Raw genomic sequence first — 72089 nt, forward strand, 5'->3', positions numbered from 1 at the left:
CAAAAAAATGCACGCACACACTGTCCAGTAAACATGCACAGCACCAAGATGCAGATGAGAGATTCACTCATGTAAGCCACTTCTTTAACACCCGAACACTATGCTCAGGGAAGGAAAGATTGCTGACTGACTTCTTTTTAAAAAAAAAAGCACTCGTATCACTGCTGCAGGACGGGTACATGCAGTCCACACATCTGTAGGGAGCATAAAGGGAGAACACACAAATTGGCACATGGACACGCACTTCAAGTCTGTATTTACAGGGATGGAGGGAGAGAGAATATACGATGAGAAAGAGCCTCAAGAAAAAGCACTGATCTAAACATAGCTGAGCATGTAATGCCTTTTGTCCAAAAGCAGAGAGGCAATTTCACCACTGAACAGTCCTGTGATGAGAACCGATGAAGTGTTATCCCTAAGAGTGTAATTTCATCACACACACACACACACACACACAGACACACACACACACACACACACACACACACACACACACACACACACACACACAAACACACACACACACACACACACACACAGTGACCGCAGTCAGTAAACTGGCTTGAACTCACCTTCTGTGTTGAAAGTAAGTGCATGTCAAATGTGTCCCAGCGAAGCTAGAATAAACAGTAGTGGGCCGTAGACGGCTCCCGTTTCAAATTCAATCTGCTATAAATGCCAGCGCTGCGCCGCCAGGATCGTACATCTAAAGCACTGATTTTTATCGCACCACCCAAAAATACTGAACTCTCAGGTCCGGATCAACACACAGTTTTTTTTCCTTTGAATCAAATGCTACTTCTGTATTTTTCTTTCCTGCGGCTGGCTGAGTTCATCTCTGGACTAGTAGTGCCGTAGTAACTAATAGTTTGAGCCGATATCTTTGTGCACTGTAGGTCAGCACTACACTGTTTTCAGCCACTTTTAAAGTTGCTTTAACTTGAACTGATATAAGATTTAGGCATCAATTATTGCGATCAAAAATAGTGTCAATGCGTTGTTTTTTAAATATCAGCCTGCTGGAGGTGTCTGTGTGTTACACAGCAGCTGGCAGACTGAGATCCGGCAGGGGACCGACACCCAAAGTACACAAAGTTTCTCCATAGCCTTCACGTCATGGGCAGGCAGCGGTGTTGTTAGTGGTGTTGAAGAGAACAGACCACAGCAGCATCTAACCAGACCCAAGTGGCTTTTTACAGGCGTGTTTACATGCTGTGGAGCCGCAGCCCAGGAGCTAATTAGCCATCTAAGCCTGCAAACCGACAGCAGTGCATTTTACCCCTGGTGAATATTTGTTAGGTGGCTCATTAAATAAGCGAAGGTGCAGGACGAGACTTGTGTTCGTGTTTGTGAATCAGAACAGAAGAAGACCTAATGTGGTGGTAGTGAAAGGCTCAACTATTCTACACTACTATCCAACTATTGGATGGATTGTAGTGAAACTTGTAGTGTTGCGCCCAGATGATAATTCATGTAACTTTTATACTCAAGAGGCCATATCAGGTAATACGTCCAATACTTCCCATCAGTCTCAACCACACTTTATACTTTGTGCCAATTAGCAAAAGTTGCTAATATGCTAAAATAAGCAAACATTACACCCACTGAACATGAGGTTGGGCAGCATTGTTAGCATGCAGATGTTAGCATGTAGCTGAAGCGCCTTAGTGCAGCATTGCAGAGCTGCAGAGAGCACAGATACGAGTTAAAAGATGAGCAGAGTTCAAAGGCAGCTCTTAATCATATATTGATCAATTTATTCATTCTGTCAGGACATGTTTCCCCGTTGTCCCAAAGTCTTACACAAAGAAGTCATTGTGAGTTGTCCAACGTGTTTTGACCAGAAAAACAGGAAAAGAAAGAAAAACCAGTATGTGATCATGAAAACAGACACACATTCGAAGACTGCTCGCCACGACGGCGGCGACACGTTGGCTAATGATTGGGTTTGTTTGCCGAAGATTTACCCAAAGATTTCCCAGATTGCGTCACGTGATTTTTTTCTTAGATTTAATTGTACCTGGAGAATAGGGGGGAGGGGGGTTTGGGTACACTTACAATGTAAAAATAAAAAAGCAAACAGTATTTTCAAGAGAAGAAATTCCTCCTCCAAAGCCACGTTGAGCAGAACCAGTTGGATGTACAGTAAATGCTTGCATGCACGTTGACACAGGCACTGATCTTGACTCGGTGTCTCACTTTGTGGGTCCTCAGTCATGAGACAAGAGCATTCTGGGAACTGAGCTCTCTCAAACAAGGCAGTCAACAGGATTTCCTTTTTTTTTTAAAAAATGGTCTGTTCATTCACAAACAACCATACAGAATGACCATTTTGGATGCACAGTTCTTTAAACTGGGGAGGAATATGGGCCAAGGACAAGAAAGAATGTCAGCAAATCCAATAACAAGCTCTCAAGCTCAAAATCAGCCTGATTTATGTCGTATGGAAATGATAAAAAGTAACAGTAACAAATAGCTTAACACACAAAAAATAGTGGCTTTACTCCAGAACCTTCCAACATCGTCTTACGATACAATACATTACTCTGAATACAGGCTGACCCTACTGTATATTCTGTCCAGAATGGCTCAGCAAGCCAGTGCTGAGAATTCTGGGTAACATAATAAAAACCATGAAATACCAATCACAAGAAGCTGTCAATTAGCTTCTTTTACAAACAAACAAATAAAAACAAAAGTGTTATACAAATTAAAAAAGAAAACAACTCCAAGAACAGCAAAACCAAGCACAAGTAGTATGATCTATAATTAAGGCGAGTTAAAATATTGCAGAATAATTTGGCCCCTGTGTCTCAAACAGACTGCCACAACAGTCGAAAGCTCCCCGACTCTTAATCGCTGCCGGATCCAGAGAAGGGAAGGAAAGATGAACTGGGATGGAGAAAAAAAAAAGTAATCCTCTTTGGAGAGAAATAGATTTTATTTGGTTTCGTTTGGCCTCTTCCTCAGGAGCGTGTTAAAGGGAACGGTGAGGACCTCCTTTCTCAAAAGACAAAACATTGAAAAAGTGAAATAAAAAAAAAAGTTTCAACTACAGGAAAGGAACTGAAGAGTGGTAATGCGATTAACTCGTGTTTATCTGAGACGGTTTATCTTTTGAGCGCAGTATGAAGCGAGGTGGGGTGGGGGGGGCACCGAGATCAGAAAATATAAAAGTGTTGTTTCAGCAACAACCTGATATGACGGATGACGATGCAGTGCCCTGTGGGAAGAGTGCGTGTCCCTGTGAAAGTCCTCCTTCTGATTAAGAGCCGTCGGGCAAAGAAATAAAAGGAATGGGATAGGAAGTCAAGTTTCTGAGTTACAAAGTGATACTGATCCTCCTGTATTTTACTGGGACTGAATGTCATTTGGGGAAAACATCCCCACAAACTGTCCCTCTGCATCCCTGTTTGTTAAAAAGGCTGAGGGTTAGCGGAGTCAACTTGAAGTCTGGATGTTTCTGCGGATTCATATCTCCCAAAAGGAGGAGACGTGGCTGTGTGTTTTCACTAAAGAGGTCCAAAGTCCACCGTCTTCCTCTTCTCATCTCGTCCCGGTGCTTCAGACCCATTCCTGCATGGAGCGTTTGCAGTACAGTATGTGGCGTGGCGTGCCCTTCCTCTTGAACTGCACCACGGTGTAGACCAGCACCAGCAGGCACAGCGCCAGCACGCAGGGGATGACGATGGCGATGGCCTTCACCGTGTTCGCCTCGTTGTCCAGCTCGATCACCACGTCCGTGTTGCCGTCGTCGGCCGGCGGCCGCGCCGGGTCGATGGGCGTCAGATCGCAGCCCATGAAGTCTTTGAGGATGGAGCGCGGGTAGCCCGGCTCCACTCGGAGGAACTGGTTGTTGAACTTCCAGTACTCCTTCCCCTTGTAGAAGTAGGTGAAACCTGAGAGAAGGAAACACAAAACATTGTTTCTGGAACTTCATCTACAACCAGGCGGAGGCAGCAAGTTCCACCTATTCATCAAAAGTAATAATATCACAGGTCAATAGTAATCCATTACAAGTTAATGCCCTGCTTTCACTACAAAGCCACTGAAGTAAACGCACACAAGACTTAAATGCAAAAATATGCTTAATGCATTGAATAAAAGTCCAGATTCAGCTTTTTAATACATATATTTTGTGTCGATTGAATTGACTTAATGATGTATATAAAGTTGGGTAGTTAAATCCTATTTTATAAGACGATCATGTGTTTTGTCTATAAAATGTGTAAAGAGCTGTCAAATAAATGAAGTCACAGTATTTCTCTGTGAAATAGTGGGCTTGTAGAAAGTATTAGTACATTTACTCCAGTATGCTTCTTCAGTACAGTTTTAAGATACTATCGGCTACTATATTAATAATTAATTAATATTAAATTCCATGTTTGGTTGCCAAAACATAATTTGGTGTATAAATAACGGAGTCAAACCACTTGCACTGGCGAGCAGTGTGTCTGTTTCTTCCTGTCGTCAGGAAAACAAAACAACAGAAGAAGTGATTGAACTGATGTCAAAGTGATAACCTGCCAGCGTGGCAAGCCGAATGCACCTCAAACAATTCAGTCTAGCGCTCTGCTGTTCAGCCACTGTTTTCGTTTTTCAGCTCCATTGTTCTGCTGAGATGTCTCCGACTCGTCCCTCAGGACTAATTATATCTGCTCATGTAAGTGGAAATACACCCGACCAGGAGCCAAGACCCACAGCTAATATCACACAATAAATGTCATCTGTTGAGGTGCTTTTGTGTGACAAGTTTAAAACTATATATATATATATATATATATATATATATATATATATATATATATATATATATATGACACTTCCCTTTTTGACTAAAATTGCTTCTATTTCAGCAAACATTTTGACAACGAATAAATTGTAATACAACGATAAAGAGTTTGAAAGAGGGCATAAAAAGTAGTGCAATGACATTTGAGAATGGTAACATGACAACACTTCCTGTCCCTTATTGTGAAAATGTTGCCTACTCGGGTTGACTCCACACGTTGCTGCCTCTTGTGAGCCGCTGTCCCCGACATGCTTGTTGGGAAAATATATTCTGTGTAAAACTGAGCACGACAGCAGGCTGGATTCTCAAGCTTGCCTCTTCCTCGCTGGCACACTTTGTGTCTCGCGATTTATTATTCATGCTCACTCTTTTAGGGGAAAATAGTGGAGGAAGTGTTCTACTTTTCAGATGGGGAGATTTCTATTGGGTCATTCTGGGTCAAATCAGATCAGGTTTTTGTTTATGTTTTGGATTTTGTTCAAAGTTCATGTAAAATCGATTTAAAAAAATAAGTTATGCAAAATACTTTTCCTTGGATTTTGAGACCTACATAGTATTTTTTTGCCGCTGGGAATATTCTCATTTTTGCCCCCTAATAAAAACCACTAAGGTGGGAAGCCATTTATGGAGTTCAATATCTTCAGAAATAAAACTCCTGGAGCCATGAAAGACGGTAGGGGCGCAGACAAAACGGTGTACGACAGATCCACATGATTGAAAGGCACAAGCAGGTGTCGTATATATTTCATTACTGGCCATTGAAAAAGAGACTTGAAGCAGGAGGGAATCTTTTACAGGGAGTCACATGCTACTATTTCACTGCAACCCCCTTAAACAAGGAACACTTCATCTAAATTCCCCCTAAACGGCAGTTTACTGTTTTTGTGTTCTTGTACAGATTAATCAAATGTGATACGACTTGTTAATTAATAAGCTTTAGATTTGCTGGTCGGCACTTTTTTGCCTACTTGCCAACTGCCCACATATCTATAAGATATATAAGAAGACACAAACCAATCTAAACACCATTCAAACTCCCATTGAGAGGTCAGCTGAGTATGTAAGGAACCCGCTCTTAAGAATTGTTTTTTTCTTTCCAACCTGGCAGCACCTTGTGCCACACTTTTCTCTAACATTTACCAGAAGTGAGGTGAAAAATAATGTATTAAGAGAAGGAGAGTTCCAGATGAAGATAAATAGATGGGCTTCCTCCTGTGTACAAAAACGCAGTCCTGAGAGAGAGAGGGAGGTTGAGAGGTGAGGCAGCCTGAGCTATTGTGGGTGGGAGCCAGGTCAACGTTGCCCTAGGGCCCCTACCCTGAAACGTGTTGCCTCACACACACACACATCACCGGCAGCAGCAGACTCAATTACGCCTGGTTATGTGGGTCAATGTTATGAGTGTGCCACTTGACACACTGTCTGCAAACAGCCAGCGCCGCCAAATCAACGCAGGCCGACACATATACCAGCGGGAATACACGCGATGCACACAAACACCCATCGTCCCCTTGGATCCCAATCCACCCTTCATGCTCCGACTGATGCCCGCTCCACCTGGCCTCACCGGCAGACACGCCCGGCTACATATCTGGCAGCTGATCCACGGCACAGATGGCCCGAGCGCTCGGCGCCACCTGCCCAGCTTTTTCCAACCCAGGCGGTGCCAGCACCCGGCCCAAACCCACCTGGCGTTAAACCACCAATGGGACAAGCTGCTTCCCATCTTCATACCATCTGACTGGCCTATGGGTGAGCTCTTTGAGAGATAGAAATCCCGCCTCCCCACCCGTGGCGAGGGCCAACTGGCTTAAACCGGAACGAGTGCCCAGCGGTGGTCTTGTCCGTTCTGCTTTCCACAATCCTGCTCCAACTGGGTCTCGATGCACACGGAGCAGGATGCTCTGAACATTCTGCTTGTGAAACAATTCAAAGCTGACCTCTTTTCATCTTTCATTTGCTAGACACAGCCATCTATCAGTCCGTTCTCCCCTGATACTGCATGTCTGGAAGCGTGCCATGCATCAAAGACTCAGTATAATAACTGGGGCAAATTTCAATCAATGCAGCCCCGGTTTACCTCCCGCACACTGTGTGCCAGTGACCAGCTGAAATCAATGCTGCCTGGCACACGGACAACGCTGTTATTGCCAAATCAGAGTATCGGGCAGGACAATTCGTACCATTTGCTTTGTCGACGAAGGCCCCCTGTGGCGAGTCAGGCACACCCCTCCACACTGTGACGGGCTTGGGATAGCCGGGGTCCATGGTCCTCATCTCTTCATTGTAACGCCAGTACCTAAACAGGAACAAAGGATGAGCCACAGGAAGACAGATACTCTAGTTTGAATATGAGGGATGCTATACACATTTGTCAAAACCTACACAATAATTAAAATTCCAGTATATAATGTATATACATATAGAATTTAATTGAATAGCTGGCCCCATTGTCACCGATATCCGATCCAGCTATTAGTCAGTATCGGCCCAAGATCAGATAACAGTATCTACTTAAAGAGGACCTATTATGATTCCCCCCTTCCTTTAGTAAGTTTATAGTGTTTTGGGTCTCCAGAGTGTCACAGTCTAAAGTCCATGCCCAAAGGGAGTTACTCTCCCCCACACAAACTCTGCTCCTGAACGGCTTGAAACGCCTCAATTTAAATCTCGTCTTTTCTTCCTGAAAGTGGTGATGTCACCAAGTAACACCTTTGTGTAGTATCTGCCCAGACTAGTCAAACAAAGTGAGTGAAAGCAAGCTGAGCATGCAGTCACCATGTTGACAAGATGCTTTTTTACTAATGTGCTTCTAAAGGAAGAGGAGTTGAATAACAAGTGGCTAAAATTCATTTTATCACTACTCCTCAGCAGTACAACCAAAGTTGGCCAGCCGACCAATCAGAGCAGACTCGTCTTTTTGGGAGGGAGGGGCAGGAGCTCAAACAGCGTTTCAGAGAGAGGAGCTGCTGTGGGTAATGTGAAATACAGGTATACACCACAAAAGGAGCATGATACGTCCATTACGTTTTATTGAAGCAATGTTAGAGCTCCACTCCCATCACACTGTCTTGTACCATCCACTAGAGTTACACTGCAGGGACTTGCAGCTGAAAGATCTGAATTCTTCTAGATCTTTCTCCGTTTGCACCCACCTGTCCCCTTTAAAGAAGTAGGTCTTGGCCACATCCTCCCACCACACGGCGGTCTCGATGCTCTGGGCCGGCATGCCGTGGCCGAACTGGGCGATGTCCTTGGGGTATCCAGACTGCAACACCGTGTCCTTAAACACCCAGAACTGTTTCCCTGCACAACAAGAAAGAGAGGGAAAAATAAATGAGAAGGAGGAGGACAAGGAACAGCCGGGATTACCCTCCAGGAGCAAAACACGAGAAGGGCAGGTTTACAAGGACAGACACCAGCCTTGTAACAAACGGCAGGCAATAACCTGTTGTCTTGTATTACTATATTTGATGTTGATGATTCCCTAATTTAAAATAGGACACAGACATGGTGGCATGTGTCCTTGCTTAGAGGTAGTCTGGAAACGTTCCGGTGCTGGCAAACTGAGTCGGTAACTGCTTGGTTGAGATAAAAAAGAAACAACCCTTGTGGGAAAATTGGCGACCAAAGAGTCACATTAAAACCTCTTTAAAAAAGTTTTCAAGCCCCAAGGAGCCAAACAAATACCTGAACTTTAGGATATTTTTTGGGAGGGCTGTAATAATGTTGACATTTAAAAAAACAAACACACATAATGTGTTTTAATCACATTACATTTGTCCCTCTTCTCCCTTCTCTTTGAACTGGATTCCTGTGGAGTAATTAGGTTCAACAGCACGTTTGTGACACAGTCTGACCCCAGGAAGTGCTTTTCTTCGTCACCGGTGGCGGTTCAGGGTGTACCAGGAGGAAGTGGGTGGGGGGCGAGTGTATGTCGCAAGACATACAAACGAAGGATATCGAATGTTTTGGCCTATCATTCTTTTTGCCAAATCATGTCACACGAACAGTTTTTTAATTTTATCATCACCTCTCATCACTGGAACGAAACCAACATCAATGTTCCGACAGGGAGATCACAAAGACAATGAAAAATCTAGATCATCTAAACTACTTTTACAAGGTCAGCTTTAAGATGACCTGCAGATTTTTTATTACTTAAAAAAATAATCAAACACAGGAAATGGGTGTGAAATAAAGCAGATATGAGCGCGGCACTTATTCTCCTGCTTCATAAAAGGCTCCACATCTGACATTTAGCCTTCAAGAAGTGTTTCTCACACTACACGGCCCGGCTGGAGATTTATAGATGGAAAGGTAGGACACAGCGTCAGGCTGAATGCTAAGTGGGAAGCAGAGACCTGTAGTGGCCTCTTTCTGGAAAGGAAATTCCTGTCATGTCACCTCTTTCTCTTACAGTGCTCCACTCACTCTGGGTCACACTTCCTCTGGCCCCGACACACACACACACACACACACACACACACACACACACACACACACACACACACACACACACACACACACACACACACACACACACACAGAGATTAATCGACCCATCCCCAAAAAGACTTGATTCACAAAAAAACAACAACCCCCCCAAAAAAAAATCTCTTCTCTGTCGATGCTGCATTTAATAGGAGTCTCCTTTCTTTTCTTTTTTTAAATTGGTGTCGACTTGCGCGGCCCTCCAACATAAACGTCTGGCTTCATCTTCAGAGCTGCGAGGCCTGCTTTGATGTAGTGGCAGCTCAGGCATCTGCTTCAGTGTAGCCACTAATCCCCCTGCTTGCCCTCAACACTGTATGACGAGCGTTATATAGGATGAAGATTTGTTTCAAAAAGAGAGCCCTCCTCCCCTCGCAGGCCACACACGAACACTGTACAGCCAAACCAATCACACGTGTTGAATTGTGCTGGAATTGTTGTGAAACAATCATAAACACACCAGAATCCCCAACATGGAGGGAAATGCTTGACTTTTCCAAGTTTTTGTGTATAGACCACAATCTTGGTTCTAGATGTGTGACTGTTTTTTTTAAATACATCAAACGCCAGGCATATTGTAAAAATGTGTAATGTACATTGTGGTTTATTGCTGTCAAGTCACAGAATCAGAAGGTTCCTCAACAAACTCTGAACTTCACCACACAGTTTATCAAAGTCGCAGGCCTGTCAGACTTTAACCTCCTCCACACGCTGCGGGGCTGGAAACTTAACAAAGTCACACTCAGCGGTAGCATTAGCTCACACTTGCTAGCTACAACTGGAGAACAAAATCTGTGTCATTTCAGCTGATAGAAACATGCCAACCTGCCAACATTCATAATGCAATCTCTTGTTTCGTTATTTAGGCTAATTGTTCCATTTTTAAATATACCGCCTTTCAGTGCAATTCTTCTAAATCTGCCTGCATGACAACATGAAGACGTTAGACTTGATTGGTAAAGCAGACGTTCTTGATTTGAGGATCCCGTGTCTGGAAACAGGCAAACGTGGACTCACTGTAAGAACGAAGAACACATGCTGCCTCTCTTTCTAATGTATACCAGCGCTGTCTGCTCTCTGACCTGCTCCATGATGCCTTAACAGCACAAAGCTCATCAGTGTGTCAGCCATGACTCCGGTGCAAACTCGACTCCAAACCCCCATCTGGCCTTTATTTGAACTCATCAGACAAGCGGCGTGGATATCAGGAACGGCTGGTTAGACGAGGACCTGGAGCGCTGCGCTTTGTTTTCTGACCGACTTTCTTCCTAATGCTTTAGTCCAAATGGGGACAGACAGAATAAGGCCTCTTGGGAAATCAGCTGTGTGTGTTCAAATGAGAACGAGCATTCTGTTAGTATACATTTTCTTAATCTGTGTGCAAACCTGTTGCTACTCAGCCTGCAAAAAAGTGCAGGGTGGAGGAGAAAGCACCCAAATCAGGCTTGCAGAGCTTATGTGCACACGGGACCGGCAGCCTGCATTTCCAGGAATTGTTTGGTGATAAAAATAGAATCGGATTGAAGTGAAGATTTGTAGTTTTGTTGTTTAGTTTTTTTTTTTATCTCAGACTTTCATTGCTTACCTACATCTCCTTTCATCAGCCCCCCTGTGCGTCTCGCTCCCTGAAGTTTATGCAAATAGGTGTTAAAGACGGCTTTGCTTGTTTGCGGTTTCTTTTTCGTGGCTTTTCAGCTGCAGATATAATTAGCTTTGAATCTGTGCTCTGGGGCTGGCGTTATCTAGATTCCATTATGTGGACAAATCGCCCCAGAGTGGTAAAAAAACAACAACACATTTTTTTTAACTAAGTGTTGAAGTTCTTTGGCACGAGCTGTGACAGTGATTTTCATGAGTGATGCATACTAATCATATTTAGCTACAGACTTATACTAAAACATATTACTCCCAGTGCCAGTCTTATTAAAAGTCAGAGCTGGTGGATTATGGGGGATTTTCCAACCCAAGTGAGCAAAACATTTCTTTAATCTTGCACAGATTTACATTGAACACCAACACACAGATGTGATGAAGGCAGTTCTTTGAGTGAGCGTGATAACATACAGCCGTCATTAAAGGATAAAAACCCTCCGTGTGTTCCTTAATACTGACACGCATAGAAAACACATGCTGGAGACTAAAAATATGTGCGCATAGACTTCATACAGAAAGTGAAGGTGACAGCCATGAACATAGAAATCTTCTATACACACAATAGTTGAGCTGGGCTTCAAATCTGCTGGATGAAGATGAATCAGAGGTTTGCGTTCACACTGCGGCGCAGCGACAATGATGACGCTGATGAAGCGCGGTAGCTTACCTTTGAAGAAGACGAACTTGCCCTCGCTGTTCTCGTAGACGGCGTCTATCTTGGGCGGCAGGCCCCTCCAGAAAACGCTGATGAGCATGGGGTATCCTGGCATTACTGAGTTATCCCTCACCCGCCAAAACCAGTGATCCTGAAAGCATAGAAAGAACGCCGTTAGGAGACAGGAAACGAGCGTGAGGTCATTTAAATGTTTATTGACACCAAACAACAAGCTGCCATGAACCAGGGTTAAATATATAATGAGCTCTGCATATTCTAACACAGTTGGCGGTAAATTAGAACATCTGAGCGCGGCGAAGCGAGGCCAGCTCCTGGCTTTTCCCGCTCTTACAACAAAGCCTGCTGGCGATGATCAAACCAAGCTGCGGCGGCGATGGCTTTAAGATCCACATATACTTTCTCAGGTTGCCTGGAAAGCCCATGAGACCGCCGCTACGCACGCAGAACTTGAAGAACATACTGGGAAAACCATCAAGTAACGGGGGCAAAGTGATAGCCAGGGGCTTTACGACAAGCCAAGAGTCTCTGATTTCCTTCGGGGTGGGGTTAGCGTGGGCTCGGCCAAGTGGAAGGTGTGTCTTTTTGATGTTGGATGAAACTTGATGACAGAGGGAGCCGGGGAGAGACCCAGCTGTGAAAGCTATTAGGACACGGCGAGATGTCCCGCCCTTTGGCAACGAGCGGTCAATTGTGTCTCCCGAACGGTCTGAACGCTCAGGCCAAAAGCCTGACTTCATAGCGAGGGACACGGAGACATCGAGAGGGGAGACAACACATCATCACACACCGCCTCATTCACAGTGAAAGCTAAATAAACAGGCCATTTATCAGACACTCTCCTCTGCTCTCCTCCTCTCTCTCTCTGTCTAATCCAATTGTTTCCCCGGGACTCTCTTTTCACTCCCCGGACTCTTCCTCCTCTTCATTTCATTTCCTCTTGTCCCTCCTTCCAATCCCTCCTCTCTTCCTCTTCCTCCCTCGCTCTACACCTACTGTCTCCATAGATTTCAATTGTTCAGCATTTTCTTCTGAACGCGGCCCGGCCCAGTAATTGAAAACAGATCAAACTGTGAAATCCGACCCATTTGAATCCTTTCGACTTCATAAAAGAGAAGATGTTCTTTCTCCCGCTCTACCTTCCCACTCTGAAAATAAAGCACTTTGCAATGACAGGAACATCGAGAGTAATCACAAGAAGTTGAGTCAAGTTGGAAATGTTGCATCTCGGATGGTTGCTTTGAGGAAAAAAAAAGGTCAGTGCTGGGCTAGTCAAGCACACTGCCTCGGGATATGCAGAGCAATGAGGTTGAATCAACATACGCTCTATAGGAATAGAAGTCCTGGCCCGGTATCTTCTGATGAGAAACAACCCAAACACATCACTTTGCTGCTGAGTTGACTTTTAGCTGTTTTAATATTTCAGTGTTTTGTTTTTTTTTACATTTCAATATTAACATATTATTTTTTTAACATATAAGTGGCCTTTGTGGTTCTCTTCCTCACCATTGATTGATTAAAGTCAAATGACCAACACACAACGCCTGGAATCCTATTTGTCAGCTTACTAAGAATTACACTTTAAAATGGCAACTGAGGAATAAAAAGATCACATTATTTATCACATGGAGGTTCAGAGAAGAACAGCCACATTTTTCTGCAAAATGATATATGATTTTATGTTTAAATATTAACATGTATATGAGTGTATATGCATATTTATGGAAAGTGGAAAAAAGAGCAGGGAGGAAGTGTGCAACTGGCAAACGTGAAAAATATAAGACGGAAATAACAGCAGCAGCGCGATGAATTATTCCTAGTGCGTCCTTGATAAACAGACTAGCAATGAGGTGAAACCTGAATCCTTGTCATGGCGTCCAGGTCACCTGAGGGTGAGCGTCTTCTATGTGTTTGTGTGAGTGACGAGGTGAGAATATGACAGACGCTGGTGTTAGGATGACAGTGTTGCTGATCTCTCACTCGCTGGTTGTGACGCGCTACCTCACAGCCCGTCAGAGAGAAGAATGCAGGTGTAGAGAATTCAGAGAGGTTGAGGGATTAGGGTGGAAGCCTGACAACGCAGCATCTATCAGGAAGTCTTTCCAAAATCCCCTTTCACGGAGAAAAAGAAAAATGAGGAGGGCTGTTGTTGTTGTGTATCTGTGTGTGAAAATCGGCAACTGTAACCAAGTAAGTAAATAAATAATGAAGTACAACCTTGAAATGCAGTCGCTACAGCAAGAAGCACTGGCTCAACTTTTCATAACGGTTCATTTTTATATGGCAGCTTTATAGTTTAGCAGTTAAATCTTTATGCTAAGCTAGGTTCACTGTCTCCTGGTCCCAGCTTTAAATTTTGCATATTTGGCATCAATCTTGCTGGATTTCTGTGTCGTGTTTATGGACCTTACGACATCGGAAAAAGACTCATCGATAAACTTGATACCGCAATTCGCCATTTTGTGGCTCTAGTCGACCTCAAAGGGGGTCAACATGTAAATGATGTAATTGTTGGCGTTGCAAAGTATTCCACATCTCCTTCCATGAGCACTCAGTCACCCTGCTGCTGCAGCACGCTCCATCTCTTCCTCCCGGTGACAGAAAGGACAAAGATACTGAGAAGAGAGGACGGCTCACTGCCCACTGCCTTCTCATTAATGGACGTCGGAATCAAAGCTTGTCTCCAGCATCAGGGGCCAAGTGGCCAAGCCTGAACCGCACGGGGCCCTCCGGCATCCCAGAATCCCCTGCTCTAAATCTGAGGAAGAGGGTGGCAGTTCCCTTCATTGTGGAGGAAGGAAGTGTGTTTTCTTCCCTGTTAGACCCGACTGGTATGACTGCATCTATGTGATGGTGTGCAGCTACAAACATCCTAATTATTTAATGAGGTAAAAACACCATATACGGTGATCCCCAGCCTCCAATGGGATGCCATATGGTTTGAGGGTTCACAGCAACTTGAACCCGGAGGGCCTGCAGCCATAAAAGTGGTAGCTGTGTAATTTCACTGAGGCATTTACTGGTGACACTGGATCTACGCGGCCACACAGATGACTGTGTGAACCCTAAACGACCCTCCGTCACTCCGGCGGAGAGAAAAATGATCGACCGTAAAACTACCATCTTAACAAGCACCACTCTTAACCTGCCTTTGTAGATTAATGGGCCTGGAATAAATCAGGCACCTCTCAGCTTTGTTGGGAGCCGTACTTCTTACTCCTGCTGTTTATCTGCAATCGTTAGTTCCGTTCAGGACGTCGGATGTTCTTGTTATTCTTTTAAACTAGCTTGGAGGTGATGAAAGAAGTGGGCATTTAGAAGACAGGCGAGGTTTAATTGGGTTGCATTAAAGATCCACTTTTTGAAGCTTGACCCATTAAGGACTAACAATTGTGATATCTCTGTTTTGATTCTTCTTCTTTAAAAAAATAAAAAAATAAAAATAAAATCTGTCTCTTATGCCAACTTTATAGACTCGACTAAATGTGTCATTTGCTCCACTGTTCTATTACCAGACAGTGGTATTAAACGTCTACGTCCTGCTGTAGTATGGAATACATTTGCCTTCATGACTGCATACATTTGCATATGGAAACGTTTTTCTCAGCAGTTCTGGATGAGCTGCAGTACTTTGCGATTTGGAAAGTGGAACATTTCAATTTTCTTTTTTTTAAAGAATAACCTCTGTGTCTGCGGGGCAAAGTGAGACGCCTGCGTTCATTTTCAGTTGTCAAAAAACATTTTAAAAAGGCCCGTGGATGCAGAGGCCTCTCCTAGTGCACATAATGAGATCTTCAGAGATGAGGCGTTCAACTATGAACTGTCAAATTGTCATTTTTAAGTGAATCATTTGAAGCGAGAGCAAACAAAAGGATTTGATTAACCACTTTGAGTCACATGAATACCCGTCAACAGTATAAATGCAGTGTTTTCTTCGGAGGTAACTCAGTTTATTTCACCCAAACTCCCCTACTTTACATTGCTGGACCACCTGTGGTCCTCGGGGGCTGTGAAAACTGCTGAGATCTCCGCTATAATGACTTGGCATCCACTTGACTCTGTTCTTCCAGAACATTCAAGAGGGGATGGTAAGCAAAGCCAAGATGTTCGGGCCAAATGGGCCGACAGCATGAAGAAACCAAATCAATCAATCGTATAAATAATAAAAAAGGAGAAATCAAGGGACATAAAGTCAAATAAAGCTGAAATCAAAAGTGAGCACAAGCTGTACATCATTCATATTCTGTCAGCTATGCTTTTAACTAGTCTTTAGTCGAATACATACACTGTGGCGTGCGCTAAAGAGAATATATGAAGCTAGGGAGCAACACAAACGTCTCCATTTGAGTTCCAGATGAAGCGTTTTATAGCCGGGCAGCTTCCTCTACCAGGAGGAAGGAAGGCATTAATATGATACCTCAGTCTTCTTAGGAGAAAATTGGCGTTCAGTGAGAATCAAGAAATATTAGGACCACCTGCTCCTCCCGTGAAACAACACTTGGAACGCAGAGTGGATGCGAGTCAAACCTGCGATCCCGTATGGATTTCACATTTGATTCACTGACTGGAACCTGGACTGTGCAAAGTGCAAATCATTTATGAGTCGTAAGACCACCGGTGGTCCTAATGATGTGGACATAGTGGATTTACAGCTGCAATTACATGTGTTCTGTAACAAATTATCCCTCTCTGTCAAACTTAGAAACTCAGAAAAACGAGAGCTGGTAGAAAGTGTTCATATGCTTTGCATGTTGGGTGAATCCAACACTCGGCACTCCTGGAAACTAATGCAGCCACACCTCATTGCCCCCTTTGCTTATGAGTTAATTATGTACATTTAATTTACAGTATTAATTGGAAAGCTGGCTGTAATAAGTGGAGAGTTTAAACAAAGAGAGGGAGCCATGCTGTTTATGCTGAACAGCAATTTACATGGGCGGCCCCTGTGGATCGGCCTCCAAAGAGACTCATTTGGCACACAAGCCTACTGGGGGAGTTTCTACTATGAACTAAAGTACAGTCAGTTTGATGTAGTTGTTTTAATTGTACAGGAGTGTAAGTGCAAAACGTACTCATTTTTTATTCACAGAGTAAAGTACAGAGAAGTGTTGCAGTGTCCAATCTACTGTACATGTGTTTATAGCTGGAGCTCATTATCACAACAGCAGTCCCTTGATGGGCATTAAAGAAACAACAGCAATTACATAGATAAATCCAGCAAACCACGTTGCCGTTCGTGGCCACAAAAAAAATCACGTCAGCAACTCGGGTAATATGGAAAGTATAGTAAAGTAAAAGTTAGTACACATATGTTAAAGTAGTAAAACTGTCATCGCCTTCTTTATCACAAGTATACAAAATAAAGGCAAACATGCTATAAACATGCTACAACCACAAAAGATATGTTAATGTGGAGCCAATCATACATTAAAGCACGGAAATGATCAGCCTATTATACTTGGGGCTTTGAGACAGGCTCTATGACACATTAAGGTAGAGGGACTGGCATGTTCCAACTATAGAAATGATTCTTTAAAAAGTAGTGCCAAGTCAATTTGTTGGTGCAACAATCCATCCAAATTCAATTTCAAACCCACAGATACACCAGAGGTGTATTTGGAGCCCAACTGGCCTTGTATCCTTCACTTCCTAAACTCATAAAAAGTTTGGCCGTCTGCTGAGCGTCCTTTTTTTTCTCTCCACAGCACCTCTGAGCTCTGCAGAAATCCCATGATCCTCATCACTCCATTAGGCCAGGCTGCTGCCCTGGGAGTGATGAGGGCTGATGGCAGCGACTGCAGGCACCACGTGAAAAGGATGGGAGCTGTATTTAAAGTAATGTGCCAAGCAGATAGTATTTTCCACCTCAAAAAACAGACAGAGTGAGCTTTGAGTCCGGTTTTGGTTAAATACCTTCACAGGTAGCGGCTCTGGCCGGTTCCAGGACGGATTTATTTTCTGAGTTTAAAGAACACACTGAGAGAGGGAGAGAGAGAAAGCAAGAGGGAGGAAAGAAAGGGTTTTTCCCCCAGCTCCACAAGCCTCTTATTTAGCCATTGAATGCTATCTATTTATATCCCCAGAAAAATACAGTCACACTCACAAGGCATCTTTCTCCTTTCTGTGGAGAACACATGACATCTTTGTGTTGCCTCAAGGTTTCTCTCCGTTTCTTGGCACATGCTGCCAAGGTCTTGTACTCACAAGCTCAGACCAAGGATAAAGATGCATTAAGCGACATGCATACCCGTTTCTGTGGCACAGGAATGGAAATCAGGCTACGTTTGTTGGGAGAAAGGAAAACCGTGCATGGCATGGTGTTTCTTCTTCCTAGAATATCAATTATGTCCAAATTCCTGCTCGACTGGCCCAAAGTAATCTGGAAAGAGCTCCTTGTTTCACATAAAAGCTGCTTTGATTATGCACTGAAATACGCAGGCATTAGTTAAGATGAACGAGTCGACCGTATTTCTACAAGCCGTGTCAACTTCTCCCGGCACGTGTAGAAAACTACAAAAAACTCAGCCAAACAATTTGTATTAAATCCGAGTGGGCCGTTTCCACATTATGCACACCAAGCACATAGCGAGCATGAAGCAGATTAGCCGAAAGGCTCCAGCTCTCTGTACATTTAGGTAATCCTCACAGTTCTCCAGCAAGCTCGCTGTCTCCACAGGGTGCTTTCAAACCTGCAGGCCATTTCCTTTGGTCTGAATCAAGTGATTCCTTCTTTTGTTGCATTTATCAGACGAACATGTTGTATGTTGTAGCCAGGCAAGAACTTTCTTTAGGCATATATTGCTGTTTTGGTTATATGAATATGATGGTGATATGAAACTACCCTTCCAACAAGGTGGCACAAGATTGCCTGTAAAGACGGATTGCTTTGCTTTCACGCTGCTAAGACATCCAAGTTTGGGGTAAAACAGTTCCAGGGTTCAAAAGGACTTTTCAAAACAAACAAGATGTGAAAATGCCCCGGGTTTGTTTCCATATCACAGACTCTTCTCTTACCTTGAAGACAAACATCTCTCTCCTCAGGATGGCGAGGGTGTTGAAGCCTCCATCGCAGATGTTGGGCTTAGCATTGGGGTGGGACGGCCTATCTCCTGGGGGCAGCCTGGGAGGTCGTGTCTGCCTGTCTGGCTTACGTGGGTCTGATGGAGGATGGGAGCGGGGAGGGGGTGCTGTCGGCAAAGGCTTGGTAGGCTGGGGGAGCTTATCGGGAGGCCCTGGAAGAAGTCAGAGAAAAAAGAGATAACGTTCTGTAACCTTATTTAGACCAAGATATAACAATGATATACTGTGAGGGTGTTGCAATGAATGCAGTCCAAAAATTAAATCTGGATCTGTGAACAAATCTCTTAAAAAGGAATAGCTAATGTCTGGACGTTAAACGTGAAGCTACAGCCAGAGCATATTGGACAAATTAGAAAACACATTTTAGAGTGCTAACAAATGGAGGTTGATTCCAAAAATATGAATTTGGGGCTCCTAAGTGTGGAAGTTCTTGAGGACGAATGATGGTCAACCAGCCACCTGAGCATGCAGGAGGTTTTTTCACCTGTGACTGGAACCACGACTCCAAAGGTCAAGGTAAGATGTAAATAAGGAGTAAATAAGGAGGCAACAAGGAGCTGAGGACAGAAAGGAAAGAAGGCATGAGAAATAAAGGACGAGATGGAAAATTGGTGAGAAGAGTTAAATAGTGCCAAGTTTAGGGCTTCAGCTCAACCGAAGCATAATATGATATGTTAAGATGAATAAAACAGAAATAAAAGCAAACGGAATAAAACAAATATACTGTGGAGATAAAAAATAAAATTCACTCCCAAATGACGTCCAGACATGCTGGGCGTCATTTCACATTCATGATTTACATGAGAGAAGGAGGGCGAGAGACATACCCAGGAAAAACAGAGCGGGGAGAGAGGTAGAGGGAGGCCAAGCGAGTGGGTTGTGCGTATGAATAATTGAGCACATGACGAAGCATGAATAACACACTGTGGAACTGTGAAAACCAGGATGTGAGTTGCCATGTGTTGATTGGGGCCAACAGATGCAGGAATACATGGCTGCAATATGAAAGATGCAAATGTGACAAGCAACCCCCCTCCCTCTCCCCCAGTCATGAAAAGTATCAATAAGTAATGGTGGCATGTATAAATGATGACTCTGAAAGCTACTGTAAACATACTGGAGTTATGAATGAATGATTAAATGGCTTGACAAATGATTTCAAAGTCGGTGAATGAAAAGGGGATTAAAATGAACTGAATGAGCGACCGATCATTTAACTGGAGGAGGCGGTCTGTTATGAGCAATTAAAGAAGGAAATAAAGACACGCCATCAAAATAGTTGACACACCAGCTGATCATCGGATTAAGAGGCAGCGCTGCACATCTGATCGGCACAAGAGATTCCATTCACTGGCTGAATTAAAAACCCTGAAATACATCCCAGATTAGTGGAGCCGAAACGCTCTGCTGTCATACGGGCTGGGCGACCGTTGCTACTTTCATATCGTCCGATCGCGGTTACTCGAGATCGCCAGGGGGCGACAGCTTGGCTCGGCGCCTGACACACTTTTTGCAAGAAATACAGTTAAAGCTAATTGGATAGTAGAAAAGTGAGAGGAAATGTTATTTTAAAATATCTAAACAACAGCTCCCTTTTTAAAGTCAGCGTCTGTGCTCGCTGGGTCATCATGCTCCGTTTCACATTAGGCTATTATAATATCTTTAATATCATAATCCAAATCTGATCCATAAGCAGGGCTGTCCCCAATGGTTTGAAGCTTCATTCATTGCAGTGAAGTTCAAATTATACAATTCATGCAATAGTCCACCTTCCCTTCCTCTGTCACTCTCTAAACCACACACACACCACCAGAAACATGTCTAAGTGCACAGAAAGCAGATTCTAGAGGTCATTTGTGTAATGTTGTAGTTCCGATAGTAAGCCAGGCTGTGCTGTCAGACAAATTATCCTGTCGACCCATGACAAGGAACGTTAAAAATGGCAACTTTCTATCTTATTTTAGCCCCAAAACCATTACCTGTTTTTCCCCCAATGAAGCGGAGATCTTCAAGTGGTCCAAAATGTTAGACCAGTGGTCACCCATGTGCCATCAACGCCCAGCCAATCACTGCAGCAGCTTATTCCACCAAATAGCACACTCTAAACCACAGAGGAGCAATCTAATCAGGGAGTTCAGCCGCTGTGGTGATTGGTTACGGTGTAACTCGGCACACCACGTGCCAATGAACACAATGAGAACGTCTGTCTCATTAAAAAAAGAATTACACAAACACAGTCGATGTGACTATGATGTAACCCCCCTACGAATATCACATGACTATGTGGAGTACAGCTTTATCATGTACAGTAACCAGAGTGCTTTCTTTACTCTGCTGCTCGTGGATAAAAGATAAGCTACACACAGTTATACACTTTTATATTTTTGTATATGATTTATCTTTATTATTGAATTGTTATTATTATTAAATAAGTCAAATTTCCGCTGTTCATTATTCATGAGAAATGATTATGTGTTTGGTGAGAGAATGAGGAATGACTGCAGCCAGCAGGCATTATCTTCTTCCACTATGACCTTAGCACTACGGTCAGTAACAGAAAGAGTCCAGCTAGATCCAAACGTGGCTCAGTCCTCCACATCCAGCTCAACCCACACCTGTCAGTCCTCTTCCTTCCCAAAATGCACTGTGTGAACGAGGCCAACTGCTGCTGGAAAGAGCGACCGCCACTTGTCCTGCCCTTCAACTCCTGGTACGACAGAGAGGAGGAGGGAGGAGCAGCGGCGGAGAGGAGTTAAACGCGAAAGGGATGAGGAGAGATTTGATCGCTTGCCCAGGACTGTCACTCCCGACGGGACGTGCCCTGACCATGTAAGCAGATGGCAGGTTCTTGTGTGTGCTTGTGAGCGTGTGTGTGTGTGTGTGTGTGTGTGTGCGTGGGCAGCCATTCATGTGACAGACCGGAGTCATATCAGCGGAGTGTGACTGGTTTACGGCCTCGACAGCTGCATGGGACAATACTGTCACTTCCCCACCAAGTTGTTTTTTGAACTCGGATGTCAAACTGAGGTTGAGGCGACAACACGAACGCAACACTTCGTGAATCTAAAAAATGATGTGTTTCTCCACAACAAAATCACATGAAAAATGCTGGTCTAGAATGAGGTCTTGGCGAAACCCACCCCGGTGTACGGCTTATTCAACTCAGAGAGAAACCGAAGACTACACCGACGCTTACATAAATCTATTACGGTCAAATTGAATTTCACACTCCTGATGCACCCGCCCTGGAGCTACATCTGCTTTATTAGTATACAACGCGCTGCAATCAGCGGCTCCAAATGTGTGGCAATAAGGAATGTGCAGGTGCTCCGACGATGAGGCGCTCATCCTTGTGATCTTAATTTGAGGTCTTTATCTCTGATCCGTTTCCTATCTGCTCATCAAATCTTGTGCTAGAACTGGGTTAAAATAACAGCACACACACTTTTGTGCTGAAGAGAGACCTAGTTATGATGCCTAACGCCAGCAGCATTTAAAACTAAAATAGTTTTTTGGGGGTGAAATCAATTACATTTAATTAAATCACAACAATTTGCCGGAAGAGCTGAAGTTAATTTGCACGATCCTTTTTGTTGCCGTTATCAAATCAGCGCTGTTGACCAACAGTAACTAGTACGGCCTTACCGTAAATCTTCTGGATGCCCAGCAGGTCGTCCATGGGCAGTTTGAAGTTGTCAGTGTCCATGTACTGGTAGAAAGGAGCCATGATGGCCGTGGGGTCGTTGGAGTGTTCCAGTCCCAGCGCGTGGCCCAGTTCGTGGACCGCCACCAGGAACAAATCGTTACCTAGGAACAGAAAGAGAGAGGAGTCTCCGTTGAGTGCTGTGCACAACAGTAAGTTAGCTTGGAGCATTTTAGATCTCTCAGAAGTTGCACCTGTTCTGGTTGGCAGAGGCAGTGTGGTTCCTTCAAAATAAAGCCAAGTTTTGCACTGGCTTCGAGAGCCTCGAAGGGAAGTTCTTCGTGAGACAACAAAATACACTTTGTACAGTTCTCGTGATCATATTCTCATAGACTTCATGCAATCCGACTCCTTTTTGCATCCAGACGAGTCGCCCCCTGATGGCCAGCAGACAGAATGCAAGTTTAAGGCACTTTTCCGCCTGGTGTGTGAGCATAGATAATCCACTATTACAGCGTTCACCTCCTGAGTGGATTATGCTGTGAGCCATACACTGATGGGACATATAACACAAGCCTGTACACATTCATATACACACACTCCACTCACAGAAGCCCTGCACTGTAATTAGTCTCTAGCTGTGGTAAGCCGATGACTACGCTGGTTGACCTTTTGACCCAGAAGCCCAAGACAAGGCCAAACCCAATTTTATTAGGTTGGGTTATTTGGGATTTGTGTCCCATTCAAATCATTCATCTTACGTCACCAGCAACCAAAACAACCACCACTCCTCCTCTTTGACGTCCCACCAATATGTCCAAGAAACTCATCATCACGAATGGGCATACAATTATGGTTAGACTGCTATGTCTAAAGTATAATTCATAATAGTACACTGGCTGTCTGTGGGATGCTACTGATGTGATTCCAAGGATCCAAATAAATACACTTGAATATGTAGACCACTTTGACCCTTTCATGAATTAAACGTCATGGCAAACTGTGATATATTGGTGTTAACGTCACAAATTAAAAAAACAAAAAAACTGGTATTTCCCCGTATGGATTAGGAACTGGACTAGTCAAACATTTTGCACAAGTTCCCCGTTTCAAGGTTGTCCGTCTGATTATCTCTCTCTTCTGGTTTACCTCCCTCTTCCTCATCACACAGAGACTCCACAGGAATGAGAACGACCATCACATATTCATCACAATTCCTACTATAGTGAGGCACTTATCGGCTGCAGATCTGTCACATGAATAACGCATCAGCAGATAGACAGTGATTCAGATCACTTCTTTGCAGGTACAGTACAATGGTAAGGAAGTTACAGACGAGAGGACCACAGAGACACGGCCACATCGGAACCGCGGAGGATATTTGACTGGATAAATGTCAGTGTGTCTTTATAAGCTTGATGCAAAGTCCTCTACTGCACGGGCGGGAAAGGACAGACAGAGTGCATTAATATCCAGGGGTTTCGCTGAAAAAGCTTTCACTCTTCAGCCAAATTCCTCAAATGAAAATAGATGGCTTGTAAAAGAAGATACGCTGAGGAATAATGTATGCCAGCTTGCGATATTGTGTCTGGAGATAAGAGTTTATAGCAAATAAAGAGAGGCGCAGAGAGAAGGGAGATAGAGAGAAGAGAGAAACGGCTCAGTGAATTAGGAATCACTTGTGGAGGAAACAGTCGTTCCTCTGCAGCTGAAGAGCCGTCTCTTTGCTGTGATGGTAAGGTGTGTAAAATGCTCAAAGAATCAAAATTAATTGCTGTATAAGCTGATGCAATTATTGTACGGAAAATACATATATTACAGCTGCTCTGATCATTTCTGCATCAGGAGCATTTCCTGTAGGTGATGTGTGTGATTGCTGCGTGCACTGATGCTGACTGAAATCCTTTTTGAATAACTTTTGGAGATAAAAACACACTGACCTTGATGCATCACCTCATAGTGAGCTTACGCACAGTTCATCAGTGTATTTTGAAGGATGAATGGAATTTGCGGCGTATAGTGTAATAACTGAGACTGAATGTAGCTGCCATAGAGTTTAATCCATTCATGCATTAACAATAATAACAGTCAAAACAATTACAAGGGAAGGATTATAAGGGACATCGTAGCACTAATCTACAAAAAAAGGACTTGGGATCATTAAAACCTTACAAGACAAATATTTCTAATATATAAACTAAATGTTCAATTTATAAGCAAATTTTGTACAAAGCAAGAAACTGTAATTATATTATAATTTCTTCATTTACAGAAGAATGCAGCACAAGTGTTTTGCACCATGTTGCTGATACTACATCAGTACATCAGCTGTACAAGTAAAGGGAAGGACTGTCTGTCTTCCTCCATCTCCGTCTTGTTCTATCCCTCAATCTCGAGTCAGCCTTTCTGCCTCCCGGGGCCATTCGAGGTCAGTGGCGTCACTTTGTTTGGGTTGCTTATATAAGTCGCGCTGTGGAAGACGGGGACATCCTGTTGGCCCTGGGGCCAAAAACAAAGCCAGGGAGGTTTGTACTGCCTGGCTAATTATCAACTGGACGGTATAGACGGAGCCTACACAGGGGATGGTCGAGATCGGAAATAGACGGGAGAGCAGGCATGAGGCAGACAGCGAATGATGCAAGAGACAAAGAGGTAATGTGAGGGGATAAAAGGAGTTGAGAGCGAGAGAAAAAGTCACAGGAGGGAGATGCGTTTGAGACAAAGAAGAGATAAATACGGTGAGGTAAACTGAGGAGAAAGGGCGTCTGGAGTAATGACTGCACGAGGAAAAGTGGGGGGAAGACAGGATGAAAGTGATAAAGCTCAGGACTATTAGTTATGCTGTGAGATGTTCTAATGTTCCTGCAATCACAACAGATGGAGGTGATAAATTACAGAACTGTAACCTTCGACCTTGGCATCCCCCCGCGCTGCATCCCGGCCACTGACGGGGGAGGGAAGGCTTCAATAGTGGGAAACAGTTGAATTAGACAATGCCAAGAGATGAAATACATTACAGAGCTGTGCAGGGTTGGCGTGGTATCCCACTGGGCAACATTTTTTTTGTCCGTGGGGGAAAAATAGACAGAGTCTTCATTCATTTCATTCGCATCCATGGCAACCGCTGGTTTGGCAAGAATTTTGCATAAAAGGAATGCATCCAAAGCATCTATGTAAATCATACAAGCTACATGTGATGTAAAAAATATATAGATATATTTATAGATAAATCCACTACTGTTAAATTAAGCTTTTTCATGTGGGCAATGACCGTAGTGGCAGCAATAGCTCTTGCCGCCTCTCCTCGGGGTAGGTCAAGGTTGCTGCTAATGAGATAGTGTAGCAACGAAGGGAAAAAAAAGAAGCAAAATAAAGAAGGGAAGATGAAGTGGAAGATGTGGAGGAGGAGAGTCGCTGGAGATTTATCATCAGACGTTCCCCTCCCTGTCTTTCCCACAGGGTTGCAGTAAAGTAAACAGGGGTTGTGATTAGGAACCAGAAACCTCTACCGGCTCTTTCTCCGTAATTTACCGGCTCCCTGCACATATCGCTGCTGCTACAGCCCATCTGCTGGCTGGGGGAACATGTGACGTGGGAATACAGACATAAACACACAGAGACAAACACACACAGGCCCACAAATCAGATATGGGGCCCTGGACACCGCTGTTCGATTGCAATAATAGCTCAGGTTGTCAGCGCAGGCCTCCAGGGGCCTGTAAGCTGCTCTGCTTTCTTACTGTTTAACTAAGTGCCTGCTGTGGTTCACTCGATACATCCCGTCTGACGTCGGCTACAAGCATGGCTGACCGGAGGACTGTCCACTCTTCAAGCCCTCGTACAAGATTTCGGATGTTCGTTATCGCTCTTTTTGTCTACGTAACCAATGCTACGCTAACACCTTATTGTGAACAAGCGAACGCCCGCTAACAAAACCTCCAATTGTACGGACGAGGATGCCCGGCAGAGACGGACCATTTCTTACTCCTCCAGCTTTTCTTTAGAAAACACAGCCGCCACTGTTACTGCCGTTATCTCGTTGCTGTTGTTTTTGCCGTCCAAGTCCGAGCGAGTATACGCACCCTCTTTGTCCCAGAGGTCCTCAAATGTCTCCCATTGTTCACCCCCCACTACTCCCCGGGTGTCTGACACCGCACTTTCAGGAGTGGTCTTGGAAAAACTTGTGCTGCAAAGCGCTGCACTAAAAAGTAAATGCAAAACAGGGCTTAATTAAAAGTTTTTTGGGCAGGGTTATTAGTTTCATAGCTGATTTTTACTGATGTTCCCCCACAGCCCTGTGAGAGAGTGTAAGTACACCTTCTTCATCACCAACATTGTGGTCAGAATGTGTTTGTTGGATTCGACTTGGTTGGTAAAGACACTATTAATTATATTATAAATATATAAGTGGTTAATTTTAGGATGGTTTGGTAGCATTTGTACTCGTGACACTTTGAAAAAGCCAACTTCAGAAAAAGCCAACAGCCGATAGATTCATCAGCAGATACCTACCAAGAGCTGATAGTGTTGCGATAGCGTTATACATTCATGAGGCTTTTGTGGAGAGGAAAAATAATCAGAATGCCAAACTGATTAATCCGTCAATAGGAATGCACTGATACCAGTATTGTGTCCGATACTGTGCTCACGTACTCATAAAAATACTCTGATACAACAGTACCTCATACCACGAAGGCAGTGTGGCGTTAACCTCCCATCACTGAGCCTAATGAGCCGCCCAGCTGCAGCAATAACCATGCACAAACATATTACATTTATCCGTCTAGTGAGTCTCCTGAACATCAATTCATTTGGCTGTGACGCTGTCAGCTCTGTGTTGAATCTGTTTGATTTCCACCAATATATTGCAAGTGGGACATAACGTTAGTGAGTGTCGGGTAGAGATCAGCAAATACTGAAATGCAAGTACTTAAAACAAAATGTATCTGTGCATCTTATTTAACAGCAGTGTCAATACAAATCTTTCATTTGGGTCAAAGTGTTCATGCAGAGCCTCAACATTGAATAGAGGCGATGAACCACCTCATCACAAAGCAAGCTGGTGACACTGCTGACCATGACACCGGCTGAGGTTCAACAGTGGAGGGCAGGAAGAGGAAAAGGAAGGAAATCAGCTGTTATCTACTAGCCGAGGTGAAGTTCACAATACTGTGACACTGGATGTTGATTCTCTGAGTGCGTCAGAGTCCAGAGAGGCAGCAGTGAGAGCACTGGCCGTCCAGGAGTGCTGTAGTGACAAGCTGCCAGCGAATCTCAGCCCAAATGGGCCCGTCAGTGCCTGGCTCAGAGGGCCCCGGGCACACAGGGCTCTGCTGGCTGTCAAAACAGAGCTGTGTGCCTGACTCGACAGAGTGACCATTGTGAAGAATGCAGCCAACGTACAATGGCTGCATTCTGCCCGCTTCACTTTCACACTCTCTCCCCGCTTCCAACATACCCTCGCAGGACACAACAGAAACACACAGTGTGCCATTTGGTTCATTTCACCAAATCAACTCAGAGTGCCACCAACAACAGCACGCGCACATCTGGAGTTCCAGGAATCAAGTTGGAGTGAAAATGATATTTCTATCTGCTGTGTTGTAGCCACTATTTGAGATTGAAACGTCGATGGTAGACAATGTATTGGCAACTGATAAAATGTTGTGATTACATTAGGCACCACACCACCAGTATTCACTCAGCTTCTCTGACCAGGCCTTAAGTAGAGCTGGGCAATAACTAGAGATTATAGGATATGAGACGAGATATTGTCTTGGATTTCATAATATAGCATATCTTTTCCTGGTTTTAAAGTCAAGCTGAATTGAAAAAAAAAAAAAATCGTTTTACCCCTTTTAGATCACATCCCCCTGATTTTGTATATAAAAATCCAGATAGTTACCAATGATAAACATCTACTTATGTAAATACTTGATTAAAGTCTAAAATATAGTGATTTTCTCTCCTATTCTCAAGTTGTCCAGTTTCCACCACAACAAAGAAACAACCCTGGCAGTGTTGGAGACAGTACCAGGTACTATCCATTCATCCATTCATCCATTCAGTAAGACGATCCGATAGAGAACAGTCCACAGCTCTACTCTCTCTCTCCTCCCTCACCTTCCCTCTCTCTCAATTCTCACAGGCTTGTCAGAGAACAAAACCGCGGCTGATGGGAGCAACATATGTAAACTAGAGTAATTATTTATTTACAGAGACTGCTGCTGACTATATTGTGTGTGTGGAACATTGCCAGGCATCCAAATATTGGCTGTTTCTGTGGATTGAGGAAAATAAACCAGCAGAAAGGAGGAGGGGGGAAGCTGCCAAGGAAAGGACATCCTTTATTTTTGTCATGTTTATCTCTGTGCAGCACCTGTGCCGAGACGGGGATGTGTGTACACTTTCATTGTGATCATTAATCATTAATAATGCATTCGCAAGCAATGGTTTGCTTCTGCAGCTGCGTCCATGGACACAGCAAACAGTAAACAGTCATGTTCCTTCACCACCAAAACGCAGGAGAATACTCTACTCTAAACTCAGCTTGTACCAGTAAAGCAGTCGGAGTTAATGCTAACAGTGTTTTCAATACAATAAACCCAAGAGGAGAGAAACATATAGTACAGATCTGATAAATGTCTTCAACGATGCTCCTCTTTTAATGCAGTGCAGCTTATCATTCTTTGTAGCGCATCACTTGGGAAGCTCCTTCTGTCATTAAGATTCTCCGCTAAGTTCTGCAAACAAAAGATGAACACCCGCCCAATAAATCTTCTACTTTTACAAACGTCTGGTCTGCTACTTCCTTGTTTTTTTATCTTCTTTGGAGAAAAAGAAAATGTTCAATGCTTTTCCACAGTTGCAAAAATGACATTTCTCCTGCCGATGCTAACTACAAAGTCAAAATAGGAATACTGACGAGTTACAATTGCAATTAAAATGGAAATGCTGAAAGACTGAAAGCTTCAATCTGTGTCTTTTTCAGCACTTCACTGGCACTAAAACTAACTCCGTGCACCGCTCACACGCTGACTGACATTTGGACTCTTTTCATCTCGTACTCTTCTATTGACAATTCAGCTGCTTTCATTGGTTATACATCAAGTGCTATTTTAACTGCATTCATCTCTTCCTCTTTAACGGATATTTCCTCCTCTCAGTGTTTGCAATTCTCCTCACACAACCCTCTCTTTGAAACCACAACGAGAAGACAACTCCCAAAATATTCAATGTGCAGACTGCTTCCAGCTCTCACGCTTTAGCCGGAGTCATTATCTTTAAGTTATGCCCTTGAACTGGCAGCATTTTCTTGCACGACTTCCACTTCCACCGACACTTCCAGCTGTGCTTATCGCCGTCACTTCCACTGACGTGTCGGCTCCTCCTGACGCTCCGACTTTAACAGCCTCTGCAAGTCCTTTCCACACTTTCACCTCCATTGATCCTCCGACTTCACTCACACTTTCGTTTTCAGCTGACGTTTCAACTTCTCTCCGTATTTGTATTTCAACTGTCACTTCGACAAACACATCCAACTTTCGTCGTTGCAAAGGTTCAACCGTTTCTGACTGCCACATTTCAACAGCGAGCTCACAGTGAGTCCTCAGAAAACGTAGCCTTCTCAAGTCTTTTTTTTTTTGTGGAGTAGAATAAAAAAAAACGCAGACTGCTTTGAAACTGCTGCCAAAACCGAGCCCTGCTTTTATGATCGGATCAAAAGGAGGATTGTTAGGAGAGACTTTCTTCCATGATGCAGAACTACAAACCTGATATTTACAGACAAATGTTGCCTTTGTGGATGTGTCACAGAGTCTCTACTCTTAATGTACGTAGGTCATGAGTGCCTGATGATTTAAATAGTAACAAAGGCTGAGATTTTTATTGAAGAATGAGCTGCTCAGCGGGTCCCTATCGTGCCAAAGCATCCTTAAATATTTAAAAAAATGTCCCATTAGAAATGTGATAACATGGCTAATGCATCCTTTCAAAACCAACACCAGATCAATAACAATGCAAGCGCTGGCGGAGTAATACAATGTTTGTTCTCAGGATGAGGCACGGCTGTTTACACCTTTTGTTTGCTCGGCATTATGGGAACGTGGTTATGAAAGCATCTGATTGACTAGTGGGAGGCCGAGCCTCCCCAGGTGCGAGATTCGTGTGCGTGTGTGTGTTCATGTGTGGGGGCGGAAGAGAGTGCTGCCGCCCACGTGGAAGTTGATGCTGCTGTCAGTAGGCGGCCATCTATTTCTAGTGGCAGCCTGGTGGGCAGGAACGCATGGTGATATCTTTCTTTCCCTCCGTTTCATTTTCTTTGTGAAAGCATTCCAATCCCATCTCTCACCCCGATGTGGCGTTCATAGTTAGAAATTAAAGCAGCCTGGTGGGTAACCACCATAGATATTTTCACACACAATAGAGAAGGTTCTTTGAATTTTGCAAATTCAAACACTAGAATATAGATGATCAAGGCACTTAGCAGCCATTATCTCACACCTGTGCTATTGTCACAGCTTATATTATCCCAAACTGAAAACAGTGTTTCCCATAAACTCCATGGCTTTCTGCCACAAAATCAATTTATGCACGTCACCCCGCCCTATTACTGTCAGTTTTGGCATTAGAAAAGAGCTTATGCACCAGAATATTGTTTTTCCTCTTCAACTCAAGTCACCACCTGCCAGTGCTGCAAAGTGTGAACTCTTCAGTTCCCCATTTGCACCATAAAGCAGTCTGTCTCTGTTTTATTTACTATGTACCGAGCCAACTGATTTTCCATCACAGATGGGTGCAAGGCTTTTCAGTACAGGTCTCTAATAATAATACCTGTAAGTGCGTAGGTTTGGATTCAGAAATGGGTCAAGGGTCTCGAAACTATGTGAATGTTATTTGTCTTTTTCTGTGAATATTATTCATATTTTACATATTCAGAGACGGCGGCAGTATTTTTTTCCATCTCAGAATAGTGTCTGCACTCGTCCTGTCGGACATCCTCCACCGGTCACAGGTCAGTACAGCCTATATGTTGCCTGAGAGAAAAAAAACCCCTCAGTATCCTCCTTGATCAAATAGAGCTCCGTATCTTATAATGTGCAGCATATTGTATCTACGTGGTATGTGGCATCAAGGATATTCATCATGTTCCTGAACTGGATCATGTTGTGTCATATGATTAATTATATTGCAGTGTATCATATCATCGTGTTACATCATGTATGTCAACTGCCATCCTGCATCCTTGAGATAAACTGCCTCCAAGGTAGTGAATCCTCCCAGTACCTGTGAAATGTGTGCGTGGGTAGCTTTCGTTGCCGTTTTACCACCTGTGTCCTCCCACAAACTCTTCTACTTACAGTCAGCCAACCATCAATACTGCTCTTGCCCTAATGTAGCATGCTGGATGTGGTTTCCAGTAAAAGATAAGGATCTGCTCCGGTGGTCAGAAAAAGCAACTGATCCTCCACGTTCATATTCTCTCTGATATATAGTGAAGCAGGAGATGGGGAAGGGACAAAGGGAGACACATAAGGACAAGGACAGATTGAAGATGTTCATAGAACATGCTGCATGATGAGGGCGGTTTTCTGAGAAGCTGAACAACCTTGAAAGAACAGTGAAATGTTCTGGGTTAGCCATTCATTTAGCAAGAGTGGGCTCATAAAAAAAATAAAAAGATTAGAATTAAAATGTTATGTTTTTCAATACTGTAGTCAATGGATTTGTGACGTTATTAAACAATTACAAATACAAAGTAGGCAAATCCTACTTGATGCAGAAGACCCTCATTCATCATTGTCGGATACTTTTATTTTTCTAGTATTGCACACTAATTTTATTCCAGTTCATACCATAGTGGAATTAAATTTAATCTGAATTCTACTCATGGGTTCCACATTATTACTTTTATTATACATTTGAGCAATGAACAAATGTTTCCCTAAGAATTTCAGAGCTTCATCTGGTCTCAGGAGAATATTACACCTAAAGTTAAAGTAAGTTGAACTGATTATGAAACAGTCTCGATTTAATATTGATGCCTCAAGACATAATTGTCTATTTCTATAGTTATTCTTCATTTTTGCGACAGTGAATTCTGATGAAGTCAGACCAACGATGTTCACCAGAACCTCCTTGTCAGACTCAGTGTGACCGACTCACCACGGACAGACCAAGGAGGTGGAGAGCTCCCTGTCCGACAACAGCGTCTCCGTCCCTGGCCGGGAGCAGAGTTTCACCTCGCTGCCCTGCCGATCCCCGCTGGGAGAACACTGCGACACCATGCTGCCATAGCTGTGCCCTCTGGGGGGGGATGCATCATGGGAGAACCAGGACTGCGCAAGGCAGACTGTCAGACTCTGGTGCAGTAAAATAAGAGAAGGGACTGTTCTGCTTGGAAACGCTACCAATTTTGTCCACAGGGATTGCCAAAATCAACACAACATGGAAGTTCTTCATAGTAAGAGAGCAGAGCACCAGAATCGTGCTGGAAATGGCACTGTGGTTGAAAAGTCCATTTAATCAAAGAAGGTAATGCACTGGCTTACAGCGAGGTTCTGGTTTCCAACAGTGTAACTGTAACTCTGTATACACAGTCCTGCAAAGCTAGCTTTACGGTCCAGAGGAAAGCTCACAGTAACATTCACTAACACGCTAACATTTTAAAAGATGAAATTAATCTCAGGCCTCAGCTTAACACGAGAGAGAAAAAAATATTCCCTGTGATTTCAATGTCTGGACAACAAGGAGATATCCCTCTGGGGTGGAGCTGGCTGTTAAATATGTTACCGCCTGCCACAAAAAATGTAATGCAAGAAGGAAATATCATCACGTTAATCAAGTGCCACGACTTTCTATTGCTTTTTAGAAGATTCACAGTCAACCGCATACGTGAATCTTGTTTTGTTTTTGCCAGCCTCTTGTGAAGTCATTATTATTTCAACAATTTAACGGTGCTTTGGAAACACATCAAGCGGCATGCCAACTAAGCCTAGTGAACTTAACAGAGAGCGTGAGTCCGAGAGTGACAAAGGAGGAGGAAAAGAAAATGAGAAACAGGGTGGAAAAGATTTCACTGCTTCCTCCCCATCACCCAGTAGGTGCAGCAGCCTAAAAATAAACCTGCAAGGACACCATATGCTGCCCAACGTTGCTGATTTACTCCTCTCTTCTTATCTTTTCTGCTCTTTCTTCTCCATCCGTAACAATGGCTCAACAACAACAACAAGAAGATTGATCTCTTTTCATTGTCTCCTGGTAAAACCACCCAAAATGACGGATTGCTTTGAATGTACAATCAAGTTACAGGATTGGATGTCAATGATGAACCGCTCTGCCAATCGATGCCAGGGAGCTGAGCTTTCTCCAGCAACCATCATTCAATCAGCTGATCAATGTCGGGCACGTCCCGACATCCCCTCCCACGGCCAATCATCACTCGGTTATTGAGTGCAACGCTAACTCAGCATCCGTTATCTCATCCCAATACCTGGAAAATTCTTGGCGTGTTTTTCCTCCTGGCGATGGTGTTTTTCTAACGTCTTTGGCTCATTTCTGGGGGCAAGGGTGAGGAAAAAAAATAAAGCCCTGGAATCCCTCATTTCCTGTGTGCAGGTCTAGCTCGCACTCTGTGTTATGGTACATAGTTTTCACTGATGTAACTGGGGGGTGGAGGTCCTTGAAGGCATACCAGGCCTTATAAGTCACCCTCGGGTGTTTGCAAACAGCCATTGTATGCAGTGGTGGTGATGAAACTTTTTTTATCTGGTGCTGTTTTTTCGTAAAAACTATCTAATCAGCCTCAGCATGACTGAAAATCAAAGTGGAATCTGCCTTATCTAAACCTGCGTGCATCGCTTTGATTTTTCACAAAGAAAACACAGCAGCCCACAAGGATGACCTTGTGATAAAGCATGGATGAGCTAGTTCGCCTTTCTTTCTTTGCAGGAATGGAAAACAGTTAAATAGAAACACCTCCTGTAAATGTGCACCCTTTGGAAAGTGGTCGTGGCACATTGAGCTCTGATGAAAAGACAATCTAATCATCTCTGTCTCCAGTTCCAGGTTTTGCCTTTATCCTGTGTTCACACTAAATCCCTCCACAATCCTCCACTTTCTGTCTCCAGGCGCTCTGCATCCCGATTTTACCTTTGTTGAAACAGTTTCTGCAATATTCCATCCAATCGTAATTCATCTTCTTACTCTTCCTGCATCATTTTACACTCCAACCCTCTGCCTTCCCCAATCACAACCCATTATGTCTCGAGTTTACACTCTGATGCATCTATCTATCACACCGTCTATTGATCCATCGTAGCTATCCATCCATCATGCTGGAAAGCCAAGCAGTCGAGGAATGTGGAGCAGCTATAGCAGCTCCAGGACCACGTCTGTCTGTTTTGCCTCCAGGGATGGTGCACTCTCAATGGGGATATTGGCTTATCACCCACCCCAGCCCACTCCTTCCCTGCTGTCTCTCACTGTGCATCATCCTGGCTGATATGAGCTAGCAGCTATGATTGTGCAATCGTTAACTCTTAAATGTCACAGTGTAACATAGAATGATTTAGACACAGAGAGAGAGATGTACAAACACAAAAGGTCACCCGATGTGTTTCTTATATATTTCAGAGCTCAACGAGAGAACAGAAATAAATACTGAAACAGAAAGACGTGGAACTGATCAGCCTAAGGTGCCAACAGGTTTGAGATTACATAACGGTGTATTTATCTACCTCCAGCATGGATACACAAATCAAACCGTTCACAACTCATCCGGGATTTCGCTCAGTGGTGTAAAGTCAACAAGAATGTTGATCTTTCTTGTACACGGTATCCAAGTACATCTCAAGTACAACCTCACATTTGCACAACTTCCAGAATGTGGATCTCCAATTCCTTCCGTCAATCAGAGACGTGCTCCACTTCGTTAACGGGACCGATCGGATACGAGCAGAGTTTGATTATGATGGAATAAAACCCACAAACTATTCCCTCAAGCCAAAACGTGCTTCTCTAATCCACGGTTGGAAATGTTTGTTCATTTAAACGTTGCTTGAACAAATCCTTTCCCTCGACTGAGAGCCCCATTGTTAGAGCAGCACCAAAGGCTGACACACACTTTGTAGCCTACGAGAGAAAGGAGGGAGGGTGGAAATGGGTAAATCCGTCAGCTAGTCTTCATAGAAAAGTATTTCTCCAACACTCTGTGTCAAACACGCTTCCCTCTGGTGCTCCGACGCCTCCCTCTCAGGGAATATGCTGCACATGTTGTTGTCTGGCATGTGTGGTGTGATCATGGAGTCTGTGAATGTGTACATGCCTAGAGATCGCTCTCACTGCTACTGTTGCAAGGAGGGTCGGACTCTGCTTCACCGCTGAAGTTACATTACAGGTGCTGACGTTTAACGGCCACAACACGTGTCACAACACAGCAGGTCCTCACGTCTGAGATACAAGATGAAACCGGTGAGTTTGGGACAAATAACCGGAGAACAAGAATAATGTGTTTAATAATATGGGCATGCAATAATCGTATATCTAAATAATGCTGATTGTTGTAGGGCAGAAGCTAATTCGTATGGATTGGTTTGTTCATATTTACAGGCACACAAGATCAAATCAAAATTAAATGCTGGAGATAAAGAAGGCGAGAGTGAATCAAGGCGCTGATATTGATTGGGAATCTGATTACTTGGCTTATATAATACAGTCAAATTATTCAAGAGGGCTTTAGGCTCTGGCTTTCATTAAAATATACCTTGAGAATCGCTGAACTTGTTTCCAATAGTAAACAAAATTCTTTAGATCAGTTGCACTTTCTTGTTGCCAGTGCAGTTATCTGCCTTTTTTTAGCAGGTTTGATTTTGCTGACATCAAGATAAAAGTATCAAATATATAGAAAGCAGCCGCTGTATACTGCATCCAAGACTCCTTAAAGTGCCATTAGCTAATCCTAATAAGAACCTCATTCTGCTGCGTGTGCTGAAAACCTCACTGAATGTAACTTTTGAGTAATCCTCTATCCTCAGATGCCCGAGTTGCAGCGTGAGAGGAGGTGTGTGTGTGTGTGTGTGTGTGTGTGTGTGTGTGTGAGTGAGAGAGAGAGAGAGAGAGAGAAAGTGCATGTGTGGGTATTTAAACACGTGTCTGAGAGTGTTTATCGGCATGCAGTCGGGGATTAATCCTCCAGTGTGCATCAATGACGTCATCATCCAAAACAACAACAATAACATCTACGGTGCGACGCTGTCAACGGTCGCCGGGACAACTGATCCTTCTCGACAACAGCGTAGGGGGATTTGGTATGACAGCTTACTGGACAGGAGCTCATCTCTGATATGTGTCAGTAAGTGTAGCTGTTGTGACTTGTAAAACACAGTAAAAGGAAAGAAAGAAAGAGTGATAAGAAAGAGGAAAGAAAAAGCCAGACACACAGACATCATGTGCTGTACCGAGCTAAAATTATCATTCCCAGCTGTTCCCTGCGACGCATGGATACAGGAGGGGAGACGAGATGGATGATAGCTGGATTACAAATCCTTGAAGCTAGTTGCATTCGAAATATATGGAATTATCTACCTCTGCTGCCAGAGGTTTAGAGACGATATCTAGATTAAAATGAGCATCTATGTGCTTGTTTTCAATCAAATAATGTATTTTGGAGATTTTATGCTTTTATCTGACATAAACATATATCACTAAATTGATTTAATTGTGCTCCAGCTAGAATCATATTACGGGTATTGTTTTGACAAGATTTAAAGATAAAACGCTGGATTGAATGGCCGCCAATGCTTTCCAGTCTACTCGCTGTTGCAGGTCACTTTTGGGTTTGCTGATATATGGTGTCGTATCAGAAATCGATTGGCCAGTCAGTGACCCCTTCAGCAAGATATGCTGCAGTTCAATTGATTACTGTGATGAGGAAAATATACTTGGTGGCACATATTGTATGCAAAAAAGAGATGACAGAGCATTAGAGGGAAGCTAATTTTATTGGCTGCATTTTATGTGTGACTTTATTATAGTTTTGTTCATGTCTGTTTGAATGATATAATGGTGTGTAATGCTCATTATCATACAGCTCCTTATTCAAATGTAAAGTATTTTTAATCGGACATTTCTCTACCACAAAATGTTAGTTTTATGTGTTTATAATAAAACATTAATATTGGTTAAATATATTGTTGGACGTCAATCATAATCAAGTATTTATATCCTTGATTGCCTCAAAAACCCTGTAGCTGTTGGGTTTTAGCTTTTACAAAGCAGGTATCAAATCTGTAATACATTTTTATTGCATCATGACAAGCTTTCAGACAGCTAAGAGCTGACAGTGTGTACCAATCACACACACACACACACACACACACACACTTGAGATAAACAAATACACCCACACAGCTCTCCTCAATGCCAGGGAGCTATAAAGGCATTTCAGAGTTTAAATGTTTTCACTAAAAGAAAAGAAAGCATCGCCGACTCACAAAAACAGCAGCGAGACGATCAATATCATAACACAAGAGATTGTATCACGTCATATTAAGCTGATCGATGCTTCACTGGTTGCACACGCTGTCACGTGACTAGGTTTAATTACTAGTAGTGTCATTAGTAATACTAGCAGTGCTATCATCTTATCAGGTTATTGGCTTTAGACACACTGACTCAGACGTTTTGCACCAAGAAAAAAAAACAACTCCAGGACCGGATTTTTAATCTTGGGAAAGGAATTGTGTAATTTGATTATGTATGTCAAGCAAAGAAGACTTTCTTTGTGCATCTTCAAGCTGTATGAGCCTTTGGAAATGCATATCAGTGTAACGCTAGCCATCATGCATTAATAAGAGCAGTGAGGGTTCAGCCAGTGCATGTTCGAGTTTGGCAAAAAAAAAGTCAGCTGTGAGTTCATAACAGAACTGCATGCATTATGGGACGCTTTCAGAGTAGTGTGGGCCGCAGCAAGGCTGTATTAATATTGCACTGAGGGGCAGAGAGAGAGAGAGAGAGATAGAGAGAGAGTGTGTCTGCATGTGAGTGACGAAGGGGGTGAATCACAGTCTTCAATGACAGCTGCTTCTCCTTCCTCCAAGGCACAACAGCAGGAATGACAGCACACCTTTTCTTTGAACAGATCATGTGGCCAACCGAACAGCAGACGCGTCGATAGTTTACTTGAGGTTATTGTCGGCACTTCCGCCGTGTCAATCACCCTGCAGGAGTGACTCTTGTCAGTTCGTTCAAACGACATGTTCTCAAAAGCCTCAAATATAGCCGTTCACAACATATTATCCCAGCCTCCGTGAGCCCCTCCGCTCCCATTTCAAATTCAGTCTTCGAAAGCGAGTTTGTCACTTCTGCTTCCGACGCAGAGCGCTCATCAGCTCCCACTCGTCTCCGCCGATCTCTTCTCCCCCTTTCCTCTTCAAATGTTTCCTTTACTTCTCGCTAAGTTGCTTTCACTGTCTTTCCCTCAGCGTCTCTCTCTCCTGTGAGCTCCTGAACCTCCAATATTTGTCTAGAGATACTCCACCATTCTCTCTCATCCTCTCTTCACTCCGTCATCTCTGCTGCCATTTTGATACTACACTCTTCTTTGCTCCGCTCATTTTCCTCCCTTTTTCTTAAGAGTGTCTCCTCGTCTCACTCAGGCTTCCCTCTCATTGTTTTGACTCAACAACAGCCGTGGCTCCCCTTTGAGTTGTCTCAGTGGACCACGGGGGAAGGCTTGCCCCTCACGTTTAATGAGGAATACAATCTGAGACACACATTTGAAACATGTTGCCCTGCTGCGACAAGAATGCTTACCAAGAATCCGTTTAGCTTTCAACAGTAGCTTGAATTTCTCATAAGTCTCTTTAACAGTTTTTTTATGCTGTCATTATTCCCTCTATAGTACAAGCCCTTTCATCACCATACTGAAGGCTGTAAAGGGGTCAGAGGTCATCCTCATGCACGCACACACACACACACACACACACACTAAAGAATCACATACAGCCTGACAAGCTGTAAATCTCTGAGGGCAGCTTGAGCACAAGCTGGAGGTTGCCGTGGAGTGAGAGGCGCTGTGTTCACCAGCGATCTGCTGGCAGGCTTGGATGTTTTCAAGGAGAGAGGACTGAGCAAGCCTCGACCGATCGGCCTGAAATCACACCAGAGCAGACTGGAAATCGACAGCACTGGCCAGCAAAACCAATATCCAGCAGGCATGACACTTCACCAGCTGGCTTGCAGAGCATCGCAATCTGTGGTTCAGTGAGGGAAGACGATGGTGGTGCACACATCCACTCTTCACGCTCACCTGAAAGCTATGCTGTCACTCGTTGCTACTGCTGTTGTTTGCATTGCAGTAAGAGCCTGGACCCAAAATATCCACCTTGAACATATTGTACTTTCACATATTACTCACATAAACGGACATGCCTGACACCATCATGGGTAAAATCGAAGTAATCGATGCTCACCGTCATGATTGGGGTTGCCGAGTGTCCACGGTTCATCCGAGTCAAAGTGCGTGTCGCCACCTATCCCCGGCCCTGGGAAGTAGGCATGGGCCAGGAAGCCACCCTCGCCGTCAAAGGGCGAGCTGTCGCCATGGAAACCTGAAGCGAAGATGATGGTGATGTCCACGTCCTTCTTGGTCCTCTCCAGCTCGCTGTAGGGCACGGCCTCGAAGCGCAGCGGCGTCACATTTTGCCAAACGTCAAAGGCTCGCCGAATGGCGTCGTGGGTCTCCTCGGCGCCCACTTTGGGTGTCACGTTCTTTATGCTGCGGAGACACGGGATACGGGAAAGAAAAGTTAGGCTGAGAAAACACCAGAAGTCTTTGTTCATTTCACACAACCAGAACATTTTCTCTTATCATCGTGGGCCAGGACGCCTCGAATTGGGATTTCTCCTTCAACTGTCACGATGAGCAAATGTATTGTACACCGGTCTGATAAGACTCCTGGGTTCTCTGAGCGTTTGGTAAAACAAACACACTGAAGTGTAGCTTATTCTGCTGGATGTCCACTGAGAGGAAAAATTCAAGATTAGAATCTAATCAGGCAGAGTAAATAGCCTCCAACACCTCTGAAGCATGAGACATGGTGGGAGAGAAAACAATACAGCCATTTTACTAGAACTGTTACCAACAAGACGACTGAAAAAAGAGACTTCTGCATGTCAATCTACATGATCATTCTATTTTTTTATTTTTTTGAATAACAGAATCCATCACTTTCACCGTTTCCCCTGCATGCTGCCATTTCACGCTCATCCTGTTCACCGACAGAGAGCTAAATGGAGCGATGTGTGAGAGAAAACAGCTGAGTCCTCCCCTGCCGGCTTTGAGTTGCTGCAGGTGTGGCGAGGACGGGACAATTCCCCGCCACTGGAATTTACTTTCTAATTAAGGATTATCAACAGCCCAGTGCCTGCTGAGAGCCCCAGTCTGGTTTGGGCAATCAGGAAAACCTGACTCCGAAAATATCTCAGGCTCACGCTCTATTAAACGCTGGTTCCTCTCTAGGGATAGACAGATAGGTGTAGTTCACGTCATCCAACTTAGTCGCTTGTAAACACATACACATAATACTCTAGATCTTCTTATGCCTGTAGCACGGGACTGAGTTGGATGGAAAGGTGGTTGGCTGATGTTGATTTTCCCCAAGTCTTCTTGCTCAGGTGTTACAAGAATCCTCCTTTTCTCCCCCCATTCATCCTATTTTCTCTGGTGTGTTTCACGTCATCTCCTCTCTTTTGTTCCCTTTTACAGTTTAGTTCTTCTCAACGTCTCCATTTGTTTCATTTCCCATAATAGAAATAAATATTATCAGAGCGGTTTTTGCACCTCCCTCTGTATGGTGGGTAGATTGCTGTAAGGCACATTTATATACTGCCTATTAATATTGTATGTAAGCTAAGATTAATTATTGATTCAAACCCAGTGGAAAGGGAAGCATAAAGGCTGCTATGAAATATAAACAGAGTGCCACTGACTAGCCTGCAATTTAATTTAAAATGTACTAATTGCTTAAACCAAGTCAAAAATGGCTTCTATTTCTCCATCTGCTCCTTCAGGATGGACTTGCTGACAGCTGACTACCACTTTAGCAAAGATGTGTTTGCTTTAATTACGCTCTCACCGGCTTTGGCAAAACTTTCACTTTCAGCTAATGGTTTACTGTTTTGACAGACATGCCAAGAAATGAGTTTATGTTATTCTATGAGACAAGTCTAGAAAAACAGACCATCGGAAACGTAATAGGTGAAAGGCGGCGGCGGCGGCGGCTGCGGCGATGCAGGGAGCAGTGTTAACAGTCAGCAGCCGGATGAAAGAGAACCTGGAAGAATGAATCCTGTTGGTCTTCTTGGATCAGCTGATAAACATCTTTGTCTGTCTGCCGTTTGGTGCTGATCAGGTAATGTAAAATGACATTCATTTTTTATGCTAAAAACAGCTGGCTGCTGCATCGAAACACAACAACAAGCTGAAAGCAACCGCAATCCTGTTTTGCGGTCTTGTATTCATATTTAGATTTGTCGCAAGTGATATAAATTGTAATGAATAATAGCTTGAAGGTGTGTATGTGTGTGTGTGTGTTCTCCACTCTCCTAAAACAAGTGTGATTAATAAATGCTCCCATCTCGAGGGTTTGCCAGTACTCTCGAATTACAGAGACAATCTGGGACATCAACTGAAGAGTGTGAGTGTGTGACGGTTGGCTGTTGAGCAAACAGTCTCTGTCTGATTGGGGCCACTTATGGAGACAACACAATGTGACCCTTTTGTCTTGTCAAGTGTTTATATAGAGCAGATAGAGAGACTACAAGTCAATCCTGCATTCAAATCAGTATCAGTGGAACTGGAGAGCATCTGCGAGGGCAGCTCGCTTCTCTGTGAACACTGTCCATGTCCCTGCCTTGCTCTGCGTGGGGTTACACTGAACGGCCTTAGCAGCAACTGCGGCCTCCTCGGGAAAACAAAGATGGTTTCATCCGATTCTATTCCCCATCTCATTGTATGTGTGTGCTATTTTTTAAAAGGTAAAAGAGAAACGGCTGCAGACCGAAGCAGCAAAACGACAAATGAAAGAATCCCCAACCTGCTCTGAGGCCATATCAAATATTAAACTCCATGTTGGGTGATAACGATTTGGGATGCAACTCATGTGCTATAATAGTACCTGCATGCAGGGGGAACTGTAGGCATGCCAAAGCTAATTAGTGCCTCCCCACAGCACGTACTGTACGTGGCTGCTTGGAAACTAGCACACACCTGCGGCGGCCATGCATTTGTTATACTTCCCAAATGCCATGGTTGTATTTTCCTAACGCTTATTTTTAGACTGTTCAGCTGATGCTATGAATGATGAAGAAGGTTTTCAGGGAAGAAAGAGTGACTTCAGTCAAAGACCTCAAGCTGGATTCAAACCAACAAAACTGCAGTTTCACAGTTACACCTTATCCAACCAACAGAGGAAAAATGGCAGATTCTATAATGACTCAAATGACACGGAAAAAAGTGAGGAATAAACATTTTACAGTCCATTGCAATGCTATCCCCCTAAAAACAACCAGACATCACAACAGAGTAACAAATACTTTTATAACCAGTTAACTAAACAAGAGCTAACTCTTTCAAACTGTGTGGCTCAAGGGGTTGCCGTCAGCAACATGTCTGATCATGTGACTGCTTCGTTGCAGCGAAGTCACCATTCACAGATCTCAGCAACTTCACTTGGTAAGACACACAAGATGCATACAGAAGACAGGACCGTTAAAGGATACCTGTGATGGATGCTTTTAGATTACATTAAATGGGCTCCATTCTCTAACTGCCTCCATTGCACCAATTTGAGTTAAAAGGAGCAGCTTCAGGCACATCTGACTACTGACTGGAGGCAAGGCACACATCCATATACAACACACACACACACGCACACGCACACGCACACACACACACACACACACACACACACACACACAAAAAGCTCCCATCCTATTACATAACCCTAATCTGTCAGAGAGCACCCTCTGCTTTCCACTGGGGTTTCCTCCTCTCAGCTCATCTCTTTCTCTCTGCATCTGCATCTCCTCCAACACTCTCCCTCCACCCCTCACTTCCACCTATTTACTCCTCCACTTTTCATCAAGCCTGCTCATTTTCTCCTTTTCTAATCTGTGCAGTCACAGAGGAACCAGGCACTCCTGAAACTAACTCCGAAACCGATCCCAGTGTAATGTTTTTTAAAAAGGAAAATGCACACAGGCCCGGATCTCGGGCAGTTCGGCCTTCAGTGATATACAGTCCTGCTTCAGCTGTAGGTCACTGATGTAATAGATTATATTCAGCATGTAATGCTGCTTATACATTTATCCTCAGGACGGGGCACAAAATAAAATACAAGCCTGCTTCTTTAGGATTATCCCATGAAACATGGAGCTTGGGGCAAGCAACTGTATAGTACGTATAAAATACTACAGAATCTGGACTCCTAACACTAAACCATCAGGGAAATATTATATAACATGTTTTCCTACACATTACTACCCATGTAGCTGCATTATGAAATTGGTGGTGAGGTCTCTGGAGCATACATGGCTCCTGAATGCACACTATGTTCCGCATCTGTGCTACATGTTCAGAGTTAAGAACATAGTCTGCATTGTGTGTGTAATGGTTGTAGTTTGGCTTACAGCAGTGATAAACTTAGTTTTTTCAGCTTTCTGTCTATGTAAATCAAAATAGTGTGTCCAGCAGTTGCTCATTTGCTCCACAAGGGAAAAAGGGAAATGGTTTAGCATAACTTGACAAAGGCCCCAGATATGGGGCAAGGAGGAAATTATTAAAAGTTTCATTATGACCACCTCTACAAATTACTAACGAAACATAATGTTATATTTAGAAATACCCACCTGTATGTGATATGTTTGTGTTGCCACCTTTGTCCTGTAAGGGCGTACCGCCGTTTCCTGACGCTGAATTTGGATGCACCTCCTACCTGGTCAGGGACTCCACACCTGGGCTTCTTCATCCACCTGCAGGAAAGACAAGAGGAGGCCACCAATCAACACAGTAGATCCATTGATCAGTTTGCTACGGGGTCGTACTTTTCATAAACGACACGGTGACCAACCAATTCTGATCTAATGTAGCTCTTTGTATTGAGGAACAGATGCAGACTTGATGAGTGTGGAACGAATCATCTAATTTGTAACAGGACAAAGTGTTGGTGTGAGATACATACAAAAACGCAAACATGATAATGCATAATTGCATCTTATTTCAAAATCTAAACACAGCACATGCAACTTCTGGTAATTCACATACTGCACAAAAGCACATATTCACACACGTATTACACAAAAAAAGACACCTCACCTTATTGTGTTATCGCTACTTTGACAAAGAGAAGCAGAAGAGGAGACAAAAGCACAGGCACACTGTTAGCTTATCACATTTCACTCTGTTCAGCCCAGCGGTTGGACAGATGCTATTCTGCAGTCACACTGCTGGCCACCACATTGCCACATTACAGTTCAGTGGCCAATTTCATTGCTATTTGCAGCATGGATGGCATTTCGGTGTTGGTGGAGAAAAATGTCACCACTGTTTCTAGTGATTTGCAGGTAAAATGATGATGGCCTGAGGGATAAACGTGGGTATAATCTGAGCTAAAAGGGCCAAGAGTGTAACTGTGACTACATATACCGTATACTATCTACTGTGTTTCAGTTCTGATAGCCAGACATAAATAATATCACTTTGTTTCTTAATGCAAAGTATTATTTGACAATACCTCTGATGCAAGCCTACATCCATGTGGACGCACAACAGGCAGCCTCACATAGACTCTCATTGGCATTGTAGTTGCAACAGAGAGTTCTTTCTCTAAACCCACGTCAGGTTTGACTGTACGAGGGGCAACCAAACCCCTCTCTTCCACCGAGTATTAATACTTTGGCATTTTTCAGTCTTTGATCTGACAACAGAAGTACTCTCTGTGAAAGGCCCCTTTGATCAAATTAAAAACGCTCCACTTAAACCATGTTAGGCTAACTTACTGTCTGACAAAATAACTCTGGTTGCAGAAATACAAAACGGGATGTAACAGACTCATCTACCATTTTTCCCTCCATAGTGAAAATGTCTTTGTGAGTCTTTTCCCACTACTTGTTGGTTTACTGCATGTTTTACCTCCTGGCTGTTGTTCACTCCTGTTCTCAAATATCTATTTATCTGTGTGCAACTTACAATTTGGTCTTGCAGTGTTTATCAAATCATTAAAATCAAGCATGAATAATAACTGAGAAGAATGTCTGTCTATTGGCTGTTTGTGAACATTCAATGAAACATTGCAGCTTCTTTGTTTTTGTGTTCAACTCCCACCCATGTAGCATCTTCAAGGTGTGACTCACCCTACGGTGCTGCTGTCCAGAGACCCTGTGACATTGAGGCCGTAGCGGCGCTGCATGGCAGCAATAGCGGACTGCATGACTCGAGCAGAACGCAGCACCGACATTCTGGGGTCTGCAGGAGGGAGGTAGCCATACCTCTGGAGCCATGCCTGTGGACAGAAAACAAGCAGAGAGCGAGGGGGAGGTGAGACATTACAGGGTTTCCAGGTGAGAGGCTAATGGGAAATAAAATGGAACGACAAAATCTAAATCAGATCATCTTTAGAGTCAAAATTTGAAGAAATCCCTTGAAGGCATTCCTAATGTCTGGATGGAGATGGAGTTAGAGATAGAAAAACAAGAAAAAGATCAGCAAATAACAGATCGAAACACACAAAGGGTATAAATGGAGTCATGTCTATACGAGGTTAGTGTCATCTGTTATCGTGTTATTTGGCTTGTCAGGGAAAGGCTCTGGTGTATTAGAGCTTTTAGGGTCTCTATAAAATCCGGCCACAGGGAATCACATCTGAGATCTTTGGACCAGGCTGGATGAGGGATCTGCTGGGCGTCTCACAGAAGAGGCTTTAGGGATTTGGATCGTCCCAGCCTCTCTGTACTCTCCCAGTCGTCAAGTGCCGCATTTAGCAACACAAAGCTAACCAACCAATAAAAAGAAAATGTAACCAATAAAAAAAAAAAAAATGGTATTGTTTGAAGTGCAGAGAGAACAACACAAAAACTAAATCACAAGGATGCAATGAGCCGCCGGGCTGCGTATTTGCCTCAAACCAGTGTTTTATCCGTCACTCAGCGACACTGCATTGTGAACACTATTCTCGTACACAATGTTGCCGCTTCAGTCGTTCTGGAGGTCTGCTGCTCAGGATAGCATACACACTGAGAATGAAATTCACTAAACGGGGAGGGACGCGTGGTGTGAGAGTGGGCGAGCAGAATGCAATAAAAGGCAAACCACTATTCGACAACGGCACAAATGTGACAAAAAAAGATGCCGTGACTTTTTGTTGCGGTTGCCTGAATTTTGATTGAGCTTGGGGACGTTGCTCGGCTTACTCACAGCGTCGATATAGCAGAGGACGGCCGGGCTGAATGCTGATCGTACGAAGGAGATCAGCATTGTAAATGTAACTTTAACTCATTTTAAAAGCTCAGTGCTGAGAAACAGCACATGAATAGAGACAGCGAGTGTCATTTCACATATTGGTCACTCCATCATTGTAAATTATTGTTCTAATACAAATACCGTAGTATCAATTTATAAGGGTATAATATGGAGATTGCTATTGATACTTGGTAAAGGAATACTTTACAATATGGACATTTTGGGAAAGCTCACCTTCTTGCCAAGATTGAGATGAGGAGTTAGCTTAGCTTAGCATAAGGAATGGAAGTAGGAGGAAAAAACTAGTTCTGGGTGGGTTTATATATACATATTCATATCCATTTAATTGTGCTAAAACACGTAACTCTGCTATTCTCAACCACTGGTACAGCCAAATGGTTGGAATCTATTTAAATGCACGATACGCACAGGTAGTTATTTTAATAATAAAATGCATCTGTTAGCTAGCTGACGTTCTTTTGGATGCAGTGACATCCTTCATTTCATTTTTGAAATGAAAAAAGTGATGTAGGAGCCAACCTCGCGCCAGTAAAATCTCCAAAGCGTGTGGTGAGGAAATATGACCGTGAATGAATTCAATTTTCATTCATAATGGAAGGCAGTGATGGGTGAGGCTTCCCAGAATATTTATTGTGGTCATTACAGTCGACAGTGGCATAACACATATCTACGACGTTCTTTTCCCCTCCTTCTTTGGGCCTGTTATGTTTAAGTGGACCTTAAATCTAAAAACGTTGAGAACCCTTGACTTGAAGGTCAAGAAATTCATAGATTTAACTGTAAAACCCTTACAGATCTGAAATGTAGGACACTTCATTTTATAATTCCCCTGGCTTCCTATAATATCTTGCAAAGAATGCAACTGTATATTCAACAAAAAGCAGCTCAGCTGAACATAAAAAAAATGTCAAATTGCTCAGTTGGAATGCATAGAAAATATATACAATTAATTAATTAAATATCAAGTAGTAATTTATTATGAATATCTACATTTAATACCAAATTACACATTTCTTTAGAAATAATGATAAGTGAATTATGAACTACTATATCTTAATACCACACCATATTGAATCTCGTACTACAAAAAAATATGACAGAAAGTACCCAAGACGCAGTAATACATAAATCAAAAGTCTTTCATTCTTGCATTAGAGGGATAAACAGAGAGGATCCTCCAGTAGCTAAGCCAGACTTCATCTTTGTAGTTTATCTGTGAGTGATTGGCACACTGACAAATCCCTGATGCTCTGCCTCCCTACTTCCTGTCCCCGGGGAACTGGAGGTCGGCACACGCACAGATTCACACTCAGCGCCAATGAAATATCATGCCCGACGCTCGACATTGTGACAGACGCCGTGCTTCACATTTCTTCCTGTATGCCCAGGTTTCCTCCTGATATGTTACTTTTTCTTCCGCCTTTTCACTCGTTCTGTCATATTTCATCCTTCTCGGCTGGGTGCTCTGGTCTAATTCACGGATTTCCCCACTCCCTCTGTTTTTTCTATCTCCACTCTCCTTCCCCCCTCCTCGCCTCGCACTCACCGAGTGGTGATAACATTATGAAGTGTGTCAGGTTCTTACACTCTGAACACACCTACGGGGAGAGAGGTTCATGGGTGAGATTTCTGCTGTGTTCAGGTACTGAACCCCAGCTCTGTAATCTGACACACACACACACACACACAAGCTTAGACAAAGAAAGAGATGCAAACAAGCTGCACTGTCACATAAACGCTGAAAAGGGCCATTCAGTGGATAAATCCTGGATAATACTACAACCGCACGGCGAGCAAATCAACATCTCTCTCCAAAACACACTCATGCGTGGGGATTTAATCGGGAATGGCGTAGTGACCTGGTTTGGTCGAGTCACAATGTTTGACGTAGAACTATAATTTAGTATCTTGAAGCACAAATGATCGATTGGACCTCTGTTGCACCCCTGCCAAGGTCTGGCTTGTTTTGAGATGCGTTTCTCCCAGAGTTTCAGATCTTCCCCCCAGTTAAAATAGTATCAGAGATGCCAGCATGCAAAGCTCAAAGGACATGTTTGAATCTCTGAAGAAGAAGTGAGCTGGATCTCGGAAGGCGTGCACACAAACTTAAATTAAATCCTGTGCAACACCGCAAACATTACAAGTACAGAGCCGTTATTGCAGACATTCAAACTTGGCTTTTAATCCCTCGAATCCTATTTTTAACTTTTAGAGTTGAAACTTTCAGAACTGGCGTTTGTCTCCAAATCCAAACATTTACATTAAATATTCTTCATAGCCCCACAATAAAGCTGAGCCAATTCAAATCTACGCATTGTCGGATCGTCTCCATCTTCGATGCATCCTCTCTCCTTCATGTCGCTCTCTGCTGCCTAATGTCTACTTTCCTTTTCCTTGTCCTGTAATCATCTCTGTCCCTCCCTCGCATCTCCTCTGTGACATTAGAGGGTTGTTCAATCTAACCACATTTGGCTCTTTCCTAGAATCACTGCCACGGTGCTGCTGCTTTTTTCGGGTGAAAGAGCAAAAAAAAACAAAAACAATTGATTTAAACACTATACAGCTTCGACGTGGCATTGCAGCTAAACAAAAGCCAAACCAAGAATTGTACAACTGGTGTTGAGAGTGTTGGAACATCTAGCAATGGTCTATTAACTAAAAACTTACATTTACCTGCTCAATATATGAGTAAAGTGAGTGTGACATTGCAGTATGCGTGACACAATTATTATGTAAATGAAAAGCTGCAACATAAACAAGCGAGGAGTTTTTTTCCAGGGGGTTTGGGATTCGGGAGGTAATGCATTAAGTGAGGCGGTGTTTGGGCTTCCAGACAAACAGCCATTATCAGATACGGAGACGGAGAAGGAGGGAGCGGAGATTGCTGTGAGATACGTCTGTCAGGATATTGCATTGTGTGTGTGTGATCTCAGAGAAGGAGATGGAGAGACATAGGCAGGGCAGATACGGCACAGCACGATAACTGCACGTAGCAGAAGACGAGGGCAGATATGTATACAGACGACAGATAAATGTTGTCATATATACGTGGTTTTATGCTCGAAGACGTTTTCCAATGTTTTAGTTTTGGACAAACGCAATTTCTTTACTACTACTTTCGGACAAACATCAGCCTTTAACTTCAATGGTCAAACAGGCTTGAAATACATATCCTCAAGATCCAGAGAGGAGCATAACCTCAAGGGTCTTGTTGGGTCTTACTACTCGCTAAGGCGAGTCTCCCAGTGTATCCAGGATAGTGACCCACCTCCTTATAATCTTAAAGGGAGAAGAGCATACCCAAAAAATGTGTTTTGCTGAATCGTTACCGAGCTCTTTGATTTCTTTCTACCTTTCATCTATCGTTCCTTATCTCTGTCTGCTCCCTTTCTTTAGCCTCGTCTCTTCCTCATCGATTCCCTCTTTGTCTTCGTGATCTATGGTTCCCGGTGTTCTGCCAATGTAAGGATGCCTCAGAGCAGGAGGTTCCAGCTCGACAGCCCTCCTTATTCAATAAGACAGAAATGACTCTCTCTCCGCAAATGGATAACCTGGGAGCTTGTAAGCATATACTGTGCTGTTCAATACTTGTTGATGGAATAAACACACACAATACGTTTATTGTAGTCAATTTCCAATTCAATGTGTTTGTTATAAAATGTTGAGTGACCAGTATATTTTAGTGCCATTATTATTGATGACCTGGATTTCAACACAAGCCACATCACATGGTAGCACATACAGGCTGGATGACATGCCCACATCATTGCCCATTTAGAGTCAACACATTCAACCGTCAACCAATAGGATCTCTTTTTTTCCCACATCTAAGCTAGAAAATGTCAGATAGAAGCATAAAAGGAGTGTTTATCAACTCTCTTGCCAAGATTTAGATTTGATTTGATACCCTGACTCTTTCCCACATCATGATGCAACCGAATCAAACCAGCCAAGTGTGAACACATTATAAAACAAAAATAAGCCTCTTGTGTGTAATCTAATAATTGCGTTGTTAGGAAAATACTGCGTTTTCCGGAAAGAGTGGCGTTGTGTAATGAGGTTGAAAACGTCTCCAGAAATCAAGGCGCTCTTGAAGTGGAAAGATAAGGAGTCCACAAGCGTGCCCTAGTGAAGGCTAAACTGTCTGAAATGCAACATGCCTATTTTTGGGTTCTACACACTTGATTTTCACTCCACTTTGAAATAGACTTCTCTCATGCTTCTGATGGGAGAAGTGCCAGACCTCACCTAACTTCTTCAAGCAGTGCATTTCATTTTCACCTTTGTCACACTATGAAAAAGAAAAACAGCTTGTGGTTTAAAATCCCTCATAACTACCCTAAAAGGCCACTTCAATGCAGTGATACAACTGTAACTATAGAAAATGCAATATTCTGCTTCTCTGGAGCTCTTATCCACCTACAAACAACACTTCAGGTCTCCAATGGAGCGAGCATATAAACGCAATCAGACATAGCAAAGTCATCCCAGGTAAACTCCCTATGCTACCAACACACAGATGCACAGCATCAGGAAAAGAGAAGGCAGAGTAGTGGAGTGACTCAGAGGCCTTGTCCTCATCCATATGCCTCACACAGGCACTGAACTTAGGTGAACCCGGAGCATTCATGTCCCCAGACCACCTCTCAACCAGCCGGCTTGGCCCCGCTACCTGACCAGCAGAAGGCGGGCCAATTAGCCGATGGGTGGCATCAAAAGGCCAACCTACGAGGCGATGGAATCACTCCATTATAGATGAGACATACCTCGGGAAGCCTGGTCGGCGTGGCAACGAGCTGATGGCGTGCGGTGTTTAGCGCTGATCAGCTGATAGGAGCTCGGTTCCCCTCAGGTAACAGGGACAGCATGCTTTGTGCACACGTGCATTAGATGTTTAGAGTGAGCCGTGGACGCGTCAGCTCGACTTTTGACATTAAAGTCAAAATTTTATGTGAAGCCATACACGGTATGAAAAAGTGACGCCATGGGATTTGACGGGAGGGAGTTTTTAGAAAAAGACTGGAGGTAATTAGTTTCAGACGGCTCTATAAAAAAAAAAAATCACAGAATTATGCAGGTTTTGTCACAGACCGTCAACGAACTGCTCAGAGAGTACAAAGTGTTTACAAGCCGGAGCTACTCAGAGAAGGTTTATAGGCAGAACGGGACTGAGGAGATAAACTGCACCTCTATATTTAAACAGTATAACTCACCTTGAGTACACACACTGTTCCTGCATGTTTATAAGGTTTTATATACATACTGTATGCACATGCAGTATGCATCAGCGCCTATAGTTACCCCATCGTGCATCTGGCTTAGAGCTAACATAGTACTTATTCGTTTTGTAATGATAGTATAATTGTCTTCATATACCTTATATGGTATAATCAGACAATAAGTGCAGGCCATTTGGGATCTTGGATCTCTATATGTTCTTTCATAACTCAGAAGCTCCATCTGTCAAAGTTGAAAGTGGTAGCTCAGGACTTTCACGTAAACGTAGCGGATATGGCAGACAAATAAGCCATATGTCACTTGGTGCCATTTCACAAACATCAAGATAAATAGATAAAAGGCTCGCAGCACAGACATGCTGCCTTCAAAGTTCCCGTAGGCCTGAAAATGTCAATAAGTTCCTCTCCTATGGCCGAGCTGCTGTACTTCCCTCAGAGCCCTCCTGGTTTTTAGTCTACTCATCTAATCAGTGAATGATTTACACCCAGGGATGCTGAGTGAATACAATTAGCTCCCTGCTAGGACAGAAAATCAGGAGTAGAAGACCTTGCCCCAAGTACTTTTTCATACCACAAACATCAGGCCGATCAAATATTAAAAAGTTAAGAAGGTTGAAGAAGAAATCCTATTTTGGAATCATTACAGCCTTATATTTATGAGTATTATGGAGATTTGTTGTGTGATATGCAGACCCATTCCAGTGTGTACAGCTCTGATGGTTCTGATTGTATGACAAACATGTGGGTCTTTCTGTCCTGTAACGGAGCAGCTGAGTGGCCGGAGCTCTGTGCACAGGTGACTCGTGGGAACACGATCCCGGCCTCCTGGGAAAGCCTGCCGCCGCTGACCACACTGAATTATTCATCGGTTGCATGCAGAACCACTGGCAAGTGTGCCAGGGTCGTCAAGGCAACCGCAGCCTTCCCGCCCACACCAGTTACCACAAACCCACACACATACACACATAATTGAACTGCTGTACTTGAATTCATACTGTAAAATTTGCATTTGCAAAAGACTCGGCATGAGTTTTTAATGATACCGAAACCATCGTCTGCACCTCATGACCCCAAAGCAATGTGAATATTGCAGAGGCTGATCGGGGCATTGCTTCATATCTAACCCCTAGTGCTTGCACACATATGCAGCCTCAAAAAATATTTCATGCACGCCGTCTCTGTGGCCCCATTAGGACAAAATGTCAGAAAAATGTCACTCTAAAATGTCACAGTCTGATCATACATACTGATCAGAACAGTGCCTTTTCTAGTGAACAATCTTTTGGGACTTTTCCAACGCATTCCAATGACGTAAGATGTTGAAAAGTGACAAAAAGGCATGTCTGGATTATGACATCTGACACCAGCTGACGTCCTCCAGACTCAGTCTGCAGAAAGATCAATCCTGAAAGACCAAACAAACATCCAGACAGCTGATTAATATTTGTCTAATGTTAACTTGGGGATGATCAAACATGCTAAAACTATATCACCACACATTGAAACAGCACGCACGCACACACACACACACACACACACACACACACACACACACACACACACACACACACACACACACACACACACACACACACACACACACACACACACACACACACACACACACACACACACACACACACACACACACACACACACACACACACACACTCCCCAGAGCATTTCTGTCAACAGTTTAATTGACAGGCTTACATGTGATGCCCCATTGCCATCAACTAATGCTGCAGTTGTCAGTCACATTAAAGATTTAACAGCTCAGTAAGCTGTGACCAAAGATACATCTCAGAGAGAGAAAGACTGTGTTGACATACAGGGAGAGAGATTGGGAACAACACACAACAATAACAAGTGGCTGCTGAGGAAAATCAGTCATGTGTGTATCAGCGTCTGTGTGAGTATGTGTGTGTGTGTGCGATTCTGAATCATTTAGGTCAGTGCAGGTGTTGTGTATACTCTAAAATTGGACTGACACAGACACCCCAGTAGCTCAGAAATCTGCTCTCTTACCAAAGCCAAATGACGTCAGCAATGCGTGTGTGTGTGTGTGTGCGTGCGTGTGTGTGTGTGTGTGTGTGTGTGTACATACAGTCCTTATGACTGCTCAGTAAGAAACGACGGCGAAGCACACAAGCGTAAATACTGGCCTGCATGCATACAGACAGAGAAGGAAGGACACATAGTGTCCGTCTGTAGGAAGAAAATATGGCGACATTTAAGAATATTCTTTTGTTAATGATAAGGATGAAAACTGCGGAAAATAAAAAGGAATAAACAACTAAATTTGCATGTAAATAAAAGCCTAAAAGACTTATCACTGATTGATGAAACAAAGTAAATATTTCTGGGTAAGTTTCTGGGAAATGCAGCAAAAATAAAAGTGCAAAATAGCAAATAAGATCTTTTACATTGTTTTGAGTTGTATGCGATTCTATTTAAGCCTCAGTTTAGTCCATAAAAAAAAACATGTATCTCAGTTATTCTCTTGTCTGGTGATCAAAAGTTACTCAGCAATGAAGCCACGCAAATATGGACAGGAAGACCGGCGCATAAATGAAGACATGCACGAACAGTGAGGAGCAAGTAAAACAATCTGGGGACATGAGAAGCTGTTTACACACACACACACACACACACACACACACACACTTGATTTTCATTATTCAGATGCCACTCAGAGGCTGAGCGTGCCGACTGGTAACACGAGCTGTATTGGGAATGAAGCTCTACCGTTCGCCTCACGGTGACAACAGCACCAAGTTGTTTGTATTGGAATGGACTGTGCTTGGTGTTAGCAGAGTGCTGAAAACAGCTCCAGTGGTTACAATGTCAATATGGCTGACATTACCGTCATGATATTAATAAGAATGTTTTATTTTTCCATATCACAATACATATTATATATTATTATTATTATTATTATTATTATTATTATTATTATTATTATTATTATTATTATTAACAAAATTGATGTGAACTATGTTCCAAACTATGTTCGCTTATACATAAGCGAAAAGGAAAACAAAATTATCATCAATATAATCATATCACAATATGATTCCACCTAAAGTACATATACATCGATATTGGATTACACCCAAACACATATTCCTGTATTAAATGTTCCATAGATTTTGGCATCTTTCATATCATAAATCATAGGTGTTTTTCAAACTTTCATATGGTGTAAAGCCAATAACTGACTATTGTTGGATCACCACCAAAATCCAATTGTTTACACAAGGGACGTCCACTACATTTCATGGAAATCTGATCATAGGTTTTTCAGATACCTCGCTGACAGACAGACAGACACAGATAACAGAAAAACATTGGTGGAGGTAATTATGACAACTGACAGTCAGCGGAGTGGAAACAAACAAGCTTTTATTAATTCATTCATCCATCTGAGACTGGATGTTAACAGATGGGAGTACCGGAGCAACTTTGTGCTCTCTTTGTTGTAGAGCAGATTATCTGTGACGAGGAAACTCTGCTTTGTCTCTGGCAAGCAGAGTGGCATTCAAACACTTAGTGTGACTCAGAGCGAAGCGCTGCACCTGATGCCTCTCCGTGACCAGATTAACCAAACCAATGCAATGCTCGTGATGCTTCCACGGTGTTGTTGTTGTTGTTGTCTTCCTATAGGGAAAGCCGCTGTGGTGAGAAAAATCATCTAATATCACAAATCCTAACGGAATAAAAAGGTTCACGGAGCACGGAAACAGCTGAAACTAATGCAATGAGGATTTTATGTAACCAGACAGTTTTGACAAGAGATGGAAACAAAAGTGTTTAAAATGAAAATAGTGAACGCACGGTGGCTGCGTTCAAAGTCTCTTCAACTGAAAGACCAGAAAGAGTCGAGAAGCACCATTTTAGACAAAGTGGGAGGACAGTTAAAGACAGTTCAGGGCGGCTGTGGGTTTGAGGCACTGAGCGGAGACAACTCTTATGTAATATTAAATGTAATTTCATCCTAACTGTGAGACAGTTTCAAACACAGACAGGGAAAAAAAGAGATTAAAAAATCCATTCTGTCTCTTTTAATTACTATGTTATGCAAAAGCTAATAATACAAATAACGCAAGATGGCTCGACGGTTTGCACAGCCCACCTCCTCTATGTTGCCTTGCAGAGACGGCGTTAAAAAATGACTTGACTGGCGTTCTTTTTCCATATATAATCAATATGGATTCAAAATGAAAGTAAAACTCACAAGGGGATAAACGAAATTAAGTCGAGGCTGTGCCATTGTTAATGACATTGTCTAATTTGCCGGGGAAAATTACTTCTTGTGGGAAGACAATCGGATAAACAAAAGATGAGGAGCTTTCGGAAATATTTCAGCGGACTGGCAGATCTGAAGTGTTAGGCTGAAGTGAGGTGTTACAAGCCTATATTAATTACTGTTTTATCATCCAGCGACAGCCTGTACTTTCTGTAAAATGTAATCCAGAGCAAAGAAAATTGTAAGAAAAGGGGGAAATTGGTAATACAGTGAACTCATCCGTGCTGTCAAATCCAGGAAGACGGCGCTAAAGCCGCCATCCAAAAAGTTTTTCTTAAGCGCCACAGTCCAACCAGCAATTAGAGGGAAGGTTGAGGTGACCTCCCACCTCAAACACCAATCCTCTCTTCGTTATCACCCTCTGTAACCGGTGGTGTACGCATTCACACCAAGCAGCAGATGGGTTTGAAGCCAATTTGACATGATGGCCAAACCTCGTAATTACAAATCCCAGGTCGGTCACATTGTGCCCTGAAAAACTTTTTCCTATAGACTTAAGTCCAGCCAATGGCTCCAATGAAACCACTTTCAACACCGTCCAAAGTCTTAAGAACCTGTTTAAAACATCCCAGACATACGGGGACATTAGTCATCCTGCTACTGGCTGCCTAATGCTGATTAACTGCAGCCTAATACTGGTGGTTTGGGCTTTTGAAGTCAGACACGGCGACACCGTTTACAAAGCACTTACAGTAAGACACGTTTTGGGCTGCAGCTTTGCTCTGCTTCAACTCCCTTCGAGGGCCAATTAAAGTTACATTTTTGCATTCTATTGTGCTAAATTTACATTTTCATCTCCAGCCGAGTCTCACTCAGATATTTTTGGCGGCCATTAAAGTTTGCTCAAGAGCGTCTCAACAGTTGTGTTTAATAAGGTAAATCTTCCTGCTATGCCCTCCTGCAGTACTCCAGACATTGATGATGGTCAAATTAGGGGCCTTAAATGTCTCACATTATAGTGAAAAGCCCACTTCATACTAGCTGAAAACACTGTGATGACAAATATGAAGGACGCATGGCAGGCAGAGCAGAAGAATCTCATCATGTTTTTACCCTTATACATGCAGATATGTATTCTCATATTTTTTTTCCTATGAATTTCCTACGTTTCCATAGGGTTAACGACACATTTAAAAGCGACTTGCAGTTCATCTTCATCTTGCGAGTCTCTGCCACAGACTGACTTTTCTAAAGCAGCCAATATAATAGGATATAATACAATATAATAGAAAAGGTCAGAGAGCCGCGACTACAGTGACAGTCCATTCACATGCAAGTATGACAACACAGAGAAAACAAAGAAATGTTAAGATGTAAGTACTGGGGGAGGATAATACCATGCAAGGCGAGGCAGAGTGAGTGGGAGAAGGGAATGTGAAGCCAAGTTAGGAACTTGACATAAATGATAAAACATGACAATGATAACATTAACATCCGCTGTTATGTCCTGCAACAAAGAACCAGGCTAGGTCTTATTTGAAAGCATTACTTTTGACATCTAACTGGCCCAGAGTAAAGATTATTTAGGTCAACTAACTCGGCCCAGAATAAGATATATCGACCGAATACAAAGAACAACCCTTTTAACATCCCGCTAACTTTCTTCCTGTCTTGTCATGTGAGCTCTGACATATTAACTGAATAACCTGTAGCATCTGGACTAAATCTGCTCCCCGCCTCTCCAAAGGGGAACGCTGTGGCATGCCAAGCTTGCAAATCATGTGGATATGTGGATGTAGGACTTGAATGACTGTCAGTAGACGTGCCAGGATGTTCCCTTGTGGTGTCTCTGAGTTTGTGTGTGCAGCCAAGTGTGAGAGACAGCGCGGAGTTGCGGCGTTAACACTTTATGATAGCCGTACGCATTCGGCTTTGACTAAACACAGGTGATTTGCTCTGGAAACAGAAGAGGATGTAAAATAGACAGACGTGTCCTTCATAAAACCCATATTTATATTAAAGCTTGTGTTAGTTCTGCAGAGTCTCGAAAGACAGACAGACAGACAAAAGACACATTGATTCTTGTTAAAGGGTGGTTGAGTGTTAACGTTTATTGGGGAAACACTTGTAGCCTGAAGGCTTTTAACAATCCATTAAGTCGGGATATCAGATCAGAATAAAAGCACCCTTTGAAAGGGAACCTCTCTCTCTCACGCTCTCTCTCTACTCTAGCTGCCCACAGATTGCCTGTGAACACATAAGATCTCTTTCTACAGGAATAAGCCTCGGAGCATGGGCTGCTTTTGTTACAATGGCACAAGTGATTCTGTATCTGAATGCTCTAAAGTGGAGCTTCTCATGTCTTAAAAAAAAAAAAAAACACAAAGAAAATGTGGCTATGAAGCCACTTTTGAATATTTAGCTCACTGACAGGATTTTTTTTTTTTACGTTGTTGACTTAACATTGATTCATGTGTGTTTATATGGAGATGACAGTATTAGAGTTGAATAAATTCAAGCTCTATAATCTCTACTGGGGACATTTTCTATCTAAACTATATCATGGAATGCAAATACTTGTTTTTCATACTTGGACACTGCTTCTCAGCTGAAATGTACACTTTGAGAACAGGGACATAAATAAGGTTATTATGGTGAGGTACTTATTCCAACTAATATATTTTAAAAACACATTAAAAAAGAAAAGTGGAGAACAGGACCCCCAACCCAGCTGGACACCCACAAAGACCCCGTTGTTGCTGAAACATCCATCAGACAACAACGTGCCTCAAATTGCATTATTAATTTTCAGTTAAGACGACAAAAATAATACAGACTAAGGGGTGGACATGTTTGATTGCTCGTCCGGTCGCGGAGGTGTTGTCAGGTCAAAGGATAACGGTTCTTACCTCCACGCTGAACGGCTGCTCCTCTCCGTTCACGGCGCATAAAATCCACAGCAACAACTGCAAGTATAACGTCCCCATACAGCAGCTGTTCAGACATCTCCTACTGCGGACCGCCAATAAAACCATAGTGAACCCCGCTGGTGTCGCTTATTGTCTCTGCTCAGTTTTATTTACAGTCGATACGAACAAAGGGGCCGCGGGGATAAATCCTACACGTTTAGCAGCGACATTGCCGACGTCTCCGCGTCTCTAGCGGTGCCGAAAGCCGAGGAGAGGAGAGGGGAAAAGGGGGGAAGAAGGAGCGGATTCTTCGACCGCTCGCCTCGCTGCTTCCGCCGCGGTTTCGGGAGGAGGTTATCCCCGGGGAAAGTCTCGCTGTTAACGCCTGTCGGCAGCCTCCCGGTCCCGCAGTCCCCGGGTCAGACCTCCGCAACACCGGCCGTTGTTCCAAGCGGACGCGTCCAGCTCGTTTTCTGCGCCGCGCGGCATAGCTGCCCGTTTTCAATCGCGTTTCCCACCGAGTACGCATGCGCGCACTGGCACGAGCGCCCCCCCTTCGTCCAACTCCTCAGCCAGATTCTCTTATGAAAACAGTCCACGCTCCTGACGGGGTTGGTTTGAAATGCCTTTCACACGCTTAAGTGTGGCTGTTTCGTCTGTCAGTGGATTACCGCTCACTTGTTACTTTGTGCAGGCTATATTTATGAATGTAATATTGGGAAAACTGCAGTAAGAAAAGCAGGTCTTAGTTTATATGTCATAGCAACGTCACGACATGACCTATAGCAGGACACATGTGGTTGGAGCATAGCCTAAATTCATTAATTGCATAAAAATACTGTCAATTCTATGAGAATATGAGGATAATAAAGAAAAAGCTGTTTCATGTAAATTGTTGCAGTGTTTTTTGCCTTCTCGTTAAATTATTTAGATGTATGATTGCTATGTTTAAAACGCTTCATCTACCACTACATAACTGCTTGTTGTGTGATGTATTTCTCTCTCACTGTGTGTGTGTGTGTGTGTGTGTGTGTGTGTGTGTGTGTGTGTGTGTGTGTGTGTGTGTTTGTATTCATTTTACAAATCCTTCAAGGCCACTAGATGGCGATGATAGGCTCAGCAGTTATTGGTGACTCTTCCATGGTACCCAGAAGGCCCTTGTGTCTCACCATTGCTTCCAGCAGTAGTGATGATGCCATTGATTGTCATTGAACTTACTGGAGAGTAAGTGATGTGATCAAGGTTTCAAGGTCCTTCTACTGGCTAAACATCTAATCATCTTGACATCGACAAAGCATACTGAAATGCCCTAAATGATGATTTAATGTCTCATATTTTGATGGTAAATTATTTTATATAAAAATGTTGTGGTCTGGTAAAAGAAGTCTCCCATAAACCCTAAAAAACTGGATCTAATGAAAATGCCCTTTTTTTCCTTATCTCCTCAGATAAAAGAGAAGGGTCGGATTTAATGAACCAAATCAATGCTTTACCACTTAGACTAACACCTGGGGATGAGGAACAAGTCAGTGTGTGTATGTCGCACCATTAGCCCATCGATGGGGTTTCAATTTGCACGCAAGCTCTCACACACACACACACACACACCCCCTCCTCTGAGGAATTCTCAACAATCACACTTAATGGAAAACTCCATTTAAAGTTTGGAAAGACAGCAGCAATATTGCAGTCAGGAGTGCAACTGTTTATCTCAATGATCTATTTGACCCCTGCGTGACCCTGAGTTTTGACTTTCTATTGGACACACGTACAATTCATTAAAGAAAACCTCTCACTGTGAGTCATAACGGGACGACACATAGCATGCATGCAAATTAAACGCATATCTAAATGCAGTGAGAAACACAGTCCGATACTCTGCGGGTGACATGTGACATCACGGTTTGGATGAAGGATGTGTTGTGCTCAGAGGTCTGCTGACTCACACCGCCATTAGTTCACACTGCGTAACAAAGATCGCAAACTCGTGAATCTTTACCGTCTGTAAAGCTGAGCCCGTTTAGAGATTCATGGAAGACACGGACATGGTTGATTTACCTCATAAGTGTTGAGAATATGGACCATAACATCACCTGGAAATCCTCAGTGGAACAATGATTCAACCTAACCTGACAAGTTCTCATTTCTTCGCACTGTTGAGATCATGCTAATGTCCCCCTCACACTCAACGAGTACACTTTCTGTTCAGAGACTAAAAAAGATGAACTGTGGCACTCATCCTGGCATTTCCACATGTTGATCTCACACAGCACGACTTTAGCTAGCCAACAGGACGCATGGAATTCTACTATGAAGCTAATAGCCGTAATAATGCTTACTCTACACAATTTAACTTTTATACGTTCCAATTTCCAAATGCACGTTCCAAATGCAAAGGATTTGATTTCAGTTGCTTGAATCCCTCTTGTAACAGTGCATCCTTCAAATATTTTCTTTCAATGGGGAAAACTCTAAAGATGCTCAACTTATGTTCTCATGGGGATTTAGGAGGTCAGAAGGCCACTCGGTCTGGATATGATGAAATAATATACTATCAGCAGGAATGAAAACACTTTAACATCTGTATACCATCAAAATATACTAGAGCCACAAATGTGTAGTGACAGTGTGAGCTGTTTAAGCATGTATTTCATCCTCACTGGTTTTTGAGCAAAACTGCAGCAACGTATTCAAACCCAGGCCTTTGACCAGCCCAACTGCCCTTAAACTCTCAGTCTTCTTAGTTGTTATCTTCTGACGATGTCGCATGGAAACTGGTTAATTAGCACCGAGCTACAGAGCAAGCAATTACTATCAGTTGACACATTTGTGCAATGTCTGAAAGCATCCACTCATTTAACATAGTGGAAATGATGTGTAATATGCATTGCATTTGGTTAATGGTTGCTGAATAACCTGCATGAACACAGCCGGAAGCAGTAGAAGTTGCGTTCCTTCTCTTTATCCCTTGGATTTAATTAATTTTGCAGCACTTAGTTGCGATAAAAGTTTACAATAAGCTTGACTTCCAAGTCTGACTTCCTTTCTTTGTTCTCCTCCTGTGCTCATTTAGAAATTCGCTGGCTGCTTAAATCATTTTCTCATCCTGACTTCCTCTCTCCTTTCCTGATTCTCTCGCTCTCACCCGCCCTCTTCCTCTCCTCTTCTTAATGACTTCCTCTCTCACTTGATAATCCTGAATACCCTTTCTGAAAGGTTCTGGCCCTTTCCAACTGGCCCTCCCACCAGCTCAGAGCTTTGCCAGGATCCTCAAAGCCTCCCTTTCCAAACATGACTCTGTCTCATAACTGCTGCATCTGCTCCCAGTCAGACCTCCTGGATCTCCTGGCAGCATGAATCCAAAGCCTCCCGTCTGTCTCCCTTTCTCTCCGAGCAGAATTTTAAGAAAGTGCGTGAGGGGAAGATGAAGAGACGCAAGCGACACTATACACTATTGCATAAGTAGTTTAAAACCTATAGGATATCTCTTCTGGGAATGAATATTCATTGTGTACGTCCTCTTTGCTCATGCAGTAACATTTCAAATGTACCTCAATTTATCAACAAAAAGGCTTTAGGAAGCAGACAATTCACAAATGTCTTTAGGGGTAAACCTTGTCTTCGGCCCAGACTTCACAGCATGTTCAACTCCTAATGTGCTTCCTGAGGTTGGGTGGGATCACGACCAGATGCCGTTCTCTCTCTAGATGAAGCTCCGGGGTCGGTTTGGAAACACAGCGAGAAGCTGCCCTCTCAACAAGGTTTCAGATTGATCGCCATGTTATTGTATAAACCAGCTGAAGCCAAACGAAATAGAAAAAAAACACACTTCAGTGAGAAAAAAATGCCCTCCAACAAAAGCCTTTTTCACAGTTGGACCATTTTACTTGGGTCTGAACCCAAAATCATTTCGGGGTGCTTTCCTTCACATGGAAATTCTTCCATATAACGACTCGTTTGCGGTTGTAATCATGACTTTTTGTTTATTTCGTAACACTATTTTAATATCCAAAAAGTCTGAAGGACTCACAAAATTGTATATAAAGTCATTTTTATTAGGAAGGTTTCTTTGTTCTTGTGTTTTCTTGGAATCCACTGAAAACCTCATTGCGATACTTTTAAGTCGTGTCAAGTTATAGTTTCTGCTCGGAACAGTTTTATTTCACATGTTTCATTAGTTCTCTAATTTTCCCCTTCTGAGTGGATTTATAGGATTTTGGATGCCAATGCACATTTTATCAGCTCAATAAAAGACAGAAGGTTTTGACTCATGCTGCCCCAACTCTCATCGAATCCTTTCACATTTCAAAGACAACTTAATGCAAGTACCTGCTTAAACCCTAAAATAAACAAATATTTATGTTGCAGTTTACATCCACGTCTGTCCAAAATCCCATCGCTTCATGATTTTATCCTATTATAAAATATCTGTGTGAAATAGTCATAATTAGCATATGCTTTCATGAGTTATGGTCACAAAGGTGTTGAGTGAGGTCACAGTGATCTTTGACCACCAACATCTCATCAGTTTATCAACACATCTGGATGTCTGGCTCTGATCTCAGCTCATCAGTGACCATATCTTCTTATAGGAAGTTTTAACATAATGCATAGCTGATCTATGTTAACCTCTCCACTATGTCCGAGTCATGGCTCCATCCGACTTGTTTAAACTTTGGATTTGCAGGCGTACAGACAAACAGCAGAAATGGGTCGGCTCAGTGTAAAAATACCCTGATTACAGCCCACACGTTGCCATCGCTGAGAACAGATTGGATATTTACATAATAAACTCGGTCGTGCAGTCAGTTTCATCACCAGGAACCAGATTCACTTTGTAGAAGCAATAGGGTCCCTGTTATCTGTAGTTAGAGACAAATGTGGAAAACAAATGTGCTTCACACACTTGTAGAGACTGAAGAACCACAACTTGATGCAGCTTGAGTTGGCTTAAAGAGATCAGTAAGAAGATGTGTGAATGAGATGAAGCTGCTCAGATAAGGGGACTCGTCAGCTGTTTCGGCGGTAGATTAGTCGATGAGGCTTGGGGGGAACGGGGGATTTTTATGCGGTTTTAGACAGAAAGATAAAGAGGGACAGATAAGACAGAAGGAGCAGGTGGAGGAGTTCTGTGGCAAGGATGGAGGAGGTACTGGAAGTGTGTGTGGAATGCATCATTGGGGGCTGGGAGGAGGTAGCTTGGTGTACTTCTTCCCTCCAAATGTTAACGTCAGCCATTATTATAGCTAGTGTCTGCGACACCAATGGGCTGGAAGGTGTCATAAAACACACTTCAGATGCGGGTAGTCGACTAGAAGTCGGTATATAATCATATAATCTGGCCAAAAACTATATTACATTTACTAAGCTGTCTGCCTGCCATGATGTACTCAGCAATGTGTGTACTGGTACACTGGGTATGAGGGGGGGATGCACTCAGCCATGTTATCGCTTGGCCGATTAAGAGTAGTGAGTGAGGAGTCAGCAGATAGTCAATGGCAGCATTAAACAGGTGATAAAAGGCGTTTTGAGAAAGCGTGAGTCACCTAAAGCAGAAGAGGTCCTTAAGCATGCAGCCACAATTGGCCGCCCACAATATGATGCAGCTCGCTGCAGCAGGATGAGAGATGAGCCGTGGACAGACACAGAGGTGCACACGCCCATGAGCACAGTGTGAGAGCAGTGCAGAGCGCTGGCCATGAGCTAGCCAGTGGCGTACGCTCGCTCACATGCACAACAAAGCTCTGATTGCAACACACAGAGGGACAACGATGTGCTGTCTGCTCTGATGTCTTTATTTCCAGACACAATAAATCAGAAAAGCCACAATTACAATAAAAAGCAAGTGGAAAATTACTGTAATTTGGTTTGGGAAAGAACATGGTTAAGGTTAAAATGATGAGACTTAAACTCCCAGACACTCTAGGCCTATATATAAATACACACAAGGTGCTGGAAGACACACTCCACTGAACGTTGGCATTGGACATTAAATAAGCAAAATATTAAATTATGAACATGAGTCTTAAATTGAAAGTTGATGAGTCCTTTGGGGGATTTGGGCTGATACACAACATAAAGGTGCACTGAACCAGCACTTTCCTTTAAGGTTTCAACTTGGAAGCTTGATGATCATTTTTGATTCATACAATGTGGTATTTTAGTTTATATAGTTACAGGTGAATCCCCAGCAGCACACAGCAATGTCAAAAATAGTTGTACAGTACCTCCGCATAGATCTGATAAGACTAGAAACTGTACGCTTCAAAGTCAGAGCAATGGAAACTAACACACACACACACGCACACGGCTTTGGGGATATTTTCCCCAGTGATTGGTTGTGGTAACAGCGGGTCTCAAAACCTGAGTCTCTGCTCTGCACCGAAAATGTCCCCACCCTCCTGTACGGGGTAAACATTGATACCATGCAGCCATCCATTGGCCAAAAACGTGAAACTGATCCGCACCGCAAAAATTGGAAGTAGGTCGATTGGTGCTGTTGGCAAACTCGTCTCTCTCCAACTCACTCCCTCCCTCTCTCGCCCTCTCTCTCTGGCTCAGTGTGGCCAGTAGTTACTTTTTCAGACTTGCGCTTGTGGGAATAAGGCAGACTGATGCCATAACAGAGCTGTTAATAACTTCAGTGGGAGAAACTTGGAGGGGAAATACAACACTAAAGAAGGCAATGGCACTTCCCATCTTCTGCACTTTATGACAAGATATAAAAAAATATATAGTTGGTGTGGAGGCATGGAGTCTATTTTCTGCAGTGATTGTTTTTTTCCTTCTTGAATGGTAGAGCCATTGAAAGCTTCAAGCAATAGTTTGACATTTTGGAAAATATCTGCCAAGAAATAGTAATAGGAGTATTTTCTATTCCAAATTAACCTTCAGTGCAACGATAACTCAGGGAAGAAGTGGCCAAAAGAAACTTGCAAAATATGTCTTTTAATCGCTTTTCCCTGACAGAGAGATGTACTGTTTCTGCAACTGTAAATGATCAAGCAATATTAGAAGAGGCACCAGTGCATGTGTTTTGTATAGAGGCAGAAATAATAAAAAAAACTATGAATTACTGCCACCAATACATTATTCATAGTTAGTGTGATGTTCTTTTCAAAATGTTGTGGTCAAGAAGCACAAAACGCTCTAGCAGAGAGAGAGAGAGAGCGTGCTGTGTTTGCCAACTGATCTCTAATTTCCCAGTCAGGGTCTAATGATATCTGCAGCATCTTCTTGTGTGTGTGTGTGTGTGTGTGTGTGTGTGTGTGTGTGTGTGTGTGTGTGTGTGTGTGTGTGTGTGTGTGTGTGTGTGTGTGTGTGTGTGTGATGCAGAAATAAAGAGTTGGCTGTGACCTAAAACACAGAGGAAACACACAGGCTTTGTGTGAGTAATATGACATAAGACTTTGGCCGATATGCTTTAATCCTGCTGATGTTAAGGTGGAAATCCTCTCAGTGATGGATCAACCACCTCCAGCATTCACCGCCTGCCGTCCACCTCGACATACTGCTGAATAAAAGCTAAATGGTGCAAGTTCAGCAGAGAGGGGAGAAATGAGCAATGCACTTACTGCCCTTACTTTGAGAAATTATGATTGATTATAGCTCCCTGAAGCGTTTCTCACGACGGTCTTGTGTGCACTAAATTGGTTCTTGCTCTGGCCAGGGCACCGTTTCACACGGGGACATTTAAAGCAGACCAGGCCTACAGAGGGGTTAGCCCAGACCTGTCACAGTTAGCATATGAATTTACATTGCGTTACACCAGACGGGTTTTATTCTTTTTGCGAGTGTGACCGCAGTAGCCCCACTGTCAGCACAGATTAACCTGTAGTCTGAAGGGGTTGAAGAGTGAATACCTAGACCCTCCTGACTGCAGAGCAGGCTCCAGGCTGCAGCCACAGCCTGGTGATTTTTTAACATGTGTCTGAATTGTTGGCCCAGACTGGCCAGGTTCATGTTGTGTGAAGCAATGCAGGCAGACTTAGCAGACAGAAAGTTTTTGTCAGTTAAGCTCAAGGGAGGGAAAATAAAATAATGCAGAAACTACAGTCACTTTCAACATCGATGCCCATGTATACAGTTAACACTTACACTCTTGATATGCTGCATTGCTGCTGCAAATGTGAAAAATCCTCAAACTTAAACAAAATACAATTCAAAGGGACATTAAATCAAGATCAAATGACATCAACTTGTGACATTTTTTTTACATCAACCCAAGCAACGTGAGATCTTCACCTAGATATTCCTGCAAAATGTGGTTTATGAAAAATGTGCATTAAATTCCAACGTCTTATAAGAAGCGTTTTCTATACCATCACACAATTTTCCCAACAATGCATTTATTGCCGGTCATGCTGGTGATCTTGAAATTGAAGCCTAGTCTAGTTCCCACTGTAAAGCAGCTCCGGTTACAAGTAGCTACACGTCTAAAATGTAAATTAAAAAAAATGTAATGGGCTGAATTAGCCCAAGGCCAAGAATAATCATGAGCTGAAAATATGCCATGGGAAAACCATTATCCTGCAGATGCTTCCCAGATGAATGATCACATTAAAACAAAGGTGTTATGACATGAGAGGCCTTTAAAAATGTTAATTGTAAGCAAAAAGCCCTCGGCTTTCAAAGACGAAATTGCTCCAGCAGTTAAGAACCACTTTATGAGGAAGCAAAGCTACAGATGTGCAGCTGATATGAAGAGAAATACTCTCAGACTGTGATCATTAAGGGGAAATGTGCCTTGCTAATGAGCTGGGTGAATTGGGAACACTGGTGAGGAGTCAGAGGGAGTACAAAGGGTTTTCAAGGTATTGTGTCTCATTGTGACAGAGACACAAGGATCTTCCTCCTGACTGAAACCAGCGCCAACTTTTAGATGCATGAAAGTGGAGAAGTGGAAATACTAAATAATACGACTGGGAGCAGTCAGAGGAAAGGAGTGGGGGGCTCACTGTGCTTGTTAACACCAAATAATGCGTTCCGGAAAATATTCATTTTAATGAGCGCACCTGCAGCTCAAGCAGTAAACTGTGTGTGATGTCAGACAGTCCAGTAACGCTCCGCTACACACAGTTGTGAGGACTGCAACGCGTTTTCAAGGGTATAACGCTTAAAACAAATCCACGCTAGCGGAGTGGCTACTTTGGATGCTATAAAATGTTTTACAGACATTCATGGTGGATGATGAACACTTCTGGCTTCGGTAAAAGCCCAGAATTCACCTAAAGCACCGCCGAAAGGTCAAAATCTAAAATTTGACATTGGTTTATGAGCTGCAAAACGTTCCCATCAGCTTCCGCTGTAACTCTGTGGTGAGTGCTAATTAGCCAATGTTATTTAATTTGCTAAACTGAGCTGGCGAACATGGCTGGTTACACCTGCTAAACATTAGCGTGTTAGCATTGTCACTGTGAGCATTTCGGTGCGCTGATGATTGCATTTCGCTCAAAGCTGTGTCCAACACAACCAGGTCCACCAATGGTTGTTCCATGACTTGGATTGTTGCTTGTTAAATCGGGAATGTTTAATGTTACTGAAAGATTATAAAGCTATATTAGTAGACTTTTCAAGGTTAGGCTATATCTCAACAAATGTGTCAAAGGCTGAAACATATAGATCTCTGTCATTATTTTATGGATGCTTGAAGCTCCACAGACATCCATAACATTACTCCACACACACACCAGCAGCAGCAACCTGTCACATGTCCATATGGAGAGGACATGAATCAAATGACATCATCTCCTCAAAGATTATTTGAAACGTATGAGAGCCTCAAAGCTAGACACAGTGTTTGAGCATGTTGTCAGGGACAACATGTCATTTTCTGGCATGGCCTACGTAAACACACACACACACACACACACACACACACACACACACACACACACACACACACACTCGATGGCATCAGAGGAAGTTCACCTGCTGTTTTTCGAGCCTGACTCATAAACCAAACTGCCAACTGGGGTGAGAATGATGTGCAATGTGTTTATGTGTGTGTTGCATCAGCATTGGATCCCTGCACAGAGGATGTAATAGGTCACATCCTGATATTTACTGTACGTGCCCTTTTAGTGTAAGTCAGATCCAGTTAGTGTGATCTTCTGGTACATAAAGCACCACGCAGTCTGACTCATTACGTGCTGCAGAATTAGAACATAGTTTACTGCAGAAGTGAACAACATGTGAAAGTTTGACGATGAAATGTCTCTATGGTTACAGTTTTGATAATATTCAACCAGCCCATCCAGGGATACTTACTTCAACATAAATCACTTGAACCAAGTGAGAATTCATGGTCCTTATGTTTCATCAATCAGAATACATAACCCAGTGGATCATCATCATCAAGCAGCAATACCAAAAAATGTAGTTCGTCAAATGTCTGGCTCCAAAAGTGAGTCAATCCCCACGTACCCCCACATTTTTTACATAACAAATTTTAATACAACCCACTCGACCATTTTGGGTAGGATCATGAGGCTTCCTACCCAATGTTTGTTGTTTTAGGGGCAGATGAGCTACGTGGATTTGTTGAAAAAGATTATCGTTTAAAGGCTGAGACCGTCTCCTAGCAACGCCAGCTCTCAGATGTCAATGTTTCTAAGACTTTTCGGGATTTGCAGCCACTGTTCTCAGTGAATCCTCAGTGTTAGCGAGTCAATCCCCATGTACCCCCAACATTTTGTACATAACACATTTTTATACAAACCACTCGACATTTATATTCTATTAAGGCTTAAAGTTATGCGTAATTAAGGGCATGGGCGCTTTAATTTGCAGGTCGCCACAGCTGCTAGCTCTCTGCCTAGCGTCACCTCGGCTAATTTGGCCGGGTTGGTTCCTTTTGGAGAATTTTTCATGCAATATCGGAGATTAGCCCGCTGTGTGGTTAATTGTACGTCAGGCGTCCTGCTGGTCAATGTGGAGGCGTTGGATGATGGTCTAGATGACCTCTGATATCAGTTTCCAATGGGAGACCAGGAACTGTTATGTCCTTCACCAAAACATGGCTAGATTCAGGAGTATTGTTTGCAGAAAACACCATTTAACTCTTTATCTAATCTGACAGAGGCAAGACGTCCTCACTCAAGTCCATGTTCAGGTCTCAATAGAGAAAAAAGGAGCAGACTGAGCCATGTGGTCAACACTGACTGACTGTACATTTCACACTGTACGTTTCTCTTTACTTCAGACAGGTTTGTGGATTAGGTGGGGATTGTTGACCACGGGTGGGAGAGCAGATTTCTCCGTTCGGGTCTGCGAGGACGGGCAAAATGCCATGGCAAATTATTTGTATGCAGCGTGGCAGCAGATCAGGTTCAAACAAATATCAAAAGTGGAATTAATCATAAAATGACATGATCATCTGAAAGGTCGTGCTTGTCTAACACGGACAGATATTTGCAACTATTACATTATCGATGTATTGAATATTTTGAAAGTAGAGGGCATCCGAACACACACGAGTTCAACTGATCAACAAAGAGGTGTCTGCATACAGATGGAGGTATAAAAGTTCAAACCTCCATTACGTTTCTGTATATCCTTACAGAAAGTATGAGAGAGATGAGAATATATGAACTGATTTCATCATATATGCAGCATCCTTTAACATGTTGGCCTTCGGGATCGTTCTCTGTGAGTTCTATTGATTTCCATTATAAAAGGTGCATTATTATCCATTTAACCCAGTATGGGCATCCAGCACATGGATGCTTGAAGCTTTAAAGCTACAGTGTGAGAGGCAATCTGTGAGTGCTGTAATCGCTGGCTAATAAGCATCCAGGCGGCTCAGCTGGTCGTTGGGACAGCCAGGTGGAATTGGATTATCAGATTGAGTGGATTACACACGGGAGCCAGGGTGGCGTGGTTACTGGGAGGTTAGAATGATTCCATACACAGTTTAAGACTTGATCTGGAGATGGTTGCTGAGATCGAAGCTGCTATTAAACATATCATATATCTCCGGATTTAGTGTTTTTGCACAAAATGAAGAGCCGTAGACAAAGTATATTGGTCTGTTCTGCTTTCCGAGTCGGCGCATGTCCTCAAAGTTCATTTTTAGGAGATCACCATACATAAACTCACTGGTGTTTAAACAAGGCCTTTATATTGTTTTTATTCTGCCCTACAAAGCCTAACTGCAGTAAGTACGTAACGGGTAAAACTGAGAAAAATTGCTTTAACGTTTTTTTAATGTTTTTTAACTGGCCAGCTAAATAGGTTATAGTAAGTGATATGACACTTATTTCTACATGTCTGGATGATGTTATTTTTATGCTCAAAAATCACCTGGATTTATTTGACCTTTGACTCCACAAATGTAGTTGCACTTTGGTTTTGTATTATAACATGTTAAAATGTTCTCACAGTAATGCAAAAGCAGAGTGCAGTAACTCCAATGTTTTTGTCTTCTTTCAGCTTAAATATATATTTTTTTATATTATTATATTTTATTTAAAGGGGTTTAACAACTGTATTCAAAGATGTATGTATTTCAGACTTGATAATATTAAGTTATTTTTTCACTTTTGTACTTTATCACTATCTAGATATAAGTTTCCCTTTCAAATAGACTTATAATTTATGTTATTCTTGTCTTCACTATTGAACACAATGAACCCCACTGTCACGTCTCCCATTGGGGAAGCAGAGGCTGGAGACTCAGAGGCTCATCCACCCATTACCCGGGCTGAAGTCACCGAGGTAGTTAAGAAGCTCCCCGGTGGCAAGGCACCGGGGGTGGATGAGATCCGCCCTGAGTACCTCAAGTCTCTGGATGTTGTGGGGCTGTCTTGGTTGACACGTCT

The 72089-nt window shown here is 43.1% G+C and overlaps 1 protein-coding gene across 2 annotated transcripts; it reads right to left on the reverse strand.

Annotated features, from left to right (window-relative positions):
* Positions 1 to 1734: 1734 nt before the first annotated feature.
* On the reverse strand, positions 1735 to 59796 carry mmp16a (matrix metallopeptidase 16a (membrane-inserted)). Of its 2 annotated transcripts, XM_084034271.1 has the most exons (11): positions 59269 to 59796; positions 45748 to 45896; positions 44711 to 44725; positions 44245 to 44367; positions 39807 to 40111; positions 22338 to 22499; positions 18627 to 18844; positions 11607 to 11745; positions 7948 to 8098; positions 6976 to 7091; positions 1735 to 3899 (listed from the first exon to the last, which is right to left on the reverse strand). In XM_084034271.1, exons 1-11 carry the CDS (start codon positions 59392 to 59394, stop codon positions 3565 to 3567), a joined length of 1839 nt encoding a protein of 612 aa, XP_083890397.1. In that variant the 5' UTR covers positions 59395 to 59796; the 3' UTR covers positions 1735 to 3564. The 2 variants fall into 2 exon arrangements, with proteins under 2 accessions (XP_083890397.1, XP_083890398.1); XM_084034272.1 differs by lacking the exon at positions 44711 to 44725 and having other exon boundaries at positions 59269 to 59795.
* Positions 59797 to 72089: the final 12293 nt, after the last annotated feature.

This window comes from Eutrigla gurnardus (genome assembly GCF_963514095.1).
Source record: "Eutrigla gurnardus genome assembly, chromosome: 18".
Taxonomy (NCBI): domain Eukaryota; kingdom Metazoa; phylum Chordata; class Actinopteri; order Perciformes; family Triglidae; genus Eutrigla; species Eutrigla gurnardus.

Excerpts from the sequence above, each read along its gene's own strand:
- mmp16a (XM_084034271.1), bottom strand. The coding sequence starts at position 59,394 with ATGGTTTTATTGGCGGTCCGCAGTAGGAGATGTCTGAACAGCTGCTGT. Across the intron at positions 11,746-18,626 it reads GAGAGATGTTTGTCTTCAAG|GATCACTGGTTTTGGCGGGT; the intron begins GTAAGAGAAGAG and ends CTATGCTTTCAG. Across the intron at positions 8,099-11,606 it reads CAAGTTCGTCTTCTTCAAAG|GGAAACAGTTCTGGGTGTTT; the intron begins GTAAGCTACCGC and ends CTTGTTGTGCAG.